The sequence below is a fragment of the Cyprinodon tularosa genome, unplaced genomic scaffold (genome assembly GCF_016077235.1).
Source record: "Cyprinodon tularosa strain WSP-4 unplaced genomic scaffold, ASM1607723v1 ctg164, whole genome shotgun sequence".
NCBI lineage: Eukaryota > Metazoa > Chordata > Actinopteri > Cyprinodontiformes > Cyprinodontidae > Cyprinodon > Cyprinodon tularosa.
Window position 1 is genome coordinate 588,699 of NW_024038475.1, and position 72,089 is coordinate 660,787.

General features: G+C 40.4%; 1 protein-coding gene across 2 annotated transcripts; it reads right to left on the reverse strand.

Annotated features, from left to right (window-relative positions):
• Positions 1 to 29,094: 29,094 nt before the first annotated feature.
• midn (midnolin) lies at positions 29,095 to 55,881 on the reverse strand. 2 transcript variants are annotated; one of them, XM_038280771.1, is made up of 8 exons: positions 55,572 to 55,881; positions 53,395 to 53,623; positions 52,107 to 52,194; positions 51,915 to 51,977; positions 42,447 to 42,998; positions 41,708 to 41,831; positions 41,294 to 41,608; positions 29,095 to 32,673 (listed from the first exon to the last, which is right to left on the reverse strand). In XM_038280771.1, exons 1-8 carry the CDS (start codon positions 55,645 to 55,647, stop codon positions 32,411 to 32,413), a joined length of 1,710 nt encoding a protein of 569 aa, XP_038136699.1. In that variant the 5' UTR covers positions 55,648 to 55,881; the 3' UTR covers positions 29,095 to 32,410. The 2 variants fall into 2 exon arrangements, with proteins under 2 accessions (XP_038136699.1, XP_038136700.1); XM_038280772.1 differs by having other exon boundaries at positions 53,395 to 53,798; positions 55,572 to 55,880.
• Between the last annotated feature and the right edge of the window lie 16,208 nt (positions 55,882 to 72,089).

Consider the following 72,089-nt stretch of genomic DNA (forward strand, 5'->3'; position numbering starts at 1 on the left):
AGCAAGTGTGGACAAGTTGATGGATATTATTTTAACCACACATGTCTTCCTTCTTTTGAAGCCAAACATATTTAATTGATATAAAAAGACCTACCGGTAGAATTTTGTCATAGTTTTTGTTTAAAAACTGTGATGTCATTCAGCGCTCCATAGTAATATGTATGAAAATAACCATCTGGTTAGAAACCATAACTTAATTAACTTAGGAGAAGCAGTGTTGTTTTCATCCTGGTTTGGAACACTACTAGCTCTACAGGTTCATTGGAAATGCCCAAACCTGTCCACATCTTTTTTGTGGACTTGGAGAAGGCCTTTGAATAAATCGATCATGTTACCCTGTGGGGGGAACTCCAGGGGTGCGGAGTTGGGGGCCCTGCAGCCACTGTGCAAGGGGAATAGGAGTTTGGTCTGCATTTCAGGCATTAATTTCGACCTGTTTCCAGTGCATGCTAGACTTAGGCAGCACTGCCTTCTGTCACTAGTCGTGTTCATAACCTTGATGGACAGGATTTCAAGGTGCAGCTAAGGGTTGAAGGGGGCCTGGTTTGGGGACTGGTGGATTTCATCCCTGCTCTTTGCAGATAACCTGGTTCTGCAGGATCACTCCTGCCCAAATCTACAGGATTCAATGTGACAGTTCACAGTTGATTGGCTGCTGCCAGGATGAGGATCAGTTCCTTCAAGTCTGCAGCCATGGTTCTTGACTGGAAAGAGGGTGCTCGTCCCCTTTAGGTCAAAGGGACGTTCCTGCCTCAACTGATGGAGTTTAAGTTTTTTGGGGTCTTGCACCTAAGTGAGGTGAAAATTGAGCAGGAAATAAATAGACAGGTTGGTGCTGCTGCAACCATGATGTGGACGCTGCACTGGTCTGATGTAGTGAAGAGAGCTTAGCTAAAAGGCAAAGCTCTCAAATTTTACAGTTCCCTTCAAATTCAGGTGCCACTTTTGGCATAATTTCTTGCTTGTTGGTACCAGCTGAAAAATAATCCAATAATCACAGTAATAATCCTTTTTCACATGTGCATTTTAAGTACTCTTCATTGGAAGTGATCGGGCAAGGCGACAGTTCCTCCTTATTTTTTTTACTGCTTTAAAACCTTATATCTAAAAATGGTAGTTGGTGTTGCAAAATTCGCTAACAGATGAGCTACCTTGACTTTTTGCAAAATGTACATGATGTCAAAAAAGAGGAATCTTCTCATATAAACTTGTAGAGACGAAGTGCATTTCTGTGTTTCAAATGCTTAGTTCACATTTCCAGCTCCAAGCTACCCTCACACCCCCTCCTTTCCTTGCATGTCTCTTGATGCAGGTGTTCCCATTGCTTGGGTTTGAAAAGCAAAGAATCTAGAGAACGCTGGGGTTATTGAGCTAATGGTTCCTCATTCCCCGCCCACACTGCTTATTAGGCCTGCTTTAAATATCCCAAAAAAGAGAAGGAGAGAAGCAGCAGCCACTTCCCTCCAAAAACCCTATTCACGGTTCCCACACTGTGTGTTACTTCAGTTGCAGCATGAGCCAGGATACCATCTTTTGGTGTCATTATGTGATCAAGTGGTTCTCAGTCATCCAGCGGCCTGCGCAGTTTGTACTTGAGGGAATGAAAACCCCTGCGGGCCCCTTCTAAGTGTCTATTGTGTCTGTGTAAAGAAACCCAGATGGAACAGGGGGCCCTGATGTAGGAGAAATTGTTCATTTATTAATTCATGCTATCAGGTTGCTGGGTTTCATGTTTTACAAAAAGTGCCAGCAAGGAACAGATTAGCTATCAACACCAGCTGTTCGAGCTCGACAGGCTGGACTCTCTGTCCCCTCCTGAAGCACCAACCCATCTGCATTCATATGTTGTTATCTTGGTTATTATTTTCCTTGCTCCGCAACTCTGCTTTTCTCGGAACATAGTGACATTGGGATTAAGCAGATGGACAGAGTCTCTAATCAATCAAGAAGATCGATATTTTCTAGCCTTATTGAGAAGATCTGGTCTGACTGACAGACATCTGACAGCTCTGACCCCGACTCATTTCACATTGGTTTATGGTTTAAATCCTGTCTGGTTTTGTTTATGCTAAGCATGTTTAGATTTAAATTTCTGAATGACTTTAATCTGCAATTCATCAGTCAACATAAAAAAAAATACAAAATAGCTGTCAATCTTATTTCAAGTTTATATAAAGTTATTCTCCCAAAACTATTGCATTTAATACATGTGATCTCTGTTGGAAACAAAGAAATCTGTGACAAAATAATATACAGGTGTAGGGATTATATAAAACTGCTTATCTAACCACTTAGTTCTCTTTAATCAAAACACATTTAGTGAAAAACAGCTCTGCAAAATGTCAAAAAGCTGCACAGGAAAGCCACAATGAGAACTCGGTTTCATTGTTTTTCTCTTTGATTATACACAGGTTAAGGTGGAAAGTCTATCTTCATCCACTGAAATAACCTTTTCTCTTGGAAAATTGGCATGTGCTGTTTTATTTTATTTTTTGTAATTGCCATGCAGAAAAGAAAAAAGGTTTGCTGATGAATGAGAACTCTGCAACCACATGACTCCGAGTCTGATCTTTTCATTCTCCCTCCTATAACTAACTCTTGTCTTCAGACAAGTCTGAGCAAAGCAACATCCTTTAAAAAAAACAGGTCTGTGTATAAGCTTACATCCCCACCCCACCTGCCTGACACCCGCTCTTTCTAGGGCTGCTTTTTTTGATGATAAACAGTGACCGGGTTGAGCAGAGTTTCACGGTTCCTGCCTGTCTTCCGGCTGCAGCGTCTGGTGTGTGTTTGATGTAGTCCAGGCTCACCGCCGGCTCGTTTCTGACTGTCGGGCAATGACACCAAACTCAGACAGAGCTCAAGGCTGAAGGAGAGGAAGAGGGGAAGGAAGGGAGGAAGGAAGCAAACTTCCAAAAGAAAGAAAAACAGCAGTGAATCTTCACTATGTCAGTACTACACTGTCACATGGGTCAAGGAGTTATTGTCCATAAATTAAAAAAAAATCTTTTTCACCAACCATGACTGAGGTCTTCAGTTTATCAGATTTGTATAGTCTAAGCATTTGACTTTATCCTAAAAAGTTTTGCGTAAAGTTAATGAGATTAATGAGTAAGTTAAGTTTAACATTAAGGTCTACAAATAAAGCATCCTCACAAAACTGGAACATAAACTCTTTACTCTTAAGTTTTCAATCAGTCATTTTTGTTTCTTCTGCTCACTCTTTAAGATGTATCCCGTTGTCAAATGAAAAACATTACATTGGGAAAATTATTATCTGTCTGCACAGGGATTCATTCTGTAGCGCTGTTGCCTTGCAGCAAAAAGGTTCTGGGTTCAATTCCTGGCCTGGGGTCTTTTTGCATGAAGTTTGAATGTGCATGTGTGGGTTCTCTCTCAGCATGCTGGCTTCTTCCCACCGTCCAAAAACATGACTGTTTTGCCGTATTGCCTTCCTTAGTTGTGAGTGTGTGCATTGTACACCCCTCTGTGTTGCCCTGGGACAGAGTGAGGGATCTGTCGAGGGTGTATCTCGCCTCTCGCCCATAGACTGCCGAAAATAGGCACTGGCCCAACTGTAACCCTTAGGAGAGGTAGATGAAGAGATATTGTATGTCCTTTAGAAAGGAGATAGTGAAGGCTAAAGGGCTGGTTATACTCCCGCAGCAGTGTGTTGCAGTGAGCGTGTCGCAGGTATTTTTAATTTATGCCAAATTTTGAAGCGTGGTCTGCGCTATGTTATTCCACGCCACAACGCAAAAGGGACAATCACAAACTTGCTGTGGGTTTAGATATGGGCGAGGCGGCCAGGAAGTGGAAAAATGCATGTTTGTGTGAAAACGGAGGGAAATGAGGGCAAACAAGAGCAGGGGTCCAGGTGGAAAGGGGGTCCCAGGCGTTGTTGCACACCTCGCTGTTCTAGCTGGCCTATCTTCATGAGCCGGTAAAGTACCAGACAGAAAATACGCATAGAGTAGAATGGATGTAGAATTGACCAATCAGAGGCCTCTTGTCTGTGGCACTGTCTGAAGCCACCTACAATTTTGGAGAGGTGCACCAGAGTGTCTGTGGAAGGGGCAGAGGCACATTTGCATTCACTGTGACACACGCGCCGACCACCTGGTTTCTGAGTATAAATCAGCCTTTAGACTATAGAAGACCATACAGGATGAAATTGTTGGATCCCCAGAAATCATGAAATAACTAGTAAGGCTGTTCTGACAATAGTCAAAAAAGGTAAGTTTTACATACACCATTTCTGAATTCCAGCCTTATACAGATAGCAGAGAAAGCCATTTAGTTTCATAGATGGCTAAATAAGCTTTGAACTGTCATGATTAAGGAGAATTATGGAAAAATAATATTATTAGGTGTGTAACAAATTAATCCCCTCAAGGTCTAATGATACAAGAAATTAGACAGAAATTATGTTTTTATGCATGCCAGCACATATGCTGATATTAAATGTAACGAGTAAAGTTATTCATTACGTCATTAATTAGCCTTATATGTCTAAATTCCATGCAGCACTAAACTTTAAAAGTAAGTCCCCTCTTATCTTATGCTTTCTCTGAAATCCCAATATTTCCACAACAGTTTCTTCCCCACTTTTAAAAAGAAGAAACTGTCCAGAGAGCTGTTCCAAATGAAAGTCCTTTTTGTTTTACACTTGTGTAAACAAATTGACAAATAAAATCTGTCTAAGTCTAAGTGTAAATATTTGTAACTTTTATTTTGCTAGCTATATTAAGAGTCCTCTAGGGTTTAGGGTGTTGAACTTTAAATAATATATATTTTTTACTCATCTAAAGTCCCCTTTTTAAAATTCTTTAGGATTTCTTTCTTTTTTCTAACATCTAAAGATAAATTTATATTATACAATAAGTATACACTCACCGGCCACTTTATTAGGTACCCCATGCTAGTAACGGGTTGGACCCCCTTTTGCCTTCAGAACTGCCTCAATTCTCGGTGGCATAGATTCAACAAGGTGCTGGAAGCATTCCTCAGGGAGTTTGGTCCATATTAACATTATGGCATGACACAGTTGCCGCAGATTTGTCGGCCGCACATCCATGATGCGAATCTCCCGTTCCACCACATCCCAAAGATGCTCTATTGGATTGAGATCTGGTGACTGTGGAGGCCATTTGAGTACAATGAACTCATTGTCATGTTCAAGAAACCAGTCTGAGATGATTCCAGCTTTATGTCATGGTGCATTATCCTGCTGAAAGTAGCCATCAGAAGTTGGGTACATTGTGGTCATAAAGGGATGGACATGGTCAGCAACAATACTCAGGTAGGCTGTGGCGTTGCAACGATGCTCAATTGGTACCAAGGGGCCCAAAGAGTGCCAAGAAAATATTCCCCACACCATGACACCACCACCACCAGCCTGAACCTTTGATACAAGGCAGGATGGATCCATGCTTTCATGTTGTAGACGCCAAATTCTGACCCTACCATCCGAATGTCGCAGCAGAAATCGAGACTCATCAGACCAGGCAACGTTTTTCCAATCTTCTCTTGTCCAATTTCGATGAGCTTGTGCAAATTGTAGCCTCAGTTTCCTGTTCTTAGCTGAAAGGAGTGGCACCCGGTGTGGTCTTCTGCCGCTGTAGCCCATCTGCCTCAAAGTTCGACGTACTGTGCGTTCAGAGATGCTCTTCTGCCCACCTTGGTTGTAATGGGTGGTTATTTGAGTCACTGTTGCCCTTCTATCAGCTTGAACCAGTCTGGCCATTCTCCTCTGACCTCTGGAATCAACAAGGCATTTCCGCCCACAGAACTGCAGCTCACTCGATGTTTTTTTTCTTTTTCGGACCATTCTCTGTAAACCCTAGAGATGGTTGTACGTGAAAATCCCAGTAGATCAGCAGTTTCTGAAATACTCAGACCAGCCCTTCTGGCACCAACAATCATGCCACGTTCAAAGTCACTCAAATCACCTTTCTTCCCCATACTGATGCTCGGTTTGAACTGCAGGAGATTGTCTCGACCATGTCTACATGCCTAAATGCACTGAGTTGCCGCCATTTGATTGGCTGCTTAGAAATTAAGTGTTAACGAGCAGTTGGACAGGTGTACCTAATAAAGTGGCCGGTGAGTGTATATTGGGGAGCAGTGGGCTGCCACTGTGCAACACCCAAAGTGCAATGGGGGGCTAAGGGTCTTGCTCAGAGAGTCAGAGTGGCAGTTGGTTGGAGTGGGTTTCGAACTCACAACCAGGATTCCAAGCCCTATCCCCCAACAACTATGCAGCCACTCATCTTAGTCACACTTAAATATTTTAGTTTGTGAAAACAAGAAAAAAATAATAAAAAAAACTAATAACCTAAGTAACTACAACATGTAGTTCTCAAATTATTATTTTTTTCCTTTTTTCTAGAAAAATATCTATAAACAAAACGTTTCCTAGATTTTAAAACAAACTTAGCAGTTTTTTTATTGTTTTGTTTTTTTGTTGTTGTTTTTTTTTTTATCATAATCCAACTTAAGAACATCTGAAGCATTCCAGCCCTTGGTTGTCATAAGAGGTCAGTGTTCATGATTTAACAGTTAAAAAGATACTGGGTAAAAATGGCCTCCATGGGAGAGGTCCAAAAGGCCCATCTAACAAAAACCATGATGACCTTTAAGACTTTATTAAGAAAATATTCTGTGGAACAGTGAGACAAAAAAATAACTTTTTTTTGTGCATTCCATCACATCTAATGTAAAACAAGCCAATCATTTTAGAATGAGTAACATCACACCAGCAGCCAAACATGGCGGTAATAGTAGGATGATATGAGGCCTCAATGCCACTGTCGGAGTCACTTGGTTTGTGTTGCAGGAAAATGCACCAGTAAATGAATCAAAAACGACCACCAAATACAAATATGTCAATTTCAATATGTAAAGTTTTGCCTATAATATGTTAAGACCTAGGAAAGGCTATTCATGCTCAAAAACCTCAAATAAGGCTTAAACTTATTTTAAAAAAACAACCATGTGTTCTAGTATTATGACTAATTTACTATGTGCATCCGGATGCCCATTTGTTTTTCTCAAAATGCCTCTACTTGCTGTAGTTACACACCAGCCTTTATATTCACATCCCTAAATCTCTTTCCTTCACCTGTTTTTTTACTGTGTTTTGTAGGATGTAGCCAAAGCGAAGAAGCTTACAGCAAATACCAGGGAACCGCATGAATATCTTTCAACAAGTGCATTTTGACTTAAGGTTCTAATACTGTCTATGGGACATGTAATGATTCATGCTTTACTTGAAGAAAATGACTAACTGACCTAATGATTAGGAACATTTAGTGATAAGGAATGAGGTAAAGCAAAGAAATATGCATTGGATGCAAATGGAAATACATGTATAGAAAAATGCATTTGTAGCCCTAGCACTTTCCATTTCCTCCTCTGTATTTCTAAAACAAGCATGAGATAAGGGGTTCGGCTGGAGGTCATGGTGAGTCACAAAGCAGACTAGGCTCCTGTTTCCTCCCAGGAGAGTCACAAAGAGTTTCATGCTTCCCTGTTGTGGATAGGAAAGGGAATCCCACAATGTGATGAGGAAACTCCATAGTGTCTCCCTTTACTCAGCAGCAACTCTCATGATTACTCCTGTCTTTTTTCCCTGTTTGCAGTTCTCTCACTAACACACACGTGACACATAATAAAGGTATGCACTTGTCTTACTCATATCCTCTCATATCAGCCTAGGACCAAAACTTTGAGTGCTATTGGAGTTAGAAGTAAAATTTCCTTTGCTTTTTAAAGATTATTGCTTAGTTCTACCCTGTAACTTCAGTAAATTTCTACTTTTAAAGCTTTGTTTTTAAACACCCAACCATGAAGCATGGTAATTTGAAAAGTGTGTTTCTTTGGACAGCTGGTGCCTCTTTGACAAAGAACATTACTCGCGACAGGAGTAAATGAGCTTCAGCGGAAAACAGAGTGATATGCTTTGAACATGATAACCGTTGTGATGCAATAATGTGCAATGTGCCCTTTCAAAATTTTCTGGGGAATTAGCCTGGTTTGCGAAAATGTCATGGCCATTGCTCACCTTGGCGTTGCGCTTTCTCCCACGTTAGCGCATGACCTTATTTTTCTTATCAGCGGCAGCCATGCAAGACTTCTGCTCATCTACTTATGTGTTAGCTGTTTGTGGTGCTCCTTAATACATTAGAATGGATCTGGGTTTGAGGCTCATTTCTTCTGTACTGCCATGTGTTTGCTTGAGAACTGAACTCCACAGCAAAATATCTGATACTTTGTCAAGTTTTAAACCAGAGAGTTTTCATTCTGATTTTACATGACACTGATAAAAGGTAATACAAGGTAGTTGTAAGGTTTAATGTTGCTTTTATGCACAAAAATCGGAAAAGGGTTGCAAACTTTTGGGGTCAGTGTGCACAAGCCAACTGCACACACATATGTACATATATAAATATATATACATGCACATTTATAATGAAGAAATTAATAAATTAAGGCATCTCTCTGCTGTTCGAGGCACATAACCAAGCAATGTGTTTCTCATTTATTAGCCCAAAAATGGGCCAAGAAGCTTATGGTCCTCGGCGTAATTTTGTCTGGGTAAAAATTCAGTAATGATGTCAGAGGGCATTAGTAAACAAACAGCATCATGCAGATTAGGAAAAACGTGTAGTTAAGAGATGAATATTCTAAAGTTTGGTGACATTAAGGTGACCATTCCAAACAAAATTTCAGTAAGCACATTTAAATCAATCGTGAGGGTAATGTCAAATAAAAAAAAAGGGAAATGCATCTCGGTTAAATATGTTAATATGTTATTAATATGCTAATATGTAATGCCAGGCATCCACCTAAACCAAAGGGCCAGCATCCTTTAAAATCTGTAGAGCCGTTTTTCTCCAATTTTGTGTTATGAGTTGTGTTTTGTTGTATTTTTCAAACCAAAGATCTGTGATTTCTTGTATTTGTATTTTCAAGAATAAAATGCACTTCTTACTTTCATGAAAAGGATAAAAAAAAAAAAAAAAACAGAACATAAAAGGCTGTTGGTCATGTATAGCTCCTGGTTGGACAACCCTGAAATAAAACAACTTTCTTTGAAAGAACAAAACAAAGAGCTGAGAAGGCCCTTTGCTAACTCTGGAGGAGCTTCAGAGATTCACAGCTCATGTAGGGAAATTCTTAAGGAAGGAGACAGAAATTAATTTTTCCAGTTTCTTAAAAACGATGTTAAAAACATATGGAAGAATGTGCTCTGACAAAGTGAGACCACCGTTTTAAACTTGGATAAACACTAACATTAATTGTCATATCTGCATGCACCAGTCTGAGGGTAAAATGTGTTGCTGGGAGCATTATGCTGTGGAGATGCTGCTCATTTGTTAGGAAAGGGAAGTTGGTCAGAGATGAGATAAATAAGATAAATATTATGTGATTTCTAAAAAAAAAAAAACAGTTTGAACTGGATTTTAATTAAGAATTTTAAGTGCAAAAAGGGGCACAGCATAATATTTGGAATGACTTGTAATTTTTAAAGGTTACAAAATGTAGAAAAAACTTTCAATGCTTTTGCAAGGCAGTCCTGTTTTGTTTTGACAACATTGTTGTTTCATGATCGACCTAACAGCAAGGTGATTGAGGCTCCTGAATATTTGATGTAAATGTAATAGGGAAAGTCATAAAAGCTCAGCAGATCTTAATTTATCCAGATGGAGAAGCCATTGATTTAACCTGTAAATTTATGAATGGCTACTAACTTCCCCTCTCTCCACAGCTCCCAGCATTATATGTTATGCTCATAAATCTAACATCCAAATTACACTGAGGGCTTTTTTCACCCCCTGCAATTTATTTTCCAAAGGATTTAACTGTTTCTCTTGAATTATTTAGTTGTGGATTGAAGGACTCAGGAGCAGCTATTGACTTTAAAGATTTAGATCCCGATTTTTAGCTGAATGGCAGACTAAAACAGATAGTGGATACGCTTATTTTATCTTAGTAGAAATAGACGGTGAAGGAATTAGCAAAAGGAAACAAAAATGATGATTTTTTTTCACTAAATGATATTTCACATAGAAATAAAATACACAAATTGAGTTGTGCAAATCTTATTTAAAATCTTGTGCTGCAGATGAAGAAAGGGGTCACAGGTAAAAGCCTAAGGCCACCAACCCTTAGACTGGTTCAGACAGCCACACTTCTGAGATGATAATGATGATCCAAGGAATCATGCATCTGGGTCAATATGCATCACTGCCAGAGCTTCCCGAAGGGTTGGGAGGGCCACAGGATGGAGCACAGGGATCAATACATAATATCTTACAAATTGAATTTGACCTGGATCGACCCAGAGGGTGTGTGTGACCGGCTGAGACCTGTGGCCGAGTGTGCGGTAAATCCTTCTGATCAGTATAGAAAAGGCAGACAGGAAGAGGTGGGATTGGGAGGAGGGAGGGGCATCTTCTGGGATGGGTGCTTGTTCGGGGGGAAAGAGGCGTGAAGAGTTCTGGTGATGGAGGACAGTGGATATGGGCAAGGAGAGGTGGTGTAGTGAGGGGGAAGAGACAAAGGTAGTGCCGGTTTATTACCTCCAGTTAGGGGTTCGCCCACTTCTGCCAGGCATTACCTTTAAGAGGCTCCACCACCAATCCATCTCTATAACAGTCATCTTGTTTGGGCACAGTCAATTTTAGGCTCTAATCCTGTGTTCTTCAAATACTGTTTGTGTCTGAGTTGGTTTTAATCAACTTTAAAGTGTTTGTTTGTTTGAAGTCTGAAATTCTGAAGTGTATCCAGAGGTTTATGCAGTCTCATCATAGGGTGTAGCCTTTATTGCTTTAATACTTTTATGTTTTCGTTGAACCGTTTTTTAAGGTGGACTGATAATATATTTATACTACTGTGTGTAATGAAGACAACATGTGCAAAGAGGATAAAGTGAATCTAAAATTCGTCAATGAAATACCAGAATGTGTCAAAGTTTCAACCACTAGCTGTTAATGCAAAGTAAAATTGTTGAGAAATGAGGAAATCCTCCATCTTTATTTTCACATTCAGAAACCAGAAGACCCATGGCAGAGAAACTGATGCTCTGCATGATGACAGCTGTACCGCTGATGTTTGGTTTGAGAGCTGTTATTTGTGTTTCTTGAAGTTGAATTCTTCACTTGTCTGACAATCAGATCTTTTTCTAATAAACGTTGCAACAGCTGAAAACGTATGTCTATCTTGACATAGCTGATTTTAAAGCAGATGGTTTCTTCATGTATGCACCCTCTCAGGTCATGCTGAATTTAACCCTCCTTCACTGTGAACCTCACACTGGTGCTTCAGCATCTTTCCGTTTTTGACCCACAAATTTGGGTTGTTCTTAAACATCATATGACAGAACGTCTGGGTGAGCTGATACCGTAGATACTTAATCTTAAGTTAAGTTTTTAGAATGGATAGAACTTGCTACTGTAGCACTAAGCCAGTAATTTTTAAATTAAAAGCTGGCAACCAACAGCTAGAAAAATGTATTCTTACCATCTTAGACTGCGGTGTCTTCTTTTTTGCAGGCGACAATATAGTTCTTACCAATTGAAGATTGTTGAAGCAAATGGCCTGTACAAATATTGCTGAAGGTTAAAATAAACAAAATATAGATACAAACACTAAACAAAAATTTTAGCAATACTATATATTATATAACACTGTATGCTGCTGATAGCAATCATATAGTAATCATAATTTGCAATAAAATACATTTTATGCTTTCTAGACATCTGCTGTGACTAAAAGCTTGACAATATAATGAAGGATCTTAAAGGCAATAAAATGATCAACGTATTATTATTATTCAGGAAATTTATCCTGCTTCTTGCACAGGAAATCATTTTTTTTTTTTTGTGATTCCAGGGTTTTATCACTATGTTATAAATGAAATGAGTATTTCTTGTGATGCAAAACCATAACTATCTCATGGGAAATTTTTAACAGAAATCAAACGCATAATCTTCTTTTTTTAAATTCTTATTTCACATTTATACACTTTTTTATGGTAAGAAATGATTCTTTTATCATTCCTTGAGAGGCTGTTATTTAAGTTGTAGATTACAGCACAAATAAACAATATAAACAATTCTTAGATGTCTTAAAAGAAAAGCTGCTGACAATATTAGACAACAGATGGTTTAGAGAGAGAGAGAAGCAAAGTTAGAATCACAAAAGATAATTCGCTGACATGATGTCCACAGCGTCAGAAACATGGTCGGAATTTTCTCAGGCTAAACCCGAGGTCAAAGTGAAAAACAATCTGAGGAACGGAAAAGCTCTTGGTCAATTCTAACCCACACAACCTTTTGGTACGGCCAAGGCTCCAGTGACACGGGGGTTGATGTGTGGGTGTCGTTTACATGGGAGGCTCCGCATACAGCCAGCTTACTGAGGTTCACTGCACATTTATTTCAGTCTGTCTAATTGACATGTTGAGATCGATGGGGGAACAGAAAGCCTCTCTACAGAGTCTGCCAATACAGAGCCGTTCCCCTGGGCCCCCACAAGCCGAGGCCCCCGCCACCCTATCAGTCACAACTATAGCACTAAACTAAAAGACACAGCAACCCCTCCCCGTATCACTTAAATGCACACCCAGATGGAAACACAAATGCAGACCGGGTAACAGAAACCAACCACTGCAGACACATACGCTCAGAGTCAAACACACTAAATCCCTATTGATCATGGCCCCCCTGTGCACCAGAGGCCCCCCACAGTTTTGGAAGATGAGGGCAGCACGGCGAGAGGGTCTGGGATGATCTACTGATCCCAGCACACACAATTGGATCACAATCAGTTGTATCTGCTGGATAGCTTGTCATGCATCTCACCCGTGGTTCTTTTGTTACCCTGAAATACACCACAATCACTGTGAAAACATAACTTTTATTCTTGCACATTTAAAACCTTTAAATAAGGGTAGAGCCAAAATTGACTTTGGTGTTCTTAGAATTACAACATACTAATTCGTAATTTTGCCTGACTACGATATTTTTTATATGAACCATAACATAAAAAGGAAATAATGTGATGCAGTGTTTTAAAGCAGATTTACTTGTTAACATTGTAACTGAAAATGAAGCACTGCAAGACATCTTTAAATGTTTTAATGAACTCTTTAAAAAGCATGTTATTAGCGGATGCAGATATGAAGTTTTCTTTTTTCGGTGCATTTAATGACAGTGGGGAAAAAATATTATCTTGCCTAATAGCAGCTGCAGGAGTTTTTTTGTTTTCTAATATAAAATATTTTGTGTTCTGTCAATGATGAGTTGTTTAGACCTTTAAGCAATTGGCAGGGGGTTGGGGGGGTATTTAAAGGGTCTGCAAATGGACTAGTAATTTGTATGGTCTTCCAGCACCTGTCTCTGGGCTTTTATAGAAATATAAGAAAGGGTTGGGTAAAGGGAGGAGAGACAAGGAGTCACTATTGGTGCAGAAGGCAGGTGTTCATTGCAAGGTATCTGTGCGTTTCAGTGAAAATATATAGATTTGAAACTGGAGCAGGACCCCCCACCCCTCATACATCTCTATAGCCTCATAGTACATGTGGTGGTGGGTTTGGGGTTTACCCCTATTTACATTTCCTCACGCCTGCTCTTAAGCCTCCCTATCTTATTGCACGTGTCTCATTGTCTACAGCCTCCCCCCCAACAACATGCACAGACACGCTAATATAAACCGCTCCCTTCCCCCCATTTAAAAGAGGTTTGACGTCTAGGGATTAAGCATTGAGGGTCAAATGAAATCAGATTCCCACCTTTTCTTCAAACCTTTGGTGCAATGGACAGCAGATGTGTTCAGAAGTATTGGGACAACACCTGCAGCCAAGGTGTGAAAGCAGATTAAAAATTAAATAACTTAAATAACTTCTTTTACTATGTATCTTTTTTTAATTTTATCTTTTAAAGTTGGACAAATAAGCAATTGCTATGTTGAGTTTATTCTTTAAATGTTTTATAGCACCTTTTCATAACACTTGCTGTGGTTAAGTTAATATTTTGGTGAGGTAGAAATTAACTCATCAGAACACTAGTGTGCATTTGAGTGAAGATGTAGATGGTGTTGATGTCTGATCTATGCTCTGTGAAGCTTCGACCTTTTAACGCATGTTTATGGTGATTGGGATTTTTCTTTTCGAAGATAATGAAGTGTTAAAAGTGATTGTTTGGATTTTTCTGCAGAAAACAGAAATTAACTGTTTCTGTAAGGAGCCAAGGCAAATTCATACCACAATTTAAAGAGCAAGGTCTTTCTATTCTATCAAAGCATGGAAAAAGTAAATATGTATTATACATATTAGCTTTAACATCTTACACTAACATTTTTTTTAGTCAGCCAGCTATCAGTAAAACACAAAAGTCTCTATACTGAATGTATTTCATGTGAAATGTAGATATTATAGTTGAGATTTCTTAGATATGCCAACTATAAAAGAATCTGCCTAATTAGTAACTAACAGAGGTTGATGACTTAAATGATAAACAGCAACGTTGGTGTTTAATCTTGACCCCTCTTGTTATCTGTTGAAAAAAGTTTTGCTCTCTCTTTGACCCTGAATGATCTGCAGACATATCTTCATTTGTTATGGAAAGATTATTTCCTTTAAATTAGGTCTTTACGTCTGATGACGTTATCTGATCTTGTTTATAATGTATCACTGTGATCAAAATCTAAGTTTTTTTTTTATCTATTCTTTCTTCAATAACAGATTGGATGATTGGTAACTCTTTTAAACTTTAAACAGTAAGTGTCGACCAAGAATAAAATGATACAATTTTCCTCATCAGCTGATTAAGCGTTGTGCTCCAAATTAATCTTTAATTATCTTTCTTTACTTGTGAATGGTCTACCCGCACCCATGGAATATTTCTGTATGTCATTAGGTTCCCTTCAACTCAACATTTTGCTGAGTTTTAGTGGTGATTTATATCCCCTGCTTACTCTGTTTCACAAAATTATCTCAGGGCTTCGTATTTGCTTTTCTAGTTTGGTAAAATCTCAAACGCTCAATCTCATTTTTTTAACTAAGTGTAGCGACTCCTCTGGGGAAGACTTGCAACTAAAATCAATAAAATTCTATTAATAAAGAGCTTTATACACCCAAAATAACCAAATAGATATATAGGCACATAGACTAAAAGAGAAAAAAGCATAAAATGAGCAAAAAGATAAATCTGCGACACAACAAATTGAATAACAGAAGTTAAAACAATTCAACCTGGAGAGACTCATACAGAGAAATTATTATTAAGTTAATTTAAGTTAATTATTATTATTAATTTAATTTATACAGGTGACACCATCATATTCTTCAACATATTTCTATCTAAGAACCAGCTGATTGCGTGGACTCATTGATTCTCTGCAATCCCTCGCATTGAGCATGCTTGTAGCGACAGTGGAGAAAACCTCTTTTAACAGGAAGAAACCTCCAGCAGAACCAGGCTCAGTGTCAGCGACCATCTACCGAGGCCGACTGGGGTTAGAAGATATGGAAGCATATAAAGACATAAATGAAATAAGTTCTTTGCCGCTCGAGCCCCGGCAGAAGACTTTGATGCTGTTAATCAACATTCACTTGGAAAAGGATTAGAGTAGTCTCGGACACTGGGGGTGGAATAAACCAGAGGATGAGTGGGACTGAGAATGAGGAAGGAGATGGGATGGATGTGGATGAAAGTTTGTTTGCATGCAGGAGAGAGAACCTAGTCCAGAAGCTAAAGTAAGTGGATCTGGCAAGATAATTTGCTTCAGAGAAGTTGTGGCCCCCGAGTTGATTGGCTGGAGCTGAACAAGGGACATCGCAGGTCGTTCAGGTGAAGCTGATAAGAGTTTTTGCTTAAGCTTAATTAACAATATAAGTTTAGATAAAAATCTGTATATTTATAGAACCAACCAGATACTTCTGCTAAATTGGAGTTTTAAATCAAGAAATTAAAGATATAGAGATTCCTAAACATCTAGTGTGTTGGCCAACTATACAGTAAGTGGAAGACAATTGCAGGAAAGAAAGCTGTCTTCTCAGTTATGGTAGGAAGATGCTTTGTAAGAGCTTCAATAAGTAAGCTTATTATGCTTAACTATTTTAATATGAAATCAAATCAAAGTACAATCTTAGAAACAATCCTAAAATGAACAGAGAGCCAGCTGAGGACGAACAATTTGGCAGTGATGTACCTACATCTTCTTTTACCAGCCAACAGTTTATGGACCAGCTGCAGATGACGATAAAGAGTGTGGTCCATCCTAGAAATAACAAAAGAATGAATCATCCTTTCAAGGACAGTATGGGATAGATAGGATTTCATTTTAGATGGAATAAGCTAGACTGGACAACTGCAGTAACCTGTTTATTAATTTAAGACATTATCAAAAGCAAATAACCTAAAAAATATTCATTAAAACAAACATTTTTAAAATAAATAACAAGTTGTTTTTTTTCCCCTAATCTTATTTAAATTATATTAAATACAGTTAAGTTACATGAAAGTTTAAACAGATTTACTGCAACCTAGTTCCTACTTGCTTTTAGTAACAGATCAATTTGTACACAGTCTGTGAAAGACAAATTGTACTTCAGGAAGCAGATAAAGGGCAAAAAAAAAAACACACACATATGATGATACTCAACTTCATATTTAGGAACGTAAATGCATGACTGTGCATACGCATTCTTACTGGCATAAAGAGAAACTGTTATCGTAATTGTGGGAAAGTTTCTGATCAACAGAGCCTTTCCACATAATCACAGGTTCACTTGTAACTCATTAGCATGTTGCAGATAGTGAATATTTTCTTTTTGTAATAGCTATTAACCCATTAAAAATCTAGCCTTACTCTTGTTTTTGTTTTGTTTTTTCATTATGTTTTATGTATCGAGTACAAACTTCAGTGACATGGATAGACAGCTTTATTTTTATAGATAACATTTGATTAATGTGGTCTGCATCTTTAAATAAACCTCCAATACGTTTTACAGCTGTTGAACTTAAGCAGTAATTTTTCCAGTTTCAACTCACAGTCACCAGGAAGATTTCTAACTTCTCTTCTTAATCCCACAGACTCAGAATGGCTCCCACTGTCAGTGCTGAAGAAAAGCAACCCCACAGCATAATGCTGCAACCAACCTGTTCTATAGTGATGATGTAATATTTGGCATAGGCTCCAATTTCAATGCACCATTTTCTGACATGTCTGCTGTGCCTCCTGCAAGGCTTTTGACTAAATCCAAATAGGACCCTCTGTTGATTTCTTTCAATTATGGGTTTGGTCTTTCAATGCTTTTCTAGAGGTCACATCTTGGATGTACACAGTTAATAAAACTAGTCTGTCAGTTGAGTTTCCTTGAGCAGCACATCTGTGCAGCTCGTCCAGAGTTGCAGCAATTTTATAAAAGATTTTAACCGCAGCATGTTTAATGGATTTTATGTCCTAATGAAACCTTTTATTTACTTTACTTTTTCTAAGAATTCTCTCTTCCTTTTATGAAACAACTGTATTAACTATGAGATTTAATCACCACTGAGCTCTAATAACTGAAAGAGATTGGCTGCGCCGGGTTCTACTGAAGCGTATCAGAGTTAATAGGGCTGAAAACTAATGCCCCCTTTGCAATTGTATCTCGTCTTTGTGAAAAACTAAAAAATAAGCAAAATCAAGCCTAATTAAATAATAAAACTTTAGGGGTGTGAATATAATAGGTGCTTGTATATACCCATCTTTTCACTTAAAACAGAAGACAAGAAAGTGGTGGGGAAGAAATAGAAAACCCTCTTCTTATGCCTTCATACACACCGTGTTTTCAACAATGGGAATGCAGACCCCACAGAAGTTACAGCTTATTTTGTTTGGTGATGCCTGAAGAATGGATTCTGGTTGTGTGAACAAAAAAGCTACACTTGGTTAACACAGCACAAACCTGTAAAAGCATCACTGTTTGAATAAATGCTGCAACCATACTGTAAATTTGGCACTTTAATACTCATCAGTCACACTTTTCGTTATGTGCTTTTCTCATGCTTCTTTAAAATTTTTGTTGGTGAGAGTGCTGAACATATGGGGGTTTCCAGCATAGTCCTCTTAAAAAAAATTTTTTAGGCTTTTTGCACAGCTCAACACAGACTCGTGATTTTTTAAAGAGAACTGCCCTTTCAGGGTTACAATGCGAGATTTAGAAAAAAAGTTCCCTGCACCTTTGTTTGCTCTGCGTGCGCCCTGGGGCTGTTTGTCTCTCGGTCGTAGTGTGTACTAGAAATGACGTCAAGACGGTGAGAAAGCCAAGTCTCCCTCGCTGCTTCAGGTTTCAGTTTGTTGCCATGGCAGCAGCAGCCACTTCCTGTCAGAGTGAGCCTTCCTGTGTTCATTCAGCTTTGTGTGTACGCTCCAGAGGAGTTACGAAGCGCTCTGTTTACATTACCATATATGGGCTTTTATGAACAATGGGCACAGGGCTTCCCCCAAAAAGTTAAATAAACACCATTAATGGTAACCACACACATGTGCATGCTCGGGTCCATGCAATTACACTTACACACAAGCCTGCTGACAGCAGTATGCATTTGGTCCTTATCAGTCATTGTGGACTACACCCGTTTGCACACAATTATCTTCATTTGTAGTTAAATGGAATGTAAATGCATACCAGGCTTATTATGGGTTTCTAGGGATGGGGACAAATGCTGCAGGCGCATGGGTGAGGTCTGGGTTTCTCATTCAATTTCAATGAGTATTATGCAGAATCATTTGTATCCTTGCAGCTTATAAAGCAGCCAAATCATTATGCTCTTTAAATCTTATGTGTTGCAAACCTCTCATTTAAGGGGGCTTTAGATTCACTGTTTTTTTTTTTGTGGAAACTATGTTACACCCACGCATACAACTGGTGTTTCCTCACTAAGTGCTCTGCAAGGCAGCAAGAAAACAGAAAAGGAAAAACACAAGAATGGGGTTAGTTGTCAGAAACAGTTTGCTCAAGAAGGGCGAGACTATCTCCCTGGGAGGGATTTCTGCCGTTTTACTCAGTCTTTAATGCTATCTATCACACATACAGCAATACTCTCGGTTGATTAACAGGATCTTTGCCCTTCCTGGTGTCTCCGAGGATGGGACATGCTTATCTCTGCTTAGCTCCCGGCTGGAGGAGGGACCATCTCATCGACATTCAACACACAAGGCTTCACGCCCTCTGTCTGTATCTGTGACCTCAGCTGTTTCGACACACCGTCAGGCCATTCCATAACTCACGGGGTCATGTTCCTAATGGGGGAAGGGGTGGATAGATGGAAGGGCATCCAAGTCAAGACAGGGCAGGATGGCAGAGGTGAGCCAGATGACGAGGACTGGCAGAGAGGGGGTAACTAATATGGCCTTTCAGTTGCAGCAGTGATGAATACCTGTTGGAGGGCATCCAAACTGCTGCCCTGCCCTTTTTAGATCACACACTTAGTGTAAGAAGTCACATTGTGTAAGCATGATGAGCGGTCCGTGTGGAGCAGCGAGGCATCCACTTTTCTCCACAATTAACTCTGACACCAGGCCTAATTAGGCAAAATGACTGATAATCCCCTGAATGCGAGGTTTAGGAGATCTTAGTGAGTCACTTTACAGAGTTTAGTTAGCAGGATTACACTGGACCAACATTTTACACATTCTCAGCCAGGATTTAAACTTTTCAGACACATTAATAATCAGAGGAAAGATTAATTCCAGTGATTTTACTGCATGTGGAAAATGTGCAATTAAGTACTGTCATGTACTTTCAGGTAAAGGTAAGAGGCCGTGCTATCCCCGCACAGGGTCTAGGTCAGTTCCTTTCATACAAATTACTAATGTGGTACCTCCGTAATTTAGTGTTATAGGTTTCTGCAACACATAATGATAGATACGTAAAAAATAGCAGGAAAAACTGCCTTCTGGAGGCAATTTAACCCCCACAGATGCAAAAGGTCACCGGAGCAACTGCTGAAAGGTGCCTGATCTTCTAAGAGGAATGAAAGGTGGAAGACACCAACTTCAAAAGCATTTGATATATGGCAGCTATGAGAAACCACCTAAGAGATAAATATGTACCAGCGTTGCTGAATGTGCACAAATATGTACACCTTTTTGCAACCATCATTTTCTCTCTATTTATTATACAATGGACCACTAATATTTAAAAGATCACTGTAATTTTGCCTTGTTACAGCAATATACTTTAATGTGTTTTGTGTGTGAAGACTGATACAAGATTTAATGTTTGAAAAAAAAAGTAAAAGTGTAGCTTCACATATCATGAGACTAAACGTTTTATACATTGATATTGCAAACTAGATCATTCTGATTTAAAGGAAAGGATTGTTCGCCTACATGGCTTCTAAAGAACAGCAAGAATTACCTCTTTCTTTTCCCCTTAAGTAGTCTGCAGCTCTAGAGAAGCACTAGAGGAGCTGCAGAATGCTATGTTCTACTTTGGGTTGGTATTTTAAATTATTATTCCAAATAGAAATGAATGACGTTTGCAAGTATTTCAGAAAAATTAAACTAATTGATTTAATGAACAACAACTCATTAAAAAAATATTTTTACTTAAAAAAAAAAGGCCAATCTAATAAGGTTCTGTCCCTGAGGCTTAATTTTTGTTTGGAACATTTGCAAAGCGATCCAATTTATTAGCCTGAAACAACAAACGTATCTTTCTTTAAACACAGCCTGTTTTTTTTCCAGTTGCTGAATGGTTGCCCACATGTTTCTGATTCATCCAGAGATTCATGATCATCTGATTTGTCTAGAACAGATGGGTGTTCTTCGCGGCTAGTAACTTAAGTGACCATTCCCTGCATTAAAGATTGGATGGAAGGACAGGATAGCATCGGACCATGTTTATAGAAATCACAACCGATTAAATTTCATACCATGTTTATAAAAATAATATTGAAAAAGAATGAAATACTAGTCACTCTAATGAGAGCGGAGGAGGTATTAGGAGACATATGACTAATAGGCAAATGACAGAACTGTTTGCACCTTCATCATCACAGCACTACGGTTCTCTGCGATTGGCTGCCAGAAACCCTACCCCACTAAGTAATACCTTGACATTTCTATTCATTCTCACAAGTACACCCATGGTCTTCAAATAAATCACAGTACATTTGATGGGAAAAAATCTTCAGTAAACGACAGGACCTGGTTTTGTTGCTAAGCAGCCCAGACTATTATATTGCAGAACAGAACATTTGTACTAATGCATGCTGACTCCTCTTTTTTAAATCTCTGTTTTCTCTGAGAGCAGTGTTGTTTGATGGGTCAGTGTCCTGTTCCTGGGCGGGTGCATGCATCCTGTTTACCCAGTGTCTAGGATTTATTTTAACCATGACCTCTACATCCCACAGAGTCCCCCACCCACACCCCAGGTCACGAAGTCGGATTCTGAGGTCAACTCCTCGCTGATGAGGATAGACAGCTGTACACTATTGAGAATAATTTGTGCTTGTGTGTATTGTTTCAGCTCATTCTTGTGCATGTTTGAGCCGCAAAAAGATATCAAAGGGTCCCTTCACAGCCTTGCAGCTGCATAAATATCCATCAGGTAATGTCTCAAACAGAAATCATTCTTCTCTTTCAACTGCGCAGGGAACAAACACAAACAGACAAAAGACAACAAGGTCCCCGCTGACCAAGCGAACGGCCGCAGGTCTTAGAGATGAGGAGATGCGAGGACGAGCTCTGATGTCTATGCCCTGACCGGAAGAAAATGCATCTTGAAAGTGTGTGTTTGTGTGTTCGCTCCATTACTTTCAAGTGTAGATGGGGCTTTCATCAGAGCAAAGAGGCTGTTTGTTTTTCTTACTTGAAATGATGAAAGTGAGCACTTAAAGAGAGAAAGCAAAATGCCTGACACAATGCAGGGATATGAGGGGACCTGAAGTTATCTAAGAGCAGCAATGGTCAAATCTGGCCCAGTGGTGATTTAGGATATAATTTGCACACATTTCATTTAAATCTTCCAATCTAAAGCCCTCTATAGGCTATAGGCCTCCATAATTATCTGAAAATGGTCAAATGAGTATAGATTATCCCTTTCCTAACATGGAGAGCGCATTAATATTTATTATAAAAGCTCTTTTTATTGTTCCCTCTAAAACTTTGTGGTATATTAAATGAATGCCAATGTGAAATCACTCTGCCCGGTCTTAGAGCCATTATGCACCACTGGTCTTTTGTTTAACCCCACCATGCTGACCTCCTTTCAGAAATTAAGGGCTGAAGCAGAATGTAGCTATTTCTGTACCTGTTTCACATTATTTTACATTTTCAGTGAGGTTGCTGTTTAGCAAGTGTCTGAACTGCACTTAATGTTAAAAAACACAACAAATATAAGGGTTGTCTCTCAGGAGCGGAGCTAGATGGGGGGCTAGGGGTGGCCATAGCCACCCTCAGCCAGACATCAGCCACTCCTCCCAACTCATCCCATGTAGATATAATTCACAAGTGGTTCCTCTCTTAACAGTGGTTGTTACTCTCAGGTGGAAAGTTTGAATTTTAGATTTTAATTGTTTGCAAAATAACAATAAACTACCAACAAAAATACGGTAGTTAATCACTCCAATTATTCTGATAAAGTTGAAGATGATAATTATGAAATTAATGATCCGGCTATGGAAGTAAATCTGTGTCTCTGGGATTTGAATTAAAAATGCCACTGAAATTTAAATGTTCTATGTTTGTACTTACTGTTTCAACTCAACTGTGAGTTTATTACTTTCATTTTTCGGTAATTGAGTTAGCTTGCATGACCGGCTCCGTGATGCAGCTTTTCCTTCAGTATGAGCACCACACTCGTCACGTCACGTGACTAAGAAAACGTAACGGGATTGGCTGGGTGTTGGACGCCACAATCCATTGCTAATGTCTGTGACCTGAAGTAACCCTTCCCTTTTTACACTGAATTTAAGACAGTGAAATAGAGCCAGTTGAATCTCAGGAGGCTGAAAATATTGAGTTTGAATTTTGAAAGGTTGAATTTTTTTATATGTAGATTTTTTTAACACTCAAATATTAAACTGAAAAATAAGTATTGAAAATGTAATCACTTTGAAATAGTAATGTGAATTTTTAGCTTGAAGAGAAAATAAATGAAATTTCAACTGTGTAGAAATAATGACAATGATTTTTTTTAGGTCAAAAATGTGTTCTGAATATATTTTAACACTGAAACAGTAAGTACAAACCAAAAACATTTAAATTTCAGTGGCATTTTTAATATAAATCCCAGCAACACAGATTTACTTCCATATCTGGCTCATCTTTATCCAGTCTGGCGCCTATCGTCTTTTGGCCATTTCTCTCTGTCGACATTGGTTCCACCCTATAAAATGTTCTTATGTCACTGTCTTTCAAAACATCCTTAAGAAATTGTTCTAAATCTTTTTAGGGAGTTTAAATTTGTTCATTTATATTTATAATTCACCAAGTTAACATTCAGAAAAAAGTTCACATGTCTGATTTGAACTAATTATTGTTTATTTATCATCATTTTTTCAAATAACATTTAAAATATCCAAATTCAGTATTAGGAAATTCCAAAAGTTATTATATTTTTGTCAAGCATCTGTTTTATTTGTTTCATATGTTAAGGTTTAAATACATTCCTTGACAATTTCTTGCATTTAATAATTTCTGCCTTCTTGTAAACAGAAAGTAAATTTTAATCTAATTTTAGATATAAATCAAAATGGTTTTTATATAACTTAGATCACATGCTTTCCAAATAAAAGATGTTTGTTCAGTTATTTCACATATTTACCTGTTAGATCTAAGGAAATAATTACTGCGTCTCATTTTCTCATCTTTCCTGCATATATAGAATTGCATTTTCAAGTGTATACTTATAAAGTGAAGCAGAGCCCAGTAACAGCTAGACTGCAAAAGAGAATTTTAACAAAAGCTGCAAAAGCATGCCATGTGTACATAAACAGCTGAGCTTCGTGTGTGCAGCCTGCAGGCACACATGTATGTATATTGTTATAACCATTAAATTAAGCGTTCATTTCTGAATGAATCATCTAAATCTATCGCCTAAAAAACAATAAATCTTTCATTCACCATAAATGGAGCAGTTAGATGACATCAGGATTAAATGCTCACTTGTATTAAAAAAAAAAAAACAGCATTAGTCTATTTCAAGTTTTCAAAAATGTAAACTCCACTCATTTTAGAACGCCTTAATGACAGAAACCGAGGGATGCAAAGTGGTGAGCTTTAACCATTTATGGTAAGATATTCAGTTAGCAGCTGTCTGCTTGCTTCATTTAGTTTAGAATACCAAAATAAAGTTAGTGCATATGCTCTTCCTTTAAATCTGCATTTGCATAAAAAGGCATGCAGATGATGATATAAAAGCAATTGAAAAAATTACTGGACTGCAGTTGAGATCGATTGGGAGCAGCTTTTCTTGTAAGGTATAAACACTTTTTACTTCAACTTTTGCGCAAAGTAACTGAGTAGCCTTTTTAATTTTTTTTTGTACACATTCTAATAAAACACAAAACAGTGCTTCTTTAAATACTTCACTGGTAGATCATCTCCTCACTCATCATGCATGCAGACACAAAAGCAGAGGAAAATTGTTATACATGAACTTTGAAGTTTCAGGGTTTACATCTGCTTTCTTGCATCGCGACTTTGTGGATTTTTTTCTCTCATTCTTGTGTTTCCTTGCGTGTCTGTCTTAAGTTTAAGGCAGGATACAGCAGAAGCTGTATCTTTTCTCAGATCACACGACTATGTGTGAAACCCCAGTACTGTGGAACTCCTCTCAATCCCAGAGCCACAGGGTTTCAGTTTGCGGTGGCAGCTGACTTCTTTTCTGTCTCTAAAGGCAGTTACATCCACCGACGGCGAAGTTCGCTGAGCTGCGGAGGCTGAGAGTTAAGAAGCAGTCAGAAAGAGGCAGTGACTTCTCAGAAAAGGCTCTTGGTAGTTGCAGTATGACTGGAAGTCCTCAGAAGAAGTTATTGATGCAGTGCTGCAACTTTTTGCTCATGTTGTATCCAGTAAAATGTAAAAACAGTAAACAATGATCAGACAGAAAGTGGAGATTCAGCACAAGGGAGTCTGTTGGCTGCACCTGTAATGCTAACTGTAAATGTGTGTCAACATACACACTTGTGGTTTGTTGTGTTTGAGTCTCACCTAACTGACAGAAAGAAGGGTAAACCGCTCCTCGGAGCATTACAATGTTGTGATAAATTTGGTTCTTTCTATTTTCAGCTTTGTCTCATTTTGAAGTTTGCACATTACTCAGAATAATCCAAAACTGAGTTGGTCCCATTAGTGATTGATAGCAAAAATACGTTACAAGTTTAAGAATGTTGCAATAAAAAGTCAAAGTTTGGCTTCTCTTTCATTTTCTTTTACATTTTCCATGACCCCTTAAAGGTATAGAGGACGATCTTTTATTTTCACATGGATCATCTAAATAAATAGTCCTCCTAATTGTCAATCATTGTGGCGATATGTGTACGTAAGGCCGTCCTATGTGGTCGCCCCATTAGCCATCCTTTTCTGCACATGCTTACATATATCTGTGGTGAGCTACAGTTTCATTGAAGTCATTGAAGCTCTCTTTCTCGCCACGGTTCTTTGAAAATGGTTGTAAGAGTAAAAGTGTCTACGAAGTGGATGAGAAGAGAAGAAAGGCCTCAGAAGAGGCAGACATATCCCAGAATGCTTTGTGCGGAGAGCTCTCACAAAGCATTATGAGATTTGCTGTCACAGGGGTCCGCTGTCGCCCTACCCGACAGCGATGGCTCATAAAGTCCAGTATACAGTCCCCGCTCTATATAGTAATTGAGGGATTTAGATGTTAGGGCGGACGTTCGGACACAGTAAGCTTGTATGAGCTATGAGAACAGCTACTTTTAAACAGATCGTGAACAAGGAGAAATGGGCTTGTGCATGCTCTTTCATGCATTTAACAGACGTTCCCTCATGAGCGGGTACAGGGTTGTGCATGTGCATTTCTTTTAGGTGGAGAGGGTGGGTCTTTAAAAAAAAACAACGTAGGTTTTACGTAGGATCCAAGCGTAACTCATACTCTGTTTGGCTAGTCGTCCAATAACAAGATGTATTGTCTTTCAACCTGGCAATTTTTATTAAGCAAGTGAGCACTTTTGCAAAGTAGCTTTGTTGCCAAGGTTGGACATAGTTAACACTCATTAAACTTTTAATTTAATACTTTAACACATTTAAACAGGTGGAAGAAAGTTTATCTACTAATGAGGAACAGACTGGCCATGGATGGTCTTGATGGCTTTTAGTTTTACAGGTATGATTGTCGAACGTTCTATGCGGCACAGAGGAGGAGGCTCCATTTAGTGGAAGCTTTGGGCTTTTTTAAGGTTAGTGAGGAGAGTGCTGTGGTTATGCAGCGTATTGCCATGGTTCATCATACCTGTCAGAGAAATTACTTTATCCAAGAGATTGGCTTCCATCTTTTGGCAGTTTGTGTTGTTATCTAAATCCCATTAAATTATGGCAAAAGATGTTTAGATATATGGATGTGTGTTCCAGACTAAATGTGTTTCAGCAAGGTTTTCAGTTTTTGAGTTTAAGCAAGGTTTCAAATAAATTGTTTACAACAAGTTTGGTTTGATATATCTTGCTCCTTTATTTTTTTTTTATTTAGTTTTGTTCACGAATGTAATTTAATATCACCAAGCTCTTCATAAGCTTGCACAGCCATTAACCTATTTTATAACAGATAAACATTCCAGTCTCAAGACTGGAGCCTTTTCACAAGCAGGGCTTTTATCCTCTGACCTTTCTTATCAAGACATCAACAACTTCTAAAAAAAACTTAATCCATCAGTTTTGACTTAAAGGTCTCTAAGCTCCTTAAAAACTATATTTATTAAGCACATATAAAAAAGAAACCAACAGAATAAGGGCAGAGGTTCTGATTTGTTTCTGGAACCAGACAAGACAATTGATTATGAACAAGGAGGAGAACTATAAATCCAGTCTAAATTCAAACATTAAGCCAGATAATAGACTCTTTGACCCAGTGACTATTTATCAGTGAGCTAGTGAAGAGACTCTTACAGAGGAGTGATACAAGCTTTTTCCTGGTATTGGTTACTAGTCTTGGAGCAGCATTTTGAAACTGATGCAGGGGAGACAGTAAAGAACGGCTGATGTCAAAATAAACAAACTTCTGATATAAAACAATCAAATGAAAGTTATAGATTAGGGCAATATAGGCAGTATTTTGGACAAATATTACATCTAGATGTTTTATACTTTTCTATATTATACCATGCTATACTGTACTGAGTTCAAACTAGGGTTCAAGGTTTATAATTGTGTTAAAAGTACCAAAAACAACCGTTATATGAAAAACTTTACAACAGTTACTATCTTTGTAGCATTCAACCCTTTTAATGCAGTTTAGCACAGGTGGTGAATTATATCATAATACAGTATTTATCAATCTGAGGATTTTCTCAATTACATCGGTCTAGATTTTATATTACTTATTTACAGAGGGTATAACAATAATAAAACCATGTACAAACCATGTACTCATGACATGGATTCATGAGGAATACCACAATTCATTTTGGCTGCTGAGAAGGATACTTCTGTTTTAAAACCTGCATGAGATACATTGAAATCACATTACATTCCCCTTTCTCCTAATGTTAGAACAGGCACAGGTCAAAGCAGGTGTTAAAAAGCAGCTAATACTTATATGTATGACTTTCTATGACATGCAACTGCCCCATACTTTCTGCTGACAAGGTAAATAAAAGGTATTGCTCATAAAAATCTAAGAGTGAATGAATGACAGTTTGTTATGACAGGTTTCAGCTTGTCATAACAAAATGAAGTTATTACACAGAGCTACATAATAACCTAAAATAAATTCCCCATTAACTTTATAAGCATAATCCAACACTAAAATATTATTCTCCAGGTAGATGTAGCATGAAACAAAGAGGACAAATGCACTAAAGCTAAATATGTGATGATCTGGAAAAAGTAGCTTTAGATCTTTTTAGAGTGGAGGACATCATTTACTGTATATACCAGAAAGTCTCAAATAAAAATTGGGCTAATGCTTTCAAACTAGAAATGGGACATTTGGTCCCTCAGTAGGATGATGATTCAAACTTTTTGACTAAATCAACTCAGAAAATGTTGTTCAGATATATAATCATACATTTTCATTGGTGATTTAATTTCCCGGATATAAATTCTGTTAAAAAATTTGTGGGAGGATTCAAAGACAAAAGAGTATCATCTAGAATGACCGTGCAAAGATCCTCCTCTCTGTTTTCTCCAGCCTTGTGAAATATTATAGTCTTTGTTTTCCTATTTTTAAAAGCGGTTTGGGCAATTTAGAGACTGCATGTATCCCAGTAATACGTTAACAGGTTTAGATCCGTCTCAGATTTATAATGCCAATATTCCTGGCAGTAAATGTAGGGGTTTCCCCCATGTAGTACTTCCATGAGCTATCACTGATACTCATTTGTCCCAAAGAGCCACACCTTGCAACTGGCCATGAACTGGTACAGATAAGGAACAAAAAGAGAGCCAGGTAGAAGGAAAAGCCAAAGGAGATATAAAATTACCAGCTGCTATCATAAGGAAGTCACAAACAAGAATGTTGGCCGTCTGACATTTTTTTTCTCCCATGTTGAGGAGCAAGAAATTGTAAAATAAAATGTTTTTAATCAAGGCTCAATGAGTTAACATTTTTTTTCTTAGATGGCAACTCCATCAACCCATAACATCTTGCAGCTTTTCATGGCTCATATGGCATGTAAATGCCATCAGATCTCTGTTATGACATAGTACCTTCTATTATCTCAGGATTTCATAGCAACAATTTTTTTCCTGATTTACCACATTTTAGTTTCAGCTGCTGTGGATCAAAAAGTAAAAATAAGCTAAAGGTCCATTACTACATGAAAATACTTGAAAAGTCATTCTAGTTTCCAGACCCGTCACTACATTACTATTCAGTCTTAATTTGTGGAATAAATAGACAAGCAGACAAGCTGATGTTCTTATTTCGCTTTTTATTTGTTTATTTCCTAAAAAAGAAAAATGTTCTATCACAAGTCACACTGAAATGTATTGCTTAAGAAAAAAAATATATTCATATATTTCGTTTACCTTTTTTTTTTCTTTTTTTTTTTGCAGAAACGAGTCTTAGTTTCTGTCATTTTCCACCAAAAGAAACAAAAAGAAAAGTTTGTTTTCAGACACGTGAGCTGCTGTCCGTGTCTCAACAACCTTCTCCCTCACCGATTTTTTTTGTTTGTTTGTTTTTCTTAAAAATGCACAAAGAAATACATAATTCACAGTTACCATTTTGGTTTCATAAATTAATACAGTCACATATGTGCTACACCGGTCTAGAGCTAGAACATTGTAAATTGTATTCTTGAAACCTGTTATTTTCAATAGTTGGCTACAAGAAAGAACAGGCAACTTAAATGATCAGGATTTCCACCAATGTACTGTCTGTTATTTATCCTCTCTGTAATGCTTTTTGTCATCTTTTTTTTTTGTTTTGTTTCTTCTTTTTGAGTTTCACACAGAAGTGAGGCACACACAGAGTATATTTCATACATATACGAAAAAAAAAAACTGAATAAATAAAATTTGGGAGGGGCTTGGGGTTCATTTGTCCTTTAATAATTGTCGTATCCATGAAAACAGGAAGTGCATGTAGTCTGGAGTCCTCACAGGACCTTTCTCATACTGAGTCAGGACTGTTTCTTTCCATCTAAGTACTGCTCGGAGGAACATGAGGTTCAAATAACAGCAACAAACATGGCAACACAACAAAGAAATGGGACAAAGACTTTGTTTGAGGAACAACAATCTACTACTGAATAGCATTGACTTCGCTCAAACAAAATACACCCCGAAACTCTGACTGTCACGGCTGCAAAAGCTACAGTCAGAAATGAACCAATGAAAAACGAGCTTCAATTGACGCCGACACTGCAAGGGCAATTTTTAAGGCACAGAAGCCTTGACATAATAGAGACTCCACCAGCTAAAAGCACTAAACAACAGATGCCCAGTGTCCTCAGTGACATTAAAATGGTGCCTTGATGGCAATTCCGAAAAACGATATGCACAGAAAGTGGAAAAAAAAAAAACAAGAAAAAAAAAATTCCCTTCCCCATTGTCCCAAGTCTCATTTTTTTTTTAGTGAAAGGTAAGGCCACTTAAAAAAAAACAACAAAAACAAACAAAAACTATGAGGTTTACCCATAAAAAGGTAATCTCTCACTGCAAGCTCTGGGAGTGCAATTGTGGCGTAGGGTGGTCAGTCAGACAGGCTGATAAAAGATGCTTCTCTCAGGTGGATTCTGACGGATAGTTCTTTTAAATCCACCGATCTGCTGGTTCCCTGTGGACATGCGTGCCTCTGTTGGCATTCAGGCTGGGAGGAGGAGGCCTGGCTGAACAGTCTTTGACAGCTGTCTGGGTAACAAAAAAAAAAAATAACAGTGCTCGGGGCGCTGAGAGAGGAAGAGAGTCATTTGCTCTTTGCTCATCTTAATCGTCACACAACAGGAATGTTCGGTGCCGAGCCACGACATGAGTTCCACGTTTATCTTCATCTGTTTTGGTTTTACATCGTCACTCTTTACCAGGATACTGTTGTTCTTTTTTCCAGCAATTTTTTAAATGTTAGGTTGTAAAAACCTAACCAACAAAAGCAGCATTGTTTCTCAATTTTTTTTTTTAAAAACAAATTCATGCATGTTGTTAACCTTCATTACCAAAGCACCACTTTATATTTTCTCCTCCGTCAACATATAAAAAAGGATTTTTGTAATTTCACACCTCTGCATGCAAAGAAAAGTCACTTTTTCCCCTTTAACTTTGATTTTTTTTTTTCTTTGTTTGTTTTTAGCTCCCATTTGTAGCAGCAAAACTTTGAAAGGCCTAACTTGATATGTCAATGGGTGTACTGGTCCAGGCACTGGTTAATGATGCCACTGCTCCTCCCTCATTTTGCAAAACTTGTAATAAAGGGCCTAAAATTTTCTTTTTAACTAGCCACTTCAACCTATGCTTTCAATACAGCTGATCTAAATAACATTTAAAAAGTTGTGGGTTTTTTGTTTTTTTTTAGGAGAAGACAACAAAACAATGGAATATTCTAAAAGAAAAAAGTAAAATAAAGCCAAACATAAACACACACCCTGATAAACATTTGCTAATTTGTCACATTTATGTACACAAACTCCCTCGACAAGTCAATTCAGGTCTGCAAGACATCAGCCCTGGGCTGGACGATGGCGATCTTTCTGTATCGTTCGCCGTGGCGAGACGAGACGATCGGATGGGCAAACGAAAGGTTGAATGAATTCACGGATTTGCTGACAGTCAACAACTTGACTAAAAGCCACAGAGGGCTGCTGTTTTTAGAAAACAGCAGATAGGAAGAGAAGCAAAAATAGAGTTTTCTTTTATATATTTTTTTAAAGATTTTAAAATCCTCTAAAGCACTTTGTAATATTATGTTCTTTTGTTCATTTATTAATCGTTCCTATCGATACCCTTTGTCACTGAGGTCGACATCAATACTTCAATAGTCATTTTCTTTTCTATTATTATTCTATTTCAGGCCCCACCTCCTCCTCCTTGCACATATTGACCAGCTGTTATAAATCAACATTGTGTGCAAATAAACAACTACTTTAAACTGTTATATGAAAACCTGAATGCTTTGTGAACAATGCTACATATTGTTGTTTTTTATAAAATATAATATGCTTAAAAGTGGGAAAAAAAAAGAAAAAGGTTTAACCACTCCGTAACAGAGGAAAGAAAAAAATGGACTCCGATTGATTGGTTTGAGAACAATAAGAATTTCCACTGGAATATTTCCACAGTCTCTGGAGCTCCGGTTCTGTTCATAAGTCCAGTGTGGATCTCTTCATGTCTGCACAGAGTGCACTTAGAAAAAATGTAGAAAAAAATCTGAAAATACCACCAATCACCAACTTCTGCTAAGCTCAAGTGGGGGTATATTCTGTGATATCACACCTTGGAACAAAAAAAAAAAAAGTCTTGTACACTGTAATGTCCAGTTTTTTTGCCTGTAAAGTCCAGGCATCACATTGAAGTTCCTTTGCTATTGTTGCTGCTTTCACTATGTCAGCTGTGAAGGACAGAATGGGATCAACGTCTGCAGGGAGACTGGCAGTCAACAGTCACAAGGACAACCTTTTGTTTCCGTCACCTCCTGCCAATTTTCTCCCTTCAACATATTCTCCCCCGTTCATCCCGAGAATTGCTTCACAAAATCGATGGATCTTCATGAAGAGGTGGAGTGGAGGGGTAAGGTTCAGGCCATCACGAACTCAGACTTCAAGTCGGCCTTTACGTCGGGCTTCCACACAGAGTCGTCAAAGTCCAGATCCAGGGAGCCCTCGCTGGACATGCTGCTGTTGCTGTTGCTACGCCCGGCCTTACGATTGGGAAGCCACTGATACGGAGCCCGTTGGTCCCTCCTGGCCTTCCTGCGCAGACGCTTCTGCTGCATCAACAGCTGCAGACGCTCCACCTTGCAGCGGGTTGCACGGTTTTCGGTCTGACGCATGCGGTCACCTGCACAAAAAAAAGAAAAAAAGGATAATTAGTACATCTGTTATGGGGCCTATCATATATAGAGATGAAGCAATCAGATGAGGTTGTAAGAGGTAATCTACAACTAATTTTTTTCCATATGCCATAAATGAATCATAACGATGAACTTCCACCATTATTGGTTAATAAATATAAAGCACACATTTGGAGATATTCTGATGGGCTATACTTGGCGTATAATATCAAAATCATTATCTTTTAAGTCTGAGCTGCTGGTAACACAGGGAAATAAGTGCACTAATACTTTTTTGGACATATTGCAACCATTGGTTTGGCACCCCAAACATAAGAGCGCACACACACACACATTGACTGTTCAATCTTTTGGTTAACCTCCTCCCACTGAGCTCCATCAGCCTCCTCACTCTGAATGGAGGACCAGAAACTCCTTGAGAGCCATCAACAGGGTCAATAAAGGTAAAAACACATAAAAGAGCCAACACATGCTCTTGGCCGCCTGTGATATTTGCAAACACAATTAGGTATGACATGCTTCAGTGGCGGTGTGTGCTCCTAAGTGCATTTCTAGCTGTTGATGTGGCTATAGGAGACTTCAGTCTCCAGGGAGAGGCCTTACATTGGACTGTGAATGCCCTCCCAACACTGGCATAGTTGAGCCTAATTCCATTTATACGTATATTCAGAGAGCTCAGAAGGAAGGGAAGGTAACCGCAATCTATTAGCTAGCTCCATTAGTATCTGTCTTGGAATTAAATAATTAAATATTGGGCAAGGATGTCAATAAACCGAAGCACAGCAGCCATCTCTGCCTCTGCAGCACACATGAACATAGGCTGAGACACAGTGGAATCCGCAGCACACAAACACACACGTGTACACCCCTACACCGCTATGGATGCACACAAGCACTCTCTCAAAGATCGGTGCACGCACACACAAACCAATGCAGCACCAACAGGCGCAGCAGCTTTTAACGTGGATCGATGGCAAATTAAAAAGACCTATTGATTAAACCTTAGCTCTAGTGCAGCCATCCATCTCGAGGCCCGGACAACGCTATTGGCTTTCAATAGAAAATGCAAGCAAATGGAAATTGTAAGCGGTGAGTGGGGGGTAGAGGGGGGGAGGGTGGCTGGCTAAAATTGGGTGCTTTTCTCCAATTTCTTTTTTCTCCATTATGGCTTCCAAATCTAAGCTCATTGCACCCTTTTTTTTTGTACCCCAGCTCACTCCTCCCTCGCCAGGCTCCTTCCCCACGTCTCCCCAGAGACAGCTAGGTAGGGCTGTTCAGAGAAGAGAAAAGAGGGGGCCCACTGAGGAGGGGACGATGGTGTGGGTTAAGGAATTTCTACCCCTTGAGGCACGGGGGTGGGGGGGTGGAATAAAGAGTGGAGGGAAAAAGGTGGAGGGAGCAGCCATAGGTGTCAGCTTGCAGAATCGATTATGGCCTCCTTTGCTTTTCCCCCCTTCTAAAGGAATGAATTCCGGAGTCGGTGTGGGTTTTATTTACCGCTTTTCCCCGAGTTTGTTTCTTAGGTCAGGGACTGCAAAGTATTATTCAGTTCTTGGACTCTTCGCCATTGCAGGGTAGCGTATACACTTAAGGGCTGTGAAGCTTTTGGAAAAAGTGAGGTAACAAATGGAAAAGAGACATCTGTATGTTGCATTAATCATACAGACGGACAGAGGAAGTTTTCCCATTTCCTTCTAATATATTCAGCACTGGAAAAAAAACATACATGTGCATCCAGATGCTTCATGCACTTTAGTGCGGGCAATGTGTTACCCCTAGGGAACAAGGCCAATCCACTGGGTAGGGGGGGTTGCCTGCATTGCATCCATTGTTCCTCTGCACCATGTGACATCCACATACGTTGCTGCAAGCCTTTGCCCACCCCCCTCCTTGCTTCCATTTCCCTCATTCTCTGCACGGATAGGTCAAAAGAGATGCCACCTTCTGGTTTAGCAGAAATTTGGCCGTGGAAAAAGAAACACAGGGAAGTCGGTGTATCCTATGATCTAAAATCCATTGATCTGCACCCATTTGTATTCCTTTACCTCAACAAGGTAGTCCCTTAGCCATGCTCTTTTTTTCTGAAGCGGTGCATCTGCTTTTAACTTAGCGCTGCAAAAGGAAGCGCACATACACAGAGGGCAGTTTGGTGGTGCAGCAGGAGGTCCTGGCCTTTGGCTTGGCAAGAGTTCTGGGAATGTGCTTGGAACTCCACCAAACTTGTGTGAGCGTGTTTATGTGTGCGAGTGCAAGAGCCACCATTCATGAGCGTCACTACCGGAGCCCTGGGCGGCTGGGCCGGACACAGCTGGCCGCAGGGATCTCCAGACTATGTTTATGACAGTGGGGCTATTATTAGGGTAGTATAAAAAAGAACAGACAATTTAAAGTAGCACAGGCACACACACACACACACACACGCACAGAGCTTGGCTCAGCCTGACTAAATAGGCTGGGGCTTGACGCAAGCACAATAGGAGCCACACAGAGCCAACATAGGGAATAAATCCAAAGAGGAGATTTAGGGAACCCAAACACAACCTTGTTTGACACAGGAAAGAAAAACAAGAAAGCAACAATGGCTCTTTTTATAGAAATGCACAGTCACTATCAAACAGAACACAGCTCAGGGGTACAGGAAGGAAGAAAATACCAGTCCCTTTCCTTCATCTACACACCAAGAAGCCATTCCCCTCCCCATCTACCCACGCCAAAAATAAATAAAACAATAATATTCCTCCCAGATGAAGATTCAAAGCACTTCTCTTACTGCCCGACATGGCAGAAAAGGACAAGAGAAAAACAGTCAGAGAGCGAAGAGGTGATCTATTAATAATCGATGCGTCAGTCAGTTTCCCTCGCCTTTGAGCCAAGCCCAGCAACACAGCGAGGACTGAGGAGGGGAGCACTTGGAAGGGGTGGTGGGGTTTTAAATGAGCGGGTGGGGGATGAGAGGAGTGGGTGGATGGAGGAGTAAGCAAGCAGGGGATGGATACAGAGAGAATAAAAAAAAAAGCAGATCTGCAGGACACAGAGCTTCTCTTTCTATTGACTGAAGAAAGATTGTCCTCCATTTGCAGTTACCTTATTGCTTTTATTTGTTGTTTGTCTTTATAAGTCTTGTGATCTTACATAGAGAACATTGTGTTTGTTCAGCATCCAGAAAAAAAACAGGCGGGAGGGAGGAAGAGATGGGTTGACTAACGCTGCACCAATATCCACTTAGGTTGAAATGTAGTCAATGAAAGCTCTATTGGACGTGGAAATCAAATAAGTTTTGTTTATTTAAAATCATACAGGTGCTGGTCATAAAATTAGAATATCATGAAAAAGTAGATTGATTTCAGTAATTCCATTTAAAAAGTGAAACTTGTATATTATATTCATACATTACATACAAACTCATATATTTCAGATGTTTATTTTGTTTAATTTTGATGATTACAAATGACAACAAATGAAAATCTCAAATTCATCATATCAGAAAATTAGAATATTACTGAAGACCAATAAAAACAAAGGATTTATAGAAATGTTGGCCAACTGAAAAGTATGAACATGAAAAGTATGAGCATGTACAGCACTCAGTATTTAGTTGGGCCTCCTTTGGCCTGTATTACTGCAGCAATGCGGCGTGGCATGGAGTCGATCAGTCTGTGGCACTGCTCAGGTGTTATGATAGCCCAGGTTGCTCTAATAGTGGCTTTTAGCTCTTCTGAATTGTTGGGTCTGGTGTATTGCATCTTCTTCTTCACAATACCCCATAGATTTTCTATGGGGTTAAGGTCAGGAGAGTTTGCTGGCCAATTAAGAACAGGGATACCATGGTCCTTCGACCAGGTACTGGTAGCTTTGGCACTGTGTGCAGGTGCCAAGTCCTGTTGGAAAATGAAATCTGCATCTCCAAAAAGTTGGTCAGCTGCAGGAAGCATGAAGAGCTCTAAAACTTCCTGGTATGTGGCTGCGTTGACCCTGGACCTCAGAAAACACAATGGACCAACACCAGCAGATGACATGGCACCCCAAACCATCACTGACTGTGGAAACTTTACACTGGACTTCAAGCAACGTGGATGAAGTGCCTCTCTTCTTTTCCTCCAGACTCTGGGACCTTGATTTCCAAAGGAAATGCAAAATTTACTTTCATCAGAGAACATGACTTTGGACCACTCACCAGCAGTCCAGTCCTGTTTCTCTTTAGCCCAGGCAAGACGCTTCTGACGCTGTCTGTGGTTCAAGAGTGGCTTGACACAAGGAATGCGACAGCAGAAACCCATGTCTTTCATACGTCTGTGTGTGGTGGTTCTTGAAGCACTCACTCCAGCTGCAGTCCACTCTTTGTGAATCTCCCCCACATTTTTGAATGGGTTTTGTTTCACAATCCTCTCCAGGGTGCGGTTATCTCTCTTGCTTGTACACTTTTTTCGACCACATCTTTTCCTTCCCTTCACCTCTCTATTAATGTGCTTGGACACTGAGCTCTGTGAACAGCCAGCCTCTTTAGCGATGACCTTTTGTGTCTTGCCCTCCTTGTGCAAGGTGTCGATGGTCGTCTTTTGGACAACTGTCAAGTCAGCAGTCTTCCCCATGATTGTGTAGCCTATAGAACTAGACTGAAAGACCATTTAAAGGCTTTTGCAGGTGGTTTGAGTTAATTAGCTGATTAGAGTGTGGCACCAGGGGCCATCAATTTTGAACCTTTTCACAATATTCTAATTTTCTGATATGATGAATTTGAGATTTTCATTTGTTGTCATTTGTAATCATCAAAATTAAACAAAATAAACATCTGAAATATATGAGTTTGTATGGAATGTATGAATATAATATACAAGTTTCACTTTTTAAATGGAATTACTGAAATCAATCTACTTTTTCATGATATTCTAATTTTATGACCAGCACCTGTATATGAAATAGTGTTATATTGAATAGTGTTGCGCCAATGCCATTTTTTTGGCCCTGATACCGATACCGTGCAGTATTGGCCGATAACGATACCATCTCTTTGAAATTGTTGTGTGTGTGTATATATGAAGAACTGCATACCATTTGGATGTAAAATAATTGCCATCGTGGCTTTGTCAAAGCGCTGCCTACCTTTGTGAAGCAGGAAAAAGACAATAAAAGTGAACCCAGTAGAACTTTTTATTGCCTACCTGGAATGGGTGACAATAGTTGAATAAACTTTTGGCTCTCAAAATGGTATCGGTGCCTTATTTGTTGTTACTCGCCGATACCAATACCACCATTTTAGTGCTGGATCGGGGCCCCGCCTGATAATGAAATCGGTGCAACACTAATACTGAACATCAGTCATTTAAGAATTTATCTGTCTTATATGCTATTATTGTTAAGATATTGTAGAACTGGCTTAAAACAGACAAACATGTATCAAAGTTGTCCTGTGTTCAGATTGATCAGCTCCAACTGGTGACTAGGTCTATTAGAATAAAAAATGTTATGTATTATCCAAGCGCTATCAGGTATAAAAACCTATTTTGCTATTTTTGTTATGGCAGCCATTCTAAACATGAAAGATTAATCTGAAATAAGTTTCCCTGAAAATCCCTATTTAAAGCAACTGCTTTCCTAAACAAAAGCAGAAATCAAAAACATGCGGCACAATTCTGACTGCTTCACCTGTACATATCTCTAATGTCTGTATCTATTACAGCCGATAAAGCTCTAATGGTTTAACATCTTGCTTGCACATTTTGGCCCCAACTTGCACAGAACATAAAAAAACAATCACATATAGAGATGAAGAATTTCCGGGTCGACTCTAAAAGATGCCTCGACTTACACAGACACGTATGTACTGAAGTAACCAATAGAAGCTGAGCTAAAATGAGTATCCTGACAGCAAGTAAAAGGGCACTGATGACCCTGCAGGGACACAAGCTCTTCAATGACTTTTAGACTTCATTTGCATTCCCTTCTTCCTCTCCTCTCCTTGCTGACTATGAAAGGGCACCTGATGTGCTTGGCTGGCTTTCCTGGATACCTCGATGGCCACATAGAGTCACTGGGGGCATTCAGCGAGTTTAAGTAGCGCATGTCCCAGCAAATATTGGCTGGCAATGAGAGAGCAGTTAAGTCTGCTGGCAGAATGAGTACCTTACAGGTCAGGGTTTAAGTACAGGACTCAATAAGGTTAAGGGTAGAAGATCTCTCACTTTCTCTGGCTCGTTCACAGCCTCCCTCCCATTTTCCTTGCCTAACCCTGCCTTAGCCTACACGAAGCAAACATGACCTGACAAATCAAAAGGAGACAAGGGCAAGTTAAAGGATGTGGAAGACACACAATGGGGGAAGGGCAGTGGGGTTGGAGAGGCTTTTGGAACCAACTCAGTTTCTGTTTTTCTTCAGGGTTTTGTGTGCTTGTTCTGAACTAAGGCAACTGTGGGGCTAAAAGGCAGTCATATAATCCCATAGGCCTCCACTCCTCTGACCCACAATGGTCTGGCATTGTGCTCTTTACCCCCAACACTCTCACAATAGGACAGCCCAGGCAGGGGCTTAGGTTCACCAGAGGCTGCAGGATGGATGCTCACCCAACATAGCAAAGGAATTAAGCCAACAATCAGTCTGCTAGACCATGGTAATTCCTCCCAGATCAAACTCAACATGACTCCCATGTTGACAAATCTTCACAACTCAGCAGTTTTACACATCGAGAGGGGAAAAAAAAAAAAATAAACCACCTGAATGAGTGGATGTTTTCTGTTTTTATTTTTTCTACTCCTTAACTTGTAGTAGATATTACGGGAAGTGAAGAGACAGCCAGCTAGGTAAAATTTGTCAGAAATTTCTCAGAGATGCTCTTTTTTTTTACTGGATAAAAAAATGATTAAAATGTTACTTTTGACACGATGTAGAATATAAAACAAAGAAAGGCCTCCATCATTGTCCGACTAAGGTTTGTAAAATTACCGTAAGCAAGTCTAAAAAGTCTGATTTAGACAAAAAAAAGGGCCCTCCTTCAACTTTTGCCTTTGATTACAGTTGTTTTTTGACCTTTTGGTATAGTTAAAGGCAGGATCAAAACACCCAAAGAATGAATGAAGGCTCAGTGTTGCGGCTGCAAATAGCCCCATCTTCACTGGCCTCCTCCCCCTCTCCCTACTGCTAGGTCCACAAAGCGAAGGCTTTTTGGGGCAACATTCTGGAATAAATCTATTTTTAAAGACCAAAACGAACACAGACAATGTATTGATGCAGAACGCAGACATGGAAAGAGACGGGGGCGAATAGAAGACGGACAGAGATGGAAACTAAAGATGGGGCTGTTTTTGGATAGAAAGAGCAGATGAAGAAATGGCAAGAATGGGTGTGGGGCAAGCCTCTAGCACCAGTACAGGATTGGTTTGGTAAATGCAATTGTGTAAAATAAGGCTGTTTTTTTCCAACAATGCAGTGAAAACGTGAGGGGCTCAGGGTGGAATAGTAGACAATACCAATGAGGCCTCAATGACTGTGAATGTCTTTGTGTTGCTTTAAACCAGGGAACAAATGACATGGGACGCAGAAATTTCAGTCACTAAGGTGTGTGTTTTTCTTTCTTGGTCGAAGAAAAACATTAAACACTAAGCATATTGATTAAATACCCACTCAAAAAAGACATTGTACAGTGTTTAGTCAATGCACACCAACTTTACCAGTGTCTCACCAGAGTGGTTTGGTTTCCTAAGCAGAAGATAAGGCAGCATCAGGGGACAATGCAGTTTTTCTAAACACAGTTGCTCTAACCTCGCCTGAATGTTATCGGTTTTGGACATCTGTCAGACACTCGACATCCTGAGAGGCTGCTCAGAAAGGATGTTTAAAGAAAAAAAAAAAAAAAACTTCCCTGGCCAAGCCATCTAGAAATGGAACCTGTCATGGTTTTTCTGGCCCATGCATGTCCCATCTCCAGCTCTTCTTTAGGAAAATGGTTAAGTAACTCAAAGCCTAATCTAATCTAAACATAGCCTAGCCCAGGCTTGAAGAGGTAAACCTATCCCCTTGTGCAGAAAAACAAAGCCGACTCCATTGACTGATGAGTGAAACCTGACTGAACAGGCCTCGCAAAGCTTTTGTTGCATTGCTGAGGAGACCCCCGTCTCCTTGATTCACTTCTTCTTTTCATCTCCCTAAAAACCCAGGAGACTTATACGCTTCAGTTTTTTGTTCTTTAGTCTGAATTTTCCTGTTAAAGCATTGTCAGTATTTTAAAGATGAAAATAAGAACTTGAAGATGAAGTGATGTAAAATCATCCCAACAGAACTGAGCTAACCATGATGTGTTATGAGAATAGAAACAAAAAGACAAAGGAGACAATGGATCTTTCATTGGTTTGCGAAACAATAACAGAGCTTTGCAAAAATGAGTGGCTCTATTGTCATTTAACACAAGTATACACACAGGCATATGGGTACACACACACACACTCCTTCAAAGCAGTGCCAAATGCAAGAACACCTGCTTCATGAGGCCATTAGGGCACCAAGAGACTAACAAAGACTCAGTGTAAGAGTGTGACTGTGTGTTGGGTGGGGCGTGGGTTAGTTCTTCTGTTTTCGACATGCTTAGACGTAAAAGGTGTGAGGAGAAGGCCAACTCACCAGGGGGTTTGCACATGCGGATCTGGCTCTGGCACTGCACCAGTGGGTGAAGAGATGGAGGAGGGCTGCCAGCAGGCACAGAGGTAGCTTTGGGAGAGAGGCCCGTCATCCCAGCAACTGCTGGTGAAGGAGGCGGTGAGGGGGATGGGGAGGTGGGCGAGCCACACTGAGTCTGGTAGCGGAGCTGGGTGAGGGAGGGGGGCATGCCCTGGTAGTGCCGCGTGGCGCTCAGGAGGTCGTTGAGGATCTGCAAGATGGTACCGATATCACGTCTTGGACGGCCGTTGCTGTCTTGGCAGTTAGGGTGCAAAGTGCCTGAAAAGAGAAGCAGGGTATAAAACAAGTGGTACAAAATGTTTTCTAAGTTTTTACAGGATTTAAATTTTTCCAGCATTAAGCTCAGCCTCCACTTACCTGAAAAGGTACCTGAGAAGACTCCAGGAGCATGGTTGACAAAGCTCTCAATGATTGCGCCAGGTTTACGTGAGCGCCCAGAAGGACTAGATCCACTGCTAGAGCTGTTGGGGCTGCAGTTAGCCTGGATCAAAAACACAACAAGAAGGAAGCGTAAATCACTACGAAGTACACTTCGTACAAACAAAAGCTCATTTGTAAAAACATAACATATTTCTTACACTTTTCTATATTTCAATCTTATATTAATGAAACCAAGTTTATATTAGCTTACTTTAAACTCTGATCTAATCTTGCACTTTATAAAAACTCCCAATGAGATTAATTAGCGAAAAAAAAAAATTCTTTGTAGATTTAATGATTGTTCATGCTGGAGTTAACAGACATTAGCTTTCCTTTGTCTTTTCACAGCCAAGACCTCCAGAAGTTCAAAAAATTACAAAAAGCACATTTGGCTGTTAAAGTTTTCCCAAGTTAAATAAAAGATAATAAAAGTTTACTATGGTTGACTTATGACAACAACAAAAAAAAGCTTTGCTAAATCACCCAGTCTACCTTTGACCCTCTACTGGCTTGACTAAACCACAGATCCCTCTCCATCATTCCTTTATAAGACTACTAAATACCTAAGATGGTGCTCCATTTCATTTAGTTTAGATATAAAGCGCTATTCCATAGCTTAAAAACAAAGTGACAAAAATATTAACAGAAATAATACTTTGTTTGTGGGTGGTCTTACCTCAGGACACAGAACCGGGGCTGCAGGGCTGACCTGGCCAATGTCGTGGCTGGGTGTACTGGAGGAGGCCTGATGGTAGTGGTTGTGGTGGTGATGATGGTGATGATGATGATGGGATGGAGTTCGAAAAAGTCCCCCAGGGATTTGGCGAGGGGAGTGGGGAGGTGGGGTAGGAGGGCTACAGCGAGTGGAGGAGGGCGACTGGTGGTACATTGGGGGAAGTGGCTGGTGGTGTGTGGTAGGCAATGGAAAGGAATGTGAGCCTGAAGAAGAGGAGGAGGGAGGAGCGGGATGGGGCTGTGACAAGTGGGGGCTGGGGTGATTGTGAGGTTGGTGGTGGGGGGAAAGCGGGTGAATGTGGGGAACTCGGGGCTGTTGCCCTGTAGGCTGTCCTGTTGTGGCCTCTGTGTTTCCCCGGGTGATGAGGTGTCGATGCTGGAGCTGGGGACCCCCGGACTGCTGCGCTGCCAACTGCAGTTGAACGAACATCATGTGGTCCCCTACACGCAGTGCCAGGGTGAGAGGCGAGCGGCCGGACAAGAAGTCACTGACCTGTATGTAGAAAAACAGCAAAAAATAGTTAGTTTAAAGGGTTCTACTTTATTATACCTAATAAAAGCATTTTTCTTCAGTGCCAAGAGAGTAGAGCCTCATAAACGAGTTAAATATATATTTCTTATTTTGCCATGGATACCATTTGAGTTAAACAAAACAGTGCTTTGAGCCCCTCTTCTCATGGAGACGCAGACATACCACACTTAGACCACCATCCAATCATTCACAGAACCATAACAGTGGACTATTTACTTCTGGATAAGGAGACCTATCAGAAAACACACAAACACACAGACTCCACTCTTTGCTGTCCTCCATCTGCCTCTGGGTCCACTCTTAGTCAGCAGTGTCATTCCGCTCGGAGACAAAGACCACCCTTCTGTCTGGCTCTTCGCCTGAAAAATCTGTCCCACGTTCAGGAAATACACCCCGCCCGCCCCTCAAGCACAGAATAGTCAATTGTCTACAGATCTGCAGCGGATGTGGAAGTGCTGCCCATTTTTGGAGCTCTGGCAACGATTAACAAGGGCCAAGTGTCGAGGTCTTCACTGACCCAGTCATGGCCCGGATGGAAGCACGCAACCCAAGGGTAGCCGAGCTGCAGGACTTGGCTTGGATGCTTCAAACTAAATACCAAACCTTGTGAATGTCTTTTAAACTCTGTGTCCTTTAAACGTGTCAAAAATATCTGTCGGCCCTTGAAAACTCAGTCATGATTGTATCTAAAGCTGCTTCCAAAGTGAAGCAAACAGAAACCACCCCCACTGGTAAATACAAAGTGACACCTTTGTTCAGAAATCTTTCAACAGCTCATGCTCCATGTGTACTAGGTTCCAAGAGGAAACAAGAATCTAAGGGGAGACAAGAGCATACATTTTTGCAGGAGATGAAGAGAAGGAAGAGTCCTTCTTTCTAGCTCTCCCTTCAAACTATGTACATTTCTCAGCTATGCTCCTAAGATCTTGGTCAACAGTTATCCCCAAAACACCATGCTGTTCTTAAAAATAACTCCCCATTTTCTTGTGCCTATTCATTTATCTACTGACTGCTGCTCCTGTATTGCCAGGATGACCTTTAGACAATGGTATTGACATGGTGAACAAAAAAAGCTGACTAAAAACAAGAAAACAGTCAGGTAAAAGGTCTAAGCGGGTTGGGATGATCCGATTGTAGAACTTAACAACATAAAGGCTCAAATAAAGTGCAAATAAATTAGCATACAGGAGGTCCGAGGATGAATAGAACTGAGCTCTCCTCTTTTTCTCAATGTAAAGTCAGCCGCTGATACATTGTTGATACAGTCCACACCCGCCATGATTACTGCAGCGTGGTAAGACAATAAACCCAGCAGGCGTAAGGTGTGGTGTGAAGTGAGGAGGAGGTCAGGGCAGGGTATTGCATGAGGAAACTCCATCTACAAAAGGTTGCCTGATAGAAAGAAGGTGTGTATATGTATGAGACTTAAGGGGGGAGGGAGAATCCAAAGGTCGAGGGGGGGTTGGAGAAATAAAAGAGAAAAGGCACAACTGAGTCAGTGAGTGACAGCTGTCAGGAGAATGAGTAGACAGTCAACCGACGGCAAGTCAAAGACCCCAAGAGAGACCACAAATTGTGTATTTTGAAAGCATGTGGGGGATTGGGAGAAGGACTTTTTACTAAGAATTGGCTTTTGACGTCTATGACATCTCTCATAGTTGAAATTTAGTATTTATACTGATCCTAAAGTTAAGACAAAACATTACCGTCAGCAATTACAAAAACAACATAGTCATACAAAACTTGAATATAAGCGAACATACTCAAGCTTCTAATGCAGAGGTGGATGAATAAGTGTATGGATGCAACACTTATATAATGGGATAGTGAAGTAATCTGGAAAGTAATTTGGGAAGGTATTTTTTTCCTAACCTCACCCCAGATTGGGAATTTCTATCCGAATTAAAATTCCAGACTTTTCCATGCTGTTTAGGAAAACTGCGAGGTGCCAAGTGGTATTTGCTTTACCACTTTGTTTTTCTGTGCTAGTGTGAGGAAGCAAAGGCAAGAAAATGAAAGTGACAAAAAAGACATGACAGTGAGTGACAGCAGGAGAAACAAAGAGGAGGCTTGATTACCCTTATAATAACTAGTGTGGATTATTCAAAACCACCAAGATGAAAATCATGTACTCCCACTGAGCTCACAACACCACATGGCAGGCTTCAAATTAGGCTCCAAGAGAGGCAAGCTTTCTTCCTCACACCTCGTTAGTTTTTTCCTTCTTCTCCTTCTTTTTACTCCTCCGTTCGATTTTTGACACTCACAAGTCTCAGCCATTGAGTCATGAAGTCAATTTAGAAGTTCTGTGCACAGCTCGTGTTAGATCTCACATACATAAGAGCTAAAAATGTGTGTAACACTGCATGTGACTCATTTGGGGTCTCTAGACACACATGCAACCCACCACAACCCCGGCTTCAGGCAGGCAACTAAAAGGCCACAAACCCACATAAACATCCACGTCTCATTAGAAGGGAGAAAGACAGGGAACGTCGACGACTATCTGCGTGGCAGCTCTCATATCTCTGCGGTCATTTTTCACATCCCCTTGGCAGACAAACAAAGAGCTGCATAGAAACCTACAGGTGCGAAATTCCTTCCCTCAAAACATGCAGTTTTCCCAACAATTCTCAAACCGCCAGAAAAGAAAAACAGAAGACGAGACATGCAAATGGTCTGTGTAGCTCTGAGCTGTGGAGTAGAACACCTGAAATAGTTCTTATCTCTTAAGGGAAGGGAGGAGGCGGAGGATGTTACAGTGCAGCCTGCCTGCCAGAGGCTAGATTGGCAAGCGATGGTGTAACAACAAGCCTTTTCCAGACGGACAGAGACTAAGAGAGAAACAAGAGGAGGAAATGTGTTGCAGAGTATGTCTATATGTCTGTGTGTGTGAGAGAGAGATGGTAGATGGGAGGGAGTTGGGCTCTCTGGCGCTGGAGATTTGGCTAGTAAATGATTCCCAGTGGTCTCGGCTAGCAGCTCAGCTCCAGTCCAAACATGCCTGTCTGCTCTCGAGAGCCCAGCCAAGACAGCTAATCTAGCTGGCCGCTGTTGACATGAGGACCTACATTAAATCTACTAGATAAAGCATTCTAGAAATTACAGGCAAACAAAACAGAGTTGTGCCCTGGCTTTCAGTCTCCGACTGTCCGCTACCTTTCCTCAGATCTCGACCTCTACCCGTTTGCATTGTTCTCAAATAGTGACAAGGTGATAAGCAAAGAAATAAGTGGCTGATTCTAGTGCCAGTCCCTTCAATCCCTCGGTCTACGTCACTGCCAGAAGGTGGTATTTTGTTTAGCAGGAGGATTCAGTTACCATGCTGTGAGGGGGATGAATATAAGGGGCAATGTGGGGGGATGAGCCGTGGAGACGAGATGGAGGAGGGGGAGAGGAGGGAAAAGGTGGCATGAAGGATAGAGGGAACCAGGATGGTGAAGGGGGGATGGAAGATGCTGGCAATGGGGGTAGGGTGTCAGAGTGGTAGTGGGTGATGAAATATTCAGCGAGAGTGTGCCTCCAACTCCCCCTCTTACACCACCATCACCCTTTTTTTTTCCTTTTCGACATCTCTGCCAGACAGTTTTAGTTATTGGGGTCCCTGTGGTTCAAGGAACTCATTTGCAGTCATTTTTCCCTTTGCACACTAAGCGAAGTAGGGGAGAGAGATAAGGACTGAGGGAGGAAGAGCGAGGCTGAGAGTCTAAAAGAGGCAGGGGGGGGGGGGCGTGCTGGCAGCTCTGAGCTGACATTCATGAACAACTGAGCAGCTTTGTGTCAGAGAAAAGAGGACAGAGGATTGGAAGGCGGGGCAGTGGGGTGGGGGTAGGGTGGTAGGGAGGTAAGCTACGAAAGAAGGAAGCCGGCTTCTTCAGCCATGCTTCGGTTCCGATGCAGCTGGTCACCTGTCAAACGGCTAGGTGAACGTTAAGCTTCAAAAAGCTGCTTATTAACCTGCCCATCGACCTAGATGTTTTGATCACACCAGGACACTATTGATAGTCTCTGAGTAGACACACGCAGACTAAAGATGCAATAACAGCCTCTCCAAAGAGACGAGAAAGGAAAAAAAATAAATCAATCAATGAATTGCCCTATGCCCTAAATCCTAAAGGTAGGTGGGGGGCTTGGAGGCTATTTTCGGGCTTCCTTAAAGCCCACATTAGAGAGATAAACACAGTCTAATAAGAAACAGGCAGTGATGGAAGATGGAAAGTATAAGCAAAGACCAGCTGGTTTACACAGAATCTGGAAGGCAAAGTAAAAAAAAAAAAAGGTTTGTGAAAATAGTGCTCCCCTTCCCAAAATGACCTACACAATCTACAGCTATAGACAACATGTGCTTCGAATAAAGGTTGAAGAAAAGATGCCAGAGAAACCCTAAAACGTCCATAACACGTGTGATGAATTCTGACGTTCTCCCTTTAAACCTCCTCTTTCTAGTAACCTGAGAGCTTTTGACCTCTTCCTGTCTGTTTCGGCTTGAAGGTCTAGGTGTGAGTGGTGGCTATAAGATCTTATATCCATGGCCTCCTTCCTCCCACACAGTAGCCACACCAGTCACGATGCCTGATACTCGAATCATGAAGGTGCCGTGTCACAGGGGAGTTTATAACAACGACGGTCACGACTCAAATATAGGCGAATAAGACTTCCCTGGCCGCTCAAGGAGAGAACACTCAACGATAAAGACATTAAAAATGAATGTTGGCACATGTGAACGCCCACATAAGCCCATTGCGACCAGATGTATGTACACAATAGGACAATGAAATCTGCAGCAAAATCCACCTCTCTCTTGATTGCGCCACAACACACCTTGATTCCCTGAGCCCATTCCAGCATCTCCTTTCCACTGTGCGCTTAAGCAACACAAAGGGGATTACACAGGTGCAAAAAACACTGATCAGCTTATTAATGCAATTTTCAAGGCCAGGATTTACATGAGCAGGGACTGAATGGGCCTTCAGATCAGCATTGTCTTTTCTTTCGTGCACAATTTGATTTAGACATTCAGCAACAAATTAATTTCTGTAGCTTCTATTGACAAAACAAAGAAGGTAAATCATCATTGTACAGAGCAAAGACTCCCTCTTTTCAGATGCTTGCATAAAAAATGTTTTCTCTGCTGTTTTTGTTACGCAAGAGGTGGCAAAAGGACAAAGGGATGTTGTCACACTGGCCATTCAACCTATTGGTCATTCTTCAATTCTTTGCACTCAGAAATCCTTCAATAAAATTACTCTCCAATGATTTCTAGTAGTGTCAATAGAGCTGATTAACTAGCATGCAGATAAGGGGGTGAGCTGGTAGGAAAGCTGGAAAGAGAACCATATTGACCATGTGTATTGATCTGTTGTACACACAGTCGCAAACTGACACACAGACGGTTACACAAATCTTTCTGTATTTTAGGTCGGAGTTGCGGAGGAGCATATGTAGCTGAGCTATCAACTATCCCCAAGTTACCAGGATTTACCATAAGCAAACACAGCTGGACAATATTCCTGAATGACTCGTCCAGACCTCTCCCCCCTCCATCTGTCATGTCGGCATTGCTGCTCTCTGAGGGATGAAGAGCAGAGGAAATTAGGTAAGGGTGACTCAGAGGTGACTGCAGACTGATTGTTAGGTCTTCATAGTTTGCATCCATCTGTTTGCAGGGACAATGGGAAAGATGAGCTTCATCCACAGAGTGAGACAAAGATGAGGAACTTGGGGGGGTGGATGGGGACTAGAGGGTGCCTGTCAGTGGGAAAAGAGTAGAGCAGATATGTAACAGTGTATTCCACTGGGACATAGGGAATGGCAGCACACAGCATCCTCCCACAGCTATCTGTATGTGTATTCAAGGCAAGATTTGTCAATTTGCAGCAAGCTGAGCATCGCTCCATCTGGGCAGGGCATTGATTTTGAAATCGGGATGCTCCACTCTCGCTTTACTCGTCTCAATGCAAGCATGCAACATAAGCACAGATTGTGGGTCTGCAGCTTAGTTTTAAGACTGACTCAATCATTGATGGGTAGTGAGCTGGGCAGTTTGGTGCTGATGCTCTAAGACAGGAACAAAGAGATGACTAAGTGGGGGGAAGTGCATTTGGAGGGGGATGGTGAGGGTAATGGCTAACCGCCTGGTTGGCTTTTATTCTATCATAACGTGCATCACTGGGCAAATAATTCATGTGTACTAGCAAAGCAAAATAATCTGTTTTAGTCAACTGCAACAATCAGTGAAAGAGGAAATGATGTCTTTACCTGAATTCCCATCATATTCCTTCACTGTCTGTCATGCAGATTTGGGTTTACTTACAAAAGATCAAAAATCCCCATAAATACATCATTTCATTTAAGATCTGTGAGTGAATGTTAAAATAAGCTTTACAGTCAAAGTCTTCTTAACAGGGAGAAGGAGGGGTGCATGCAAGCACATCCTGATGGGCTGTCAGGAGTCAGTGGCTTAACACAGCTTAGGTATCATGAAAAACAGGCCCTAATGGAGGCCAGACAAGGCATTACTGGAGCTAAAGAAGACAGCCTTCATGACCAACCAGAGGCAGCTACAACACAACTTGCAAACTGCAGCACATTTAAATTATAGTGCCATTGGAGTGTTGCTAAGAGGAGCAATAGAGAGAGAGGAGAAAAGGGGGAACACTGGCAAAAACAAAGAGGATTTAGAGATAATTTCCAGATTTTGATATTTATAAAACATTTCCCTACAACATACACACACATGTATATCCATTCACAATCCAAATCGGTGTGTTCTTTAGCAAGCTGCTTTCCTAGATAGATAGCAGCTAGCCAGGGACACCTAATCCAGATAAAGGAGAACACACGAGGTGATCCACTCAGCCTCGTATTCCACGAACGCTTACTTCCTGGAAAAACACTCAAACCTGAACTCAATCCTGAAACAAGACCTCACTTAACTTAGAGAGACGCTGGGAAAGATAAGTGCTGAAAGAATGGGGTCCGGGGACTTCTACTCACTTCATCTGTGACTACCAAAAACCACCCGGAATTAGCCGGTGGCTATTTTGGGGCGTTTGGGCATATCAGTTACCGTTTCAAACACTTTTAAGAGCTAAGTGCATTGATTGATTTTTGATAGCCCCTCCGAGTTAGAGGGGAGAAAGGAAATGAGAGAGAGCTTTAGTGTTCCCATTTTCCAATCTTACCCAGATCACTAATCTCCGCACAATCTATAGCATTGTGTTTGCTGCATGAATTATAAATTGAATCAATTCCTCAGGATACACACACTAAAGAAACATTAAACCTTTTTGTTTAACTTTCCCCCAATTTATGATTCATACTTTGCTCTTTATTCTCACAGTACCACCATACGGGTTTACGATCAACGGATGTGGAAGTAATGTATACGGTAAGCAACTTTTGAGAAAAGGTGCATCTGACTAATAATGCAATTTTATTTAAAGAAGGTTTTGTGACCACAAACACAAAGGGGAGGGGAAGAGTTAGAAATTGGCTATTCTGGGTCAGAGGTTGAATTATCATCTGCCTCTAGGGTAAAAAAAAAATATATATAAATAAAATAAACGGCAGTCACTCTTGGCTGCCCAGCAATGGCTTACCACATGATGGGCAAGGTTTCCTTTCAGCCCACTAACGCTGAAAAAAAAAAAAAAAAACACACACACATAGAGCAGCATGTCCACACACCTACACACAAGCAGTCATCTGCTGTCAGCGCTACGAGGCGCATGCTGTGTTCACACACGGAGGACGAGGCCAGGATTTCCACCAAAAAAACGATCAGGGACACCATAGAGAACCACAGCTTGCTATCTCCAAGCAGCATGCATCCTCTGATAAAGCAACGCTCGCTGGACAAAACCTCACACACTAAAGTGCTCCTGTTCACCATCCTGCACTGCTTTGACATCAGTCTGATGCAGTTACCTACGTCTCAGCGGTGCCCAACACCACCAAAGGGAAGTGGATGTGAGTCAGTCAGTCAGCTGCACACAGCTTCCTACGTCACAGTGTTGTCGAAGTGCATTCAGCCTTATTGCCTCTCTTCTCGCTAAATTTCTCTTTGCGGCCAACACAAGATTTTTTTTTTCACTCCGCTCTCATTATTGATCATTTTAGTGAGTCATGTCACACTGACTCAAATACATACTGTATTTAGTAAGGCCTAAAGAGCTGTTTCACTGTAAGTGCAGGGTGTGGGCCCATCTTAGGACATGTATGCATGCAAGGCTTCCAGGAACCGTATGCTAATACATAGTGAGAAGGTTACCATCTGATGATCAAGCATTCTGTTTATGAGTGAGTAGATCTACAGTATACTTAATTGCCATGCAGTATCGGCACACTTCCTGGAAACTAGCCAGTGTGTGTGCGTGTTTGTGCATCTGTGTGTCTGTTAGTGCGTGAAATACAGAAGGGGTGTAGAAAGAGAGAGAGAGAGCTTAGCTAAACGTAGAAATAGAAACATGAAAGTGAGCACCGGGCCTCTCATGAGCTCAGAAATAGATATTTTCTCATGTAATTTTACTCTTTCTTAGCTCCCTGCAGCGACATACGTGCACATTAACCCGCACGTACCCAGACGCACGCTACAGCAGAGGTTACTAGGATACAAGGGGGTGTTGCTGCTTATTATATCCCGACAACACACACAGGATGCCTAGCTTGGCTTGTTGAAGAGGCAATTGAAACATTCTTGTGCAGCAATGTACAGCTTCTAACAAATAAATTATTGCTTAACATGGTTCAGCAGCTGAAAACAATTCAAAATATTTATTTTTTGACAAAAGGAGACAAAACATACAGGCTTTGTTTGACGTACAGATGCATCCAACATAAGGACACTATGTTTCTTTAATAAAACTACTTCCTTACCTGAGTTTCCGTTAGACTCTCCAAGGCTTGCATTACCGACTGTTCTGGTCTTGATGCTTGAGACTGCAAATAAACACAAGACATTAACTTTAGGAATCCTGAATTTAAAAAAAATGCATTTTGTATAGTGGAAATAAACTCCATTCTCCATCTGTACGTAGATTCAAAACAAAATAACAAGACAAGCCTTACCATTAATCCTGCTTCGACTGTTGGTACAAGTGTTAACTTGCTCCCATCAGAGATGCCTAGATCCTGGAGTTTGCCTGAACTTAGTCGCCTGCAGGGTTGCACAGAAGGAGATAATTAGACTGTGCTGACAGTATCTTCTCCCTCTATAGGCTTACAAACAGCCCCCAGCAAGGAGGGTTTGGGGGATATAGGGGGAGCTAGGCAGACTTCAAAACTAGTTTGGAAAAGAGCCGTGGGTAAAAAGCTCCATGAAAGAGATGTATTGATTGGGGTGTCATTTTTCAATTTCAACTATAGTGCAGCTTGACAAGTGCATGCAGTGGATATTTGGCGCTGCTGCCACTTGCCTAAGTGGAGGTAAGTACTTTCTACTGGCTGTGCGAACAAGAAGCAAAAGCTGCAAAAAGAAACAAATAGCTATATGGCTCTGTTTGAAATTTGGTGGTATATTTTAAATTTGGTGGATTATATTTTAGATAACTAAACATAGAGAAACAGATTTCTTGTCTTTCTTCTCTTCTCTTCTAAGTCTCTTTTCCTTCCCTAAGGTTAGACAAAGTATCCATGGGACAGCCTCCTGCACATGCATGACCCAAATCTCACCCTTTGCAGCTGAACAAAGACCAGCAGTGCGACTTTGCAATAGGTCTGCATTTCGAGACACAAGGGGAGCTTAAATAAAAAAAAAAGGGGTATTCAGGGTTTAAAGGGATGATGTGATTTATAAGGTGATTACAAAGGCTGGGAGGTGAAGCTGATTGAAAAACAATGCTGACTGTTTGCATGTAAAGAAAACACCCCTTCTCAGGTTTTTTTTTTGAATACCGCCACCTGCATTACCAATGTCTTGTTTGAGTGGTAGAGCATTTGAGAGCCTTAAATAACAATAGGAGTTAACTCATGCAGCCATGCATTAATGCCATTAAAGCAGTGGGCCCTGATTACTGGAGAAACCGGCAAGCTGACTACAAAATAATATGCTGTGAAACCACCATTATAAAAAGGTAGCATCAAGGTGAATCATCTTTCCTTACATATGCATTATGGTGTAATCCACACTGCGGATCTATAGAGCCATGATTCTACATTTGAGTCAATTCAATTCTGCAAACTGCATCCTTTTGGGTTTTGAATATTATGCATGAACACCGCCTTCCTTTTTTTTCCCAGTGTGGGCCGAAAGACATCATCTATTAATGCAACAGATGTAACCATTTGAACTACAGATCCCAGTTAAAGCAAGTGATGTCAGTGCATGCACATTATCTACTTAGTAAGGTTTACTCACGTTTCTTTGTGCAGAAGAGCGAGTCTCTCTTTGGGTACTTTAAGTCTTTGTGAGAGCCTTCTCTTCAGTCCCTCCACGGTCTCCTCCTGGGGCAGAGAGAGCTCGAAGCGTGTGCCGGTGGTGGACTGGATGTAAAGATTCATGGAGGGTTCAGCCGGGACGGCTTCGCAGGACGAAGTCCCGCGACTGGTGCAGCTCCGGGCGCTCGGATGCTGGTCCATTCGATAACCTGTGCGCAGAGACGGCGGGGGGAAGGGACGGGAAGGAGGGAGGCAGGGAGGGAGGAGGACAGGGCGAGCAGGAGCCGGGTTAGAAGGAGGGAGCGGAATCCGTCGCTTCGACTACCGTCCCTGCGAAGGCAGCATTCAGGGCTTTCTCTCTACGAAACCTTTGGTGCGTCCTTCCTACAGTCAGAATGAAACCAAGTCCGGCCGATTTCATGAGAATATCCCCACAGGAAATCAACTACACTGCAAAAAAATATATATTTTCTCTTTGTTTGATCTTCTTTAAATCTCTTTGCAGCCTTTCCCCCCCCCCCCCCCCCCCCCCAAGTTGCAAGCAAGTCTTCCGAAATGCTACATTAGGCAAAAACCAGACAGAAACGAAATTATACTGTCAGCAAAAATAAAAAAAAATGCTGTAAACTTTAAAAATGGGAGATCTGATTAAAAAAAAATGGAACCAAGCTCCGTATGGATGTTAGGTGAGGTTGCTGCAAGCATCAAAGGAGCGGAGCTGCAGCGCCCTGTTCGGCTCTCAGACCCACAGCAGCCCCGGTGGATGGACCGACAATGAACATTGTCACAAGGTATCCCACTTCCACCAGCAATGAAAAAAAAAAACGCCCACAGCCCTCGGAGAGAATCAACCAATCACGACCGAGCTCTTTCAGGACGCCGCTGATGTCAGCCAATTAGAATGTGAGATCCACACCCACGTGGAGGGCAGACGGGTTTAGGCCATTCATAATAAATTACAGCATAGAACAAAGTATGTGCCCACACCGCAGAAGCCTTTAAATTCACTATGGCAAAAGGCGGATTGAAATAATAGCTTTTCATAGTGATCATCAACATAACAAACGATAACTAAGATGTTTTAAAATCTATTTTTGCGTCTTCAAACTCTCGTATTTATGTCAGGATTTATCTCTAAGAGGGTTGTTTTAGATTAAGAAACTCAAAACTCTTTAAAATAACTACAGGCTACTATTAGGATACATCATGATGAGACATTTCCAATATGAAAAATTATAAATGTTCTGTTATTCGGCCCATAATCTACTTTAAATATCTACTGGATGCGGTAAATATCTGATTTTTATTTTTTCCCGGAAATCTTTGATCAGATGTATTTTTAATAACATTCATAGATCTCCCCTCATCATCACTAGCACATAAGCATGCAGGGTTCCAAACCTTATTAAAGCGATCGAGAATGTTATGCAAATGTCAACATTGTAAACTTTCAACATTCCCATAAGGAAGAAGAATACCAGGATTTTTTTTTTCCTTTTTATTTATCAACTTTTTCTGGCTCAAAAAAAAAAAGGATTTGACTGCTATTTCAAACAGGCCTGTGCCCCTGAAAGAAAAAAAATATGCAGTGCTGCAATTTGTTTAAGGTATATTACAGTCTAACATAAAAATAACATAAAAGAGCGGGAGCGAAAATCAGATAAAACTTGAGGATATTTTAATAAAGAGAAGGAGAGAAGAGGGAAATCTCAGAGCATAAAACAAGATACTATGTCGCCCTCTAGTGGTCTTAGAACGAACACGCCTCTGCATTAATAACATGCAGTCCAACCATTCATTCTCCACTAATAATAGGATTTTTGTAAATTTTCAAATATAATTGTAAAGTTAGACTGTTAGAAGTCATACAAGTGAAGAGTAGCAAACACTAGTAGTAACTATAATGTCGTTTTTACAACATAATGACTCAAGAATGCAACCGAGCAGACATTAGAATTTATATCAATATACTTAAAAGCGACGTTTGCTTCCAATTGTAAAATACTAAATACATTAATAGCGTTTCTAGGACTTAAGCTGAGAATGACGAACATAATTGACCCCCCACCTACAGAACAAAAGCCCATATCAAACTTAAAAAAAAAAAAAAGCCAAAAACTAAGTGAACTCACTAAAATTCAGTAAAGGCGTACTTACCAATAATAGTGGCGAAAACTTTAAAGCTTCGCTGGGAATTGGGCTGTTTTGCAGTCTGTTCCCCCAGCTTTGGCATGAAAAGTAAAGCAAACTTTCTGATAAATCCAAGCGATTTAAAGTATCATCCACCAGACTTGTTTCTCTTGGCTTCTCCGTAGATGCGATTCGGTGTGTCGCACGGCGCGCGCCGCTTCACGTGCTTTAATAGCAGCCCGGAGAGTCCTGACCAATAGCAGCGGATATGTCCCAAGGTGTCCGGCTCTTCTCAGTACGCCGGTGTGTTTCTCGGTGATGACAGCGGAACCGGGAAGGTGAGACTCCTCTTTAAAGTGGCCCCGCACGGATATGGGAGGAGAGTAGAGTTCTTGCTCAGTCGACATATCATTTAAGGTGGAATTTCACCCTCACGCTACAACATCCTCGGAGTGGTGGGGGTGAAGCCTCTAGGCAAAAGAAAAACAGGTGGTGATACTCAATATCCAACTGCGTTAAATGCCTTGGCTCCTTAACCGAATTAGATACTTGCAGAGAAATTCAACTCTTCATTTTATCGCCTACGACCTTAAAAGAGCGTCAATGAATCGAAGCCCGTATTTCAGGGGGCGTTGCCAACCTCTGACGACGTCAACGCGTCGCTGGGCAACAGAGCAGGTAAACAACCTCCCCCCCTGGATACTAGCCCTGGTCACAGGTAAACAAAAAAAAATGTACTGGCAGGATTCACTGCTCTGTTTAAGGAAATAATAAACGCGCTGTCAGCACCTCATGAGCATAAACAAAACAAACATATGGCTCGCAACGATTCATTAAACCCAGACAAGTAGCATATGATATTTTACAATAAATGAACAAGGATCGAATTGGAATATGAACAGTTTAATTTGAATCTATAGATTAATGGATCGTTTTGAAATGATGTATTTCTGGATTTTAATTGAATATATGTATTGTTGTAAAGTGTGTTATGGCATTTGTTGTGAATTGGCACTATAGAATAAAACAGTTAATAGAAATTTAAAATTTATGTTGATGGTTTATATGATTCGGGTACTATGATGTTATGACCTCTGACAGGTAGCAGTGACTAACTCATTGTGATGCTATCTGCTTTTGAGTGGGGTACATAAGAGATAAAATGAACACTGTTTCCTGAAACAGTTGACGTATTAGACAAACAAACATTAAACAAGCAAGCGTGGCATGACAATATAAACAAGTTTAACAAGGGAGACGTTGTCATAGTTCTTAACACCTCCAAACCTTCTTCTCCTGTGCGCTCCTGGTCTGCAGAAGCATTTGTCTGTGAAAGCTGGTGGAGACGTTAAGAACCAGCAGCGAGGTCATTGGTGGCAAAATGTCATTGATGCATGAAGGGAAGCCTGTTGGGTCTGCAACTGGGCTGCATACCAGCAGAACAATCAGGGTTCCTATACAGAACCGTCACTCTACCACTGCTAGCGCCTAATATGGACATCTAAGCATTAAAAAATAATCATAAGGCAATTTAAGAAGGTATTCTTACCCCTCTTTTTTTATTCTAATTTTAAATAAAATTGTTCTATAGTTATCAAGTGAGCCGACAAACATCGATGTGAATGTGATGGAATATTAGAACAACACTTGTGAGATTCCTACTTTAATTTTTGATTCAGTGTAATAATCAAAAAAATTAATTTGTATTTGCACATCAGCAAAATACGGATGTTTTTTTGTTTTCTTCTCTTTTGCATAGTTATAACTTTTACAGTTGAGATAAGAAGCGTTGTTAATGTGTTCTTTTCCACAGAATAAATGCACTGTGCTTCACGATAACATTTACATTTTACATCAAGCTAATCTGTGATAAGCAGTTTTAGTGATGCTCTCACTCATAAGTTAAAACAGGATTTTATTTTGCAAAAACATATGGTATATCTCCATATCTCCATGCATCTCTTTTAATAGGAATTTTCTTTTTCTTTCAACCACAGCAGAATACTCTGAGATATAAAGTTTACACTGATACACTAGTCTGTTCAGCAGAAGAAGAAGGAAAGAACTTATCAGATAAAACAATACTAAGTTGGTATTTATTCATCAAAAAAGTTAGATGCTTCCTGAATCCTTGTGGTTTCAGAAAGATAAATTATGCAAATTGGGAAATGAGCAGATGCATGTCTGAAAACCAGACACCCTTATTTTCCTTAATAAGTTGGTTTCATTTGAGGTCTAAGGGAAATATCTTTAGGCTGACTGATGCAGATGATGGAATTTACCTTACAGAATTTAAAGTCTGCTTGACAGCTGAGAAAATTTAAATGTGAAAGCTGTTAAAGCAGACTTTTGGTCTTAATTAATGACACATATTGCTTATATATGTGATTCTTTACATTGTAGATGATGCATGTGTTTAAAAAATAAGTGTTGACCTCTGTGCAATTTAATGTAGATAACAGTCGCTTCCTGCGCAGCGATTACTTCCTATTACTTCAAACTTGTGATAGTTCTCATGATTTAGTTCACATCTGAGACACAAGAAACATGTTGTTCAATGTGCTTTAGTTAAAAAAAGGACTTGACTAGAACTGTCCCTACTCGCTGCCTCAGGCTCAGGAGCAGCACAGACTGTCTGTCTGATAACACGGAGATACACTCCTCCCCACTTTGCAGGGGACACTGTGCCCCATCGGCATGTTATCACACTGCCTAAGAACTGAATCATCCCTTTGTGCATCTGTGTGTGTATAAGAGAGAGAAAGAGGCAGAAAATGCAGGCCGTGTTGAAAAGAAAACACTGCAGTTATCTCACAGATGCTTCACAAGCAGACAAAGGTGACTGTCTTCTCGTAGCCCAGCCGGCTCCCTCTCGCTTCTTATCTGCCTCAATCTCTTTCCTCCTCCCTGGAAGATGCTGACTCAGAGAAAGAAAAGTGAAAGGAGTTGGTCAAGCTCCCACCTGAAACCTAACCCCTATCTTTGAGTCGAACGCTGCAAATTATAGCTTGTCTCAAGGCTGGTCATGTTGGTTAGCAAGACTCTAGTTCAGAGGGAGCTAATTGGTTTTGAAGTTTGTCACTGCGGGGGCTGGAGAGTTAGTTTCTCCTTTCAGATGAGACAGTGTTTGACTTTACTTCTCAGCAGGCTTGGCTCGGGTCATAAGGAACACTCTGACCTGTTTAGCTATGATTAGACCTTGTAGTTGAGGTGAAAACCTCACTTGTCCTCTGACAAAGGCACAGCTCTCACCCCACGTAATTTATATCTTTGCTCTTCTTGTCGATTTTTCAGCCTTCAGTTAAGTAAGGGTTCAGTGTTTCTTGGATTGTGAAGAGACATCTGCTTTCGTTGTGTCATTTATTTCAGTATACATCACAGGCGCACTATGTTTTCTGGGTCTGTCGCTGCTAATGTGACAAAGTGAGGTGAAAAACAAAGTTAATGTTCAGATTTGTCATCATGAAACCTTAAAGCTAAATGGGTTTGACCATGTGCTGCATGTTGCACCAGGATGCACATGGTCAAGCCCGTGATGAAGAACACAGGCGCAACCCCCACAAGCAGCCATCTACATGATCATGCATCACACATACTTCTGGGAAGAAGTTTATTGACAGAGGAGGAAGGCTGGGTGGGCGGGTCGTAAACATTTCACGCAGAATGTCAGATCTACTCGGCCCGTGCCGTGTGTGTGTGTGTGTGTGTGTGGAGACTGTGTATCTGTTTGCAAGTTTGTGCATCTGAGCTTTGCTGAGTGAGTGTATGGGACATGTGTGGGCGTGTGAGTGTGTGTGGGTGAGCAGCATTCCTATCCATCAAAGTCAGCAATGGGCCGCCCAGTGCCCGGGGAGAAAATGAACCAAGCCTGGTGCTACTCAGGCCGTTGCTGTCCTATTATGCCTGCCACCATTTCCTCCTGATTCACCCTGAGTGGTTGTGAGTGGGACAGCCGCACCTCGCTAACTCACAACAGAGCCACAGGGTTCTGACACAAATAGTGAGGATGCCTGCATATCATGCATGTTGATGCAGACCCAGTGTTCAAATGGCTCATACAAGGTGTGTCTGTCTCTGACGGATAAATTAATAAGAAACAAATGCGTATTTTGCTCATTAAAAAGAGAAAGAAAACATGAAAATCAATTTCCCTTGTACAAATAGAGTTAAATGTTTTTACATATTTTTGTGTAAAGAATATGTAAATTATATTTTAATAAAAAAGTCATCTTTAAAAACTACAACCTATCATTAAGGTGGTATCATGTTTAATACCTGGTTAAAGGTTGTTATTTTCAGAAGTTGCTTTTAATCGGACAAATGACCTCATCAGAATGTAGATTCTTATCTATTGTATGATGGTGCAGCAATGGCTGTATTTTGTGTTCGTGATGGAGCAGAATTATGTTTTATTTTTTTGTGTAGTTGTTGATTTATGTGTTCTGTTTTTAGGATGATACCTGGTCATTAACAACAGATGAAAAATAGCCCTTTCGGCTAACTCTTGCATATTACAATGAAACATTTGAAATATTTGTTACCGTACCTAAAATGTGCGATCAGGCTTTGGAATGTTTGCACTGATTTGGAAAGACTCCAACTCTTTAATCCTTTCGAGAGAAAAAAAAGAAAAAAAAAAACAATAGGTGAAGATCTTGTATTTGCTGCATTTACAGGTTTTACTATGAGTAAACAGGCGTTCAAGAGACTATGACTGTTTTAAAAAGTTTGCACAGTCAGCTCTGATTAAAGATGACTCGTCACTCAGTACAAAACAACACTGACAATCTGGGATTTCTGGGTTTCACAAGGTGGTTAAGCATGTAATGACAGGATGACACAGAAGTTAAAAACTCTTAACCAATCATTAATGCCAGAAGTAATCTGTATGATACTGTTAATCCCCTAAAAACAAAATGTTGTAATAGTAATAGATTCTTGGCACCCAGACCTCTTTTTTTTTCTTTTTTGTCCTTTTCAACCTAAAGTTTTGTTTAAGAGCAAACATAAGTCCCATTTACACAACCCTTTTGAAAGCCGAGATAGGTCCAAGCACGGTAACCGAGATAACTGTTGAGTGTGAATGGCACGCACGACTAAACCAATCGCGCTAGACACAACCGAACTGTGCTAAATTGGTACTAGTTCATTAGTAGGGCTCGGCGCGGTTCAGCTCTGGCTCGGTTCTCAGACAACAAAGAGCACAAGAGCAAACCGAGTCATCTTCTTACAGTCAGCCTCAGTAATCATGACTTCAGACATTCATAGAAATACAAGCTTCCCTGCCATGCCACACGATTTCCAATGATGATGCTGCTTAGCAGTGTGATTAACCTCAAAGTCTGTCGTTGTTTCCTGCATGTGTAAGCCCTGATTAGACTACCGTTTGTTGTATCCACTTCTCAAAAGCCGACTGTCAAGTAAATTCACTAAAGGCTGCCTTCGTCACCTGACTCTCCGCAAACTTCCTGAATGTTACTGGTGCCGTCATGTTGGTTTGCTCATTTAACTCTAGAGAGCAGTAGTACCATAGATGGTCTCTAGGAGGCGAGGAACTGTGCTAGCATGGTGTGTAAATGGTTGTAAGGAAGCTCGGCACTGTTAACTGATCCAAGCTCTGCACGGATCCGTTTTCAGAGGGTAGTGTAAATTTGGCTATATTGTTCATCCAAATCACATAGGTAAGGACACTTAAGCCAAAGCCAATTGTGTTGACAATCCTCATGATAGGTGCTGTTCAAATTGGGCTTGTACTCTCACAGCCTTTTACTCTTCAGAAGCACTAAGGCTCTCCAGCTTCAGTACAGCAGTATTGAGCTCCTTTTCTACCCTGAGTAGGGTTATTACTCTTGACTCCGTAAAAGATTAAATAGAAGCTAGGGACAGAAGGTTGTAGCTACAAATTCTTCAATTTGAATTAAGCCTTATGGTGCGTTCAGACCGTACGTGGTGGCTGTGGCAAACGCGGTGGATTCGCATAGAATTCCTTTACAAAAAGCGCAGTGAAGGGTGGTATAGCGGCTAGCGGCGAACTCCACAGGATGAGAGCGTTCACTGCTCCACGCTCACCTCCTGCTACTAGATAGAGCGGAGGTGTTGTCAAACAGCAGCACCGCAAGGAGAGAGAGGAGCGGGGATAGCTGAAGTTGAAACGAGCAGAACTTTTCTATGAAAACTCAGCATGGCAACCATTAAGCGACTGGTGGTAGGCAAAGCTTTTTCACTTAAAATGGCTTAGAGAAAAAAAAGCCCTTCTAATTTATTCCTAGAAACACTGCTCATCCTCATTCACCTCCAGCACAAAGCCCGGCCTCTCACTGCACACTGCCCAGCATTTGTGCTTTCTAAGGGGGTAGATTTACAAGGAGGTAACGCCAATGTGACCGAATCAGAGCTGTGTTTGGATGAACCAAAGTGGAATACAAAGAATGATGGTCTCCCCAAGGCAATTCAAAAGATTTTTCATAAGGAACAATTCAGAAGCAGTCTGTGATGTTAAGTTTCACCTGTGCTTGTATTGTGAAATGCCGACAGACAGCAAGACCTTTACAGGAAATGACATGGTTGCCAGGGGTAATGGCAGGTCCAAACCAGAGGGTCTTGGATAATTAATTAATAACAACAATAATTCCAGCCACTAAACGAGGTAAACATACCCACTGTTATATTAAATACCAGCACAAGAATAACATGTGATGTTATGCAATAACTTTACATCAGGAAACGAGCACAGCTCTAAGGTCTGCCTGTATGGTGACGTTGTCGCCTGGAATTAAAACTAATTCCATCTTAAAAACCAAATCAGCATTAAAGATAGTTTTACCTGGACAAATGAAGTAGCACTGAAAAAGTAGGCTAGATCCTTTTTGTTCAATTTGGAGCTTAATAGGGGGATAGTTGACCTCTGGATGACTTAAAATAATCTTTAATATCTCTGAAATAACTGCAGCATATATGATGTTTATTTATTTATTTTTACAAATTACCATTTTAAATGCACAAACTGGAACTAAAGAAGCAATAACTACGTGCAGAGCTTGTGGAAATCACAGCTTTCACTGCTACCTGTGTGAACGCACCATTACACTTCTTGGATTGTTTAGCCATGTATTGCATCACCAATACATGCTTCATAGGACTGAGATTTCAAAAATGTTCTAATGGGATTACTTTCTAATTATTTAAATTTAAATTAGTAGATAAATAAGGAATAGCACAGAAAAATGCACTAAAGTAAAAAATTTGGGGGTTAAAGCCTTTATTCTTGAATGAAACAACCACAAAAGAAGTTTGAAAAATTAAAATGCCCTAATACAAGAAGTTATGAGGTTTGTTTCAGTTGACTAGTTCTCTTATTCCTATTTATTTACCCTCTTCTAGCTACACCCCTGCATGTGAAATATATGTCATGAACAAGGAAGACTTGTGCAGTAGATAAAAAGATTAGGCTTTTTGACTCAGCTTTTTCTTTACAACCAGAGACCCGAAAAGCACATGGATTCCTGCAGATGAGGCAAGCATTAGTCTATCATTCCGATGCCTCATTATAACATCATCATGAGGCATCAAGATACTTATGGCAGAGGGAGAACCCAGGTTTAAATCCTCAAGTAATCCACTCTGATCTTTTGAAAAAATCTGTTCATGCTGAAGTCAAGGCAAAATCCTTGTAATATCAGTTGTACTTAATTACTTTAACTGTTAGAATGTTTACTGCTTTACAGTGTTTTTGCCAATAAATCTTTCTTGGATTGGTTTTTAAAAATTTAAATGCAACTAATTTTTTTTTCTTAATTCAGGACTGCATAGCCCATAGAGGCCTGTTCAAAATAATAGCAAGTAATAGCAAATATGACGTGAGAGGAGTGTTACAATTTGCAGAAATTGCAGAATGCCAAGGATATAAGTTACTGTGATGGTTTTTCAAAAGGTGTCACATGAAAACAGAGTGGAAACCTGCTGAATAAGAATGGGTTCAGCATGGACCAGTCCCCTGATCCCACACCTGCAAAAAGGCGCCCTGTTTGAAGTGAAGCCCGCTCACCCTCCCTGCTAACAGCACAGATGACTGATGACACATCTATCTCAGAGCCCTGCAGCCTCATACATTGAAGCAGATATCGAGCCGGGGTGAGCGTCAGAGAAAGAAAGGGAGAGAAACTGTGCAGAACATGCGGTAACAGTGGACAAGAAAGGAAAGTGTTACTTTTTAGACCATGATTTAGTCACAGTCACAGTTTACAGTAACTACTGAACATCCCGGCCAGGAACATTCTCCACCAGAGCCCCCATTTCCAGAAACGCGAGACACGACATTTCTTCTGGGAAACTTTGCGGAAACTTCAAAGCAAACTGACACACCGACTTATATTAAAAACAGCAAGTTCCTCATAGATACTGTATGTACCTGGAACATATTTATGCATGTTTTTCAGGCACTCCTTACAGAGTGAATGACGGCTAAAACTGACAAGATCTGTAGATAAAACAGGTCCCAGGAGTGTGCCGAATGCCATCCAAATGTTCAACTCTAGTCATTCTCCACAGATGGTACATTTATCATATGGTATGCAGGGTTTATAAGTCCCCAAATTGTTATGAGTAACCCTATATACTGCCTGTATTTTGTTTCTATAAAAGAGAGAACACATTAGTCACTCTTTCTTAGTCAACACATTCCCAAGTGGAAGGTAAAATGATGAGACTAGGCATGTGAGCCAAGTGAGTAATGAGAATGCCGTTCCTCATATTTTGGCTCAGGTTCTACAAGTGTGCTCTGACTATACAACTTATTCACTGGTTCTGGTTCAACTTAAAAAGAAAGGGATATTTAATTGTCACTCATAAAGAAATAGTGAGAGGATGAGTCGCTTGCCACAAGGTGTGGAACACATTCTCAGGGCTTTGCGAAAGTATTCATTCCTCTTATTATTTTTTTCTTTTTTTCACAATGCAAATGAAAACGTATTTTACGGGGATTCTAAAGTATAGCTAAAACAGAGCATTACTCTGACATGGAAGAAAAATAGTAAATAGTTTATATTATTTTTCCCAAAAAAAGAGGTATATTTGTATTTTACTCTTTTGTTATACAGCTCAATAAAACTCAACTTTCAGAGGTCATAATACACCTCTGTGTAATTTAATCTTGGTATAAATTCATCTGTTTTATTTTGGTATTAGAAGTTTGTTTAAAAAGATAATGAACAAACAGTATTAGGGTTATATTCTAAAACAATATCCCCAGCTTCAAAGATCTAATAGAACAGAATAAGAGATCAAATAAGTATTAAAAAACTGCAAACCAAAACCATGCCATCCACAATCAGGCCTGTGGTGTCTCTGCAGGGATCCAGAGCTGAGACAGATGATTCCTCGATAGGATAATTGTCTGTTTCACGAATATTTCACAAATGTAAAATTTTTTGTAGAGTGGCCTAAAGAAAGCCTTTGTCAAGAGTAAGAAATATGAAGTCCCCTTATACAGTTTTGCTACAAAGCACTATTCTATTCCAATTAAAAAATACTCTATCATCCTAAAGGGAAATTAACTATTATTAAATTATATTCCACCTATGAAACATAATATGGCTGCATGATGCAGTAGGAATGCTCTTCTGCAAGCCAATCAGAGTTTTAAGTCATACATAGAACTAAAAAAAGGGGAAGATGAGAAGATAATTGCAACCTGTCTGAGGCTGCTAAAGTTAACATTAATGCTAAATAAACACCCAGAACTAAAATGGACAAAGATTGAATGCAAAGATTAAGATATTCTCTGGTGGTAAAATGACCTAATATGAAGAAGTGAATAAGTTCACTATAAGTTCGACTTTCAGAAGACTTCAATTTTGGATATATCTTGATTATGGATGTGCACATAGCAACATACAAACACAAAAACACAGTTTCCTCCTACTTCCTCCTTATTTACTATGAAATTCATTGTCCTGAAGTAGTGTTGCAGTCGTCATCTTTGAAAACTCATCCTCCACATCTATCCTGTGAGAATATAAAGTTCTGCCATGACTTGGCCTATCACGCTTGTAACACAATGCTTCACACTGCTCTGCATATCCTGTGCATGTGCAGCGAGACATTTGTCCGTTTCAGCCTTTGCGTCGTGATTCCATGTCGTCCCAAAGCCCTGATCTGGGCCTGCAAACCTCTCACTGCACAACCTATTCCGAGTGGTGTAACTACAGCAACCCCCGCAAAATGGACCTGATAATTGCTGCTTTTTACAGAGCCGGTCTGCTCTCACTAAAAAGGCCCACAATAGGACAGCCGGGAACTGGACCGAATGTGTTAAATGAGCTAATGAAATCCACCCACAGGACACAAGCTGTCCACGATAAGAACCTTTTTAGCTGTGAAATTTGACCAAGCTGGGAGGGTGTAAGCTCTGCATGTTTGTTTATTTGTCTGTTTAGCAGCCCACGGCTCAGTGCTGGGGGGACATGTGGTCCGACAAAGGTTAGGTGTCAGCGTGGAGAGAGGAAAATAGAACAGAGCAGAACAAAGCAGAGAGATAGACAGGAGAGAACAGGAGTAAAACCAGGAGGAGGAGGAGGAGGAGGAAAAGAGAGAAAGACTCAGGGCAGGAAGTGTGGGTGGTTGGGTAGGTGGTTTTGGCAAAACGGAATGGACTTCTTGCGTATTTCTCCTGGTTAAACAAAGATATGGAGTTTCACAATAGTACCCATTCAATAACCAGTATTAGTAGTAAATGTTCTGCTCTCGGAGGTCAAAAAGGGAGACACTAAATCAGCTCACCGGTTCTGTTTTATGTGGACTATGACTCCCAGAAGTTAAGCACTGAAAAGCAACTGATAGGAGATAATAGCTGTGAATGTATGTGTGTGTATACATGTGTGTGTTTGTGTATTTGTACAGTACACACTGGTGATGAATACCAGATGCAGGCATTTCCTTTGTTAGTGCAAGCAAGTTCAGAACTTGCCAAATCGCCCTGCTCTCCACCCACACAGTTGAAAACTTCCACACACTCCCACACATACACACACACTCGCTCCCAAATCCTAGCCCACTAATCCTCCTCCGTCCCAGGCTTAGGGGTATCCAAAGCTGCAGGCTAATTCAATCTTGGCTTGTGCTCCTGTGCTCTGCTCATCTCCTGTTGTCTTTCTCTTCTCCACCCTTGAACTTCTGCTCTTTCTAATTACTTCTCACTCTTCTGCTCCTGCACCCCTACTTGCTTGTGCAAAATATCTTTATAAGTTTCTGTTTTACTTCATTTTTATTTTACAGGGCCTTACCACCATCGTATTTGCTCTGCAGCTGACACGTAGTAATTTAATTATGGACGGCAAAGGTCACTGTAGGTCACATGATCGGCGAGGCAGGTTGTGCTGAGTTGATCTCATCCGTGACGTCAGCCGAAAGGAGTGCACAGCAGCCTTCCCCCAAATTACATTCCGAAAATAGCCCTCCGTCCCCACTGACGACGTCATTCATTCCTGTTTCCCTCTGGCTCTGCCGCCCCCTTTCCCTCTTATCTTTCAGCTTCTCTCCCTCTCTACTCCTCTCCAACCCCTAAAGTTTCCAACATTCTGTTTCACCCCCCACTTCTCACCCGCTTTCCCTGCCCAATAATCTTTCTCTCATTGCCATCCCTCGCTGTGTGTCCTTTCGATTACAGCGGCAATTCCATGAAAGAGAGTTCACTGGACTTTGGGTTCATTGCTCTTCTGTTTTCGTAACAGTCTAAATCAGGGAACCCTTCCTGGGTTTCCTCCTTAAACATACTGACAATTTCACACAAGTTTACACTGCCTTTCTCTAATTACTACCTTTACACCTCTGAAAAAAGGAAAAGAAATGACAGTTTTCCTCTTTTAAATCTACAAAATGCCACATAATTTTAAACTGAAAGTGCCATAAATGACATGAAGTTAAAGATTTACCATATATAGGTGGCTGACAGGGAAACTAAAGTGAGTCACAGCGGGGAAGCTGCTCTGACCTGTGCATCTCATTAGAAATGAAAATGTTTCACTTTCATCTGATTCATGACGAAGGCAGCATTTCCTGTGGTGTCCGAGTCGAAATGCCCACAGAGTGACTCCCAGGCTAAAATAGCTAACCCAAACCTGGTTGAAAACAGAAATATAATCCATAGCTATTGATCACCGCTTGAACACATACGTACAATGCCTCAACATATTCGTTATTGGCTCTGATTATCAATGTGGCTCAACAAAATATCTGTAAGTGTAAAACTCTCAAAGCATTTTATATTAATGTAACATTTTTGTGAAATTTGACACGATGCATAATAGTTAAAAGGGAGAAAAATAATTGTTTAATTCCTTTTGCTAATAATCTAAAAAGAGTGACATGCCCCCCTTATTCATGTAACTTTAGAATAAAGTGTTTTGGTTTATTTGGCAGCATCATGCTTTGGTCTTTTTTTTTTTTTCCATCTTTTTAGCTGGAGAGTAAAATTTACCAAAATCTTTCTAAGGCAAACAAAGGCAAGATGGATGAAAAGCTTCTAGATATTGCATAAGACATTAAAACATGCAACCAGAGCTGCAATACCATTTAGATCAAATTACAGCCTAGCAAATGTCTGCACTAAAATCCAATTAAGAATTTGTGTCAGGACTTTAGAGTTGTTGTTCACAGATGCTTTTCAGCTGATCTGAGCTTAAGCTGTTTGGAGAGGGATGAGTAAAGTTTCTGTTCTAGCTGGGGGTTCAGATTTTTATTTTTAACTCTTTAAAGCAGTGTAATACAAATTTGTTCCCCTTTGCAATTAAATGCTACAAGGGAAATCCCAACAACGGCTACACAGTGGCTCAGTTCTCCCCATGCATGGCCGGGTTCTTTCCTGGTACTCCTGCTTCCCCCAACAGTCCAAAAATGACTGTTAGGATAAAGGGTGTCTCTAAATTACCCTAAGGTGTGAATGTGTGTGTGCATGGCTGTCTGTACTGTGTTGGCCTGAACTGGACTCGAGAGCTGTCCAAGGTGTACCCTGCCTTTCTCCCTAAGAAAAATGGAGACCCCAACAGATACGTATCAAGGTCATAAAAGATTATTATAAATCCTAATGATATACAATAAGGTCTGTTGCTATAAAATGACCATGACTTGCAAAAAAATCATTTCCCACACAATTTGCTTGAAACAGTTCATGATTTCTAAGACATGTTTTCTCCTGTGCAGGTATTGCATGCAAAAAATGATCATTTAAATGGAATTAGCAAATAATTATATTAGATATTCCCTGCTAATGATCTGCAACACAGCAACTGGCAATTACTGTTTTCTCAGCATTGAATTCCTGTCTGACTCATTTCTTTACAAGCTTTGATTTAACTAAGAGGTTCAAGCCATTCAGTGAGGAAGTTGTCGACACAAATTTTAGATGACATTTTTCTCCTGTTTTTCTCCAGATAATCTAATTTAATACTCCAGTACATCCCTTCTAGGTTACCTCTATCTTATCCTCATAGGTGTAGGCAAATGTGTGCACAGTGAATATTTGTTGAAGTATATAAATGGGGCTAAAATAATCCTAACGTTTTCATTATGATAGCATCCGTAACTATTGTTGGTAATGCTTGTCCGCCTTTGTGTCTCTACATAAACATAGACTCCAATAACGGGCCTGGAAAGAAAACTTAACTACTAACTTCACTTTCTCCAGCCAGACTTTGGACTTGTCTATGTTTAGCTATGTCTACTCCTTCTTCACAACGTTACTTGATATAGCACTCAGCCAAAAATGAGTTCACAGTTAATTAGTCAGTTGTGTCTATTTCTGCCGTACCAGATGACGTGTCTGGTGTTGACTGCTTGTAAAGGATGTGTTTATCGGGCCTCCACTTGTGTTTGTCACACAATAGCAAGAACGTGGATGAGAATTTTATATAATCAGACACATTGCATGGTGGGCTGGCTGTGATGTGCCAAGTTCAGTGGCAGTTTAAAGGGTAAATTGAGACCGCAAATGGGGGCGAAGGCAGGAGTTGACTGGTACACAGTGCGTTTAAAACTGAATATGCAGCGATATTACAGACAGGTCAGGTTAATTTGGGCTGCTGCTCTCTGTGGGTGTAAAATATCTGGTAGGCAACACAGTTTGTGAACAACACTGTGGGATGTTTTCAGCTCCAAATGCTCGGTATTCAAACCGGTGTAATTATAAGCCATTTCTTCATGAATTTCTGGAGGTAATCAATGTTTTTATGATCTTTTGTTCGATGAGATAATGAGTTTGACCTGGCTGTACACATTTCTTTTGACACTGAGAAAAACAAAATAATTCCTCTGTTGATTTGTTCCAACTTTATTACTATAAACCTCAAAAAACATCACAAATTAGCCGGTCAAGTGGCAGCGATTCAATGCATTTGGATGTAAACGTTCTGAAGATGATTTGATTGATCACAAGCCAAACAGCAATGTGAGAAACAAAGAGGCTTTAACTGACTCTCAACATGGCATGGCTATTGGTGCCAAACTGGCTGGTCTCAGTTTTTTTAGAAAATGGGGATTTTCAGGCTTGCAGACAATGGTCATAAAAAAATTTAAAAAATCATTAATTGCAGAGCAGTTGTGATTATGACGGAGTTTAAAAAAGAATAGGCAAACTTGTTTGTCTCTACAGAAGTTAAATCATTTGCCACCTAGTCATGTGGAGTTCTTACAGAAGAGGGGCACTCCTAAAGAAAATGAGGTTTACAATTAGCACATCCTCACCAAAGTCAATAGCAAATTGGAAAATAGGTCTCAGTGTCAGCACCAGCATCCTAATGGTTGGGTGGCAGCAACAAAACATTCCATCTTCTTTTGGTGCATGTGTAGGTTCTCTAGAGGAACCCTAGGTTCCTGATACAGTCCAAAAACATGCATATGAGGTTATTGGCCACAATGTATTTCCCCTACATTGGACTGGGTTACAGACACAGATGTGTGTCCTTTGTTAGTGACACACATCTATGTGTCACAAAGGACACACATCTGTATGATGAACACAGATGTGTGTCCATCACACAGATGATCCTGCTAAGAATTTAGTTTTTTTTTGTTGCAAAATAATACAAATACATAATCCATCCTTCCATTCATCCATCCATTTTCCGTCTCGCTTATCCGCAGTGGGGTCTTGATGGTTGCTGGTGCCTATCTCCAGCTGTCTACAGGTGAGAGGAGGGGTACACAATGGACAGGTCGCCAGTCCATCGCAGGGCAACAGAGACAAGCAACCATTCACACACACACTCACACCTCAGGAGAATTTAGAGAAGCCACTTAACATCAAGGTAAATCCTTATGTCACCTGAGGCCATATTATGCATAACCTCAGACAAATGATCTGCATTTGTTTCTGTAAATGACACTTACTCATACAATACCAGCCCATACATAGTTGCTATATGCAGAAGTGATCTTACTCTGGTTTTCTAAGTGACCTTTTCAGAGGTGTTTACAGTAAGACTTTAGTTTTGGTTTTAAAGGTAATGAAACAGCCTCATCTAGCCACGTGCCACTGGAGTAAATCAAAGGTAACCAGATTTACAGAGCTGAAATAATGGGAAACATACAAAAAACAGCTTTTTGCTACACAAACTGTATTTTAGAGCACTGCATTATACAGTGCTTTAAAAAAAACTATCTGTACTTGTTGAACATTTTTACATTTTGCCATGTTACAGTTCATTATACTGGGATTTCACCCTATAGACCAGACATGGGCATACTACGGCCCCCGGGCCGTATACGGCCCGTTAGGCTTTTTAATCCGGCCCGCCGAACTTGTCCAAATTACCCTATTTTCACTTTTACTGTAAGGCGCACATAAACGTCTTTTTTTTTTTTTTCTCAAAATGTGCGGTGCGCCCTATGTGTGTTGTAACTGCGACTTTTGAGACCACCATGCACCATGCAGAACTCCTCATCTCCTCATTGAGGGGATGATGAAAGTGTGGCTGAGGGAGGTGAATGTAAGGAGACCAGGTGTTTTTTTTCCACTCATCACCATCGCTGTTAATATGTAACTCCATGCGTGCCCATCTCACAGCTGATGTGAAAAACATGGGGAAACAAATAAATGCTGTGCTCGCTGTTATTCAACCGCTCGACATCGGTGTGAACCGGACGCAGCAGAAGCAGCGAGTTTACATGCAAAGTCAATGGTTGACGCGCGTATAGGCGCAGCAAAAGGTCCCTCAGCGCGTTTTGAGCTGCAGGTGCAGCACGTCAGGATCGTTTATCTGAAGCGCCGGATCTGACCATTCTCAAGGCGCTCCTGATCATTTTTCGGTAAAAACAGGTCATATAATCATCTCAACTTTGTAACATCCATTTTAATCGGTTGCTCTTTTTAAGAAATTGTAAAATAAATACATTAACGAGGTCCTCTTACGCTGTTTTGTGTTTTTTTAAACGCCAAAGGAATCGGTATTTCTCCAACTTTTGTCCCTTCAGCCTGACAGAAATAAACGTCAGTCACCGAACACAACAACACGTAGTGTATTTTTAATTTTTCATTGCTGATATAAGAGGATGGAA

Excerpts from the sequence above, each read along its gene's own strand:
- midn (XM_038280771.1), bottom strand. The coding sequence starts at position 55,647 with ATGCCAAAGCTGGGGGAACAGACTGCAAAACAGCCCAATTCCCAGCGA. Across the intron at positions 42,999-51,914 it reads AGAGTCTAACGGAAACTCAG|GTCAGTGACTTCTTGTCCGG; the intron begins GTAAGGAAGTAG and ends TTCTACATACAG. Across the intron at positions 41,609-41,707 it reads CTTCTCAGGTACCTTTTCAG|GCACTTTGCACCCTAACTGC; the intron begins GTAAGTGGAGGC and ends TTCTCTTTTCAG.